At 43.5% G+C, this 72089-nt stretch overlaps 1 protein-coding gene across 1 annotated transcript; it reads right to left on the reverse strand.

Moving 5' to 3' along the window:
• Positions 1 to 39802: 39802 nt before the first annotated feature.
• LOC142094380 (uncharacterized) lies at positions 39803 to 44761 on the reverse strand. Its single transcript, XM_075176461.1, has 2 exons — positions 44501 to 44761; positions 39803 to 42085 (listed from the first exon to the last, which is right to left on the reverse strand). Exons 1-2 carry the CDS (start codon positions 44703 to 44705, stop codon positions 41184 to 41186), a joined length of 1107 nt encoding a protein of 368 aa, XP_075032562.1. The 5' UTR covers positions 44706 to 44761; the 3' UTR covers positions 39803 to 41183.
• Between the last annotated feature and the right edge of the window lie 27328 nt (positions 44762 to 72089).

Genomic DNA, 72089 nt, shown 5'->3' on the forward strand with positions numbered 1-72089 from the left:
TATGCTTGCCCATTTGTCCTGCTTCCAACACTTCCAGTGAACTGTTCACTTGCTGCCTAATATATCCCACCCCGAATGAGATAATCAATGCTATTCACTGCACTTCTCAGTGGTTTCAATTTTGTAGCTGATCAGTGTATATGTGTGTGTCTCCATTTGCAAACATTTGTGATACAAAATGGATCATTCTGAAGAGCTCTGTGACTTCCAGCGTGATAGGCTGCCACCTTTGCAATAATATTAGACAGTGGAAGCGTTTAGGAAGAACAGCAACTCAGCCACGAAGCAGACCACGTAAGGTGCATGGTGCGTAAAAGTAAGCAATGCTCTGCTGATTCCATAGCTGAAGAGTTCTGAACTTCCACTGGCATTAATGTAAGCACAAAACTGTGCATCTGGAGCTTAATGGCATGGGTTTCCAAGGCCGAGCAGCTGCATGCCAGCTTCACATCACCAAGATCAATGCCAGACGTCAGATGGAGTGGTGTAAAGCACACCAACACTGGACTGGGGAGCAGTGGTAACATGTTCTGTGGAGTGACGAATCACACTTCTCTGGCAGTCAGATGGGTGACTCTGGGTTTGGCGGATAATGGGAGAACATTACCTGTCTGACTCCATTATGCCAACTGTGAAGTTTGGTGGAGGAGGGATAATGGTATGGGGCTATTTTTCAGGGTTTGGGCTAGGCCGCTTATCTCCAGTGAAAGCAATCTTAATGCTTCAGCATACCAAGTAATTTTGGAAAATGCTATGCTTACAACTTTGTGGCAACAGTTTGGGGAAGGCATTTTTCTGTTCCAACATGACTGTGCTTCAGTGCACAGTGCACAAAGCAAAGACTACAAAGACATGGTTTAATAAGTTTGGTATTGAAGAACTTGACTGACCTGCACAGAGCCCTGACCTCAACCCCATCAAAGACCTTTGGGATGAACAGGAACGGAGATTGCTAGCCAGGCCTTCTCATCCAACCTTAGTGCCTGACCACATAATGCTCTGCAGAATCAGTGGCGGATCCAGGGGGGGCGATCGGGCCCTAGCAGACACTTGCTGCCGATGGCTGCACAGTATGTGCAGGTCCGTCCAGCCGTGACAGGCAGGGACAGTGTGCTTCCCGGCTGCTCTGACTGTGTTTAAAACACAATCAGAGCAGCCGGGCAGCACACTGTCTGTGCCTGTCACGGCTGGACGGACCTGCACATAGTGTGCAGCCGTCAGCAGCCTAAGATGTTATAAAGTAGCAGGGCCTAAATCGCCCCCCCCCTCCCTATCTCGTCCCGGGTACAGCATTTTTCTAGATCCGCCCCTGTGCAGAATTAATATGCACAAATTCCCACAGAAGCACTCCCACATCTTGTGGAAAGCCTTCCAAGAAGAGTGGAAGCTATTAACGCTGCAAAAGGGGGATCAACTCCATATTAAAGCATATTAATTACTAGCATGCAAAACTTTGGAATCACTAAGAAATGTCTTGGTTTTTGAAAGAATTGATCCTTATGTTTTTCTGAGTAGAGATTTGATTAGCAGAGACAAAAGAAGGAATAAAAATAAGAAAAATTGGGTACATAACGATCTGAGTTATAATAGTGCATTTGCTCTGTAGATATAATAGAATGAATTAATTTCTGAATAACAGGGAAATATGTAACCAATTAGGGTTACAATAACACATTTATCGAGATGCGTAGGATACACTGTAATAAACAACTGGAGCCTCTTATATAGGACAACTTTATGAGGGTCAATTCATTTTAATGTGGAAATAGGATAAGAAAAGAGAGACTATATAGCAGTAAAACTGATTGATACTGAATGTGGATATACAAATAAAACCAGTTCTGACGTAGAATAAAATTTACTAAGGATTACTTATGCAATTGAACATCCAAAAGAACTGATAATTGTTTCCACTTACATGTCAATCCTAAAGTTGTTATATTAGAATACTATACAAATCCACCTCAATGAGACTAAGATATTATTTAATGTGAAGCTAAAATAAGTGTTACATACACATTATAAACTCATATAGTATTTGTATTGGGATTCTTGACTCTGAGCTCGGTAATGGAAAGAGAAAACAAAGACCCATAAGCAACAAAGAGAGCGATCTATAATAATCACATAGATTTATCTTTTATTTTTATTTCTCTGAATTATATTTTATAACCTACAGAAATAGATGTATTAGGAAGCTGAAACAAAAGTTATAGTTTAAAGAAATAGCTTAAACTGCTTATCCTAGGTGCCTTTTCTTCCCCTTCACAATAAGCTTTAATATGTTATATCTTAACTAAAATAAAGACACTGAGACTGTATAAAGTCGCTTAATAGGTCACAGTTTATTAATAATTGAAAACTTGGTGGCGGAGAAAGTGCACTGCTGGATAGCTAACCAACTTATTACCCGAACCAAGAGTGTGTTCCCCTACTGCTTGGCCGGCGCTAAATCTGGTGTCAGAGTGACCACACCCCCTCTAAAATTACAATGATATGACTTACAAGCAGGTCAAGGGATCCTCCACAAAAAAGACTAGTGTATATATTTACTAAATTGCGGGTTTAAAAAGGGGAGATGTTGCCTATAGCATCCGATCAGATTCTAGCTGTCATTTTGTAGAGTGCACTAAATAAATGATAGCTAGCATCTGATTGGTTGCTACAGGCCACATCTACACTTTTTCAGACCCGCAGTTTAGTAAATCTAGCCCCGGGGGGGTATTCAATTGTTTCTTTTAACGCGCTAAAACAAAAAAAAACGAGCGCTCTAAAAATATTACCGTTAATACGGTAATTACTCGCTAAATTTCATCTCGCAGCTCCCTGAGCAGCGAGCTGAAATTCAGCCCGCTGGCAGCGAGTAAGTACCGTATTAACTGTTTACGCTCGCAAAATTACCGTATAATATGAAGTTTTTTTAGAGCGCTCGTTTTTTTTTGTTTTAGCGCGTTAAAAGAAACAATTGAATACCCCCCTAAGAGTGCTGTTCCTCGAAGGGGGCAGTGACCTGTGGCCTATCAGCGATAGCGCCGAATGTTTCAGCCGCTGATCGCAGTGCCCTTCCTACCAACTGTGCCTGCTCTGTGATGATGGGAAAAAGATGTGGTTAAAACATAGAATTTGCATGAGCAGTCAAATCTTTCACCAGTGGTGTGTGGGCAGTATCCTGTGAAGAATAAAGAGGCTATCTAGATAGCTAGAGGGGACTTATATAGGAATTTAGGACACTCCCACCTAACTACAATTGGCCGAACAGGGAATATTAACTCTTTGCAGGTAAGTGTAAAGTAACAGAAGCACACAGGTCTGTGTTTAAGTGTTTTCGTCTATAGGGACTCTCTTGTCAGAATGTGCACTGCACTTCTTTTCTTTTCTTTGTGCATGTCTGGTATATTTGACACAATCTTGTCTAAAATATATATTACTACGACTTTTAAAGAAACAATTTCTCTTTTAATTCTACAATAAGTAATGAAAGTGTAAACATATATGTAATGAACCCCTCCTGTACAAAGTATATATGCATTTGTTTCTATTTGGAAACTACTTTAATGGATTTCTGACAATTTGGCTATTTTTGTTAAATAAACTTTGAATAGTGCTTAGTCGGGGTTTCAAAAGCTGATGAAAGTCAACCAATCAAAGTTCAGTCAGTGGCAGACTTTAGCCTGGGGAGCAAGCACACAGCACTGGCTCATAAGTAGTGGTTCATCCTTAAAGGGTGGTTTTTTGTACAATTATATATTTATCTATATAAATAGAGGGAGGCTATTTCAATGTTGCTTAATCCATATATATATTTTTATGCCCAGGCCCAGAGCTGGATTAAGGCTCTGGAGGACCTGGGCACTTTAGACAGGGTAACCCCCTATAACGTAGAATGGTTATCATTTTAGACAAATACACAGGCAAAACTGTGTGCACTACTGTTAGGTGCACACAGTTCTGCCTTCACGAGCAGTACACGGTGAAGCAGGACATACCTCCCAACTGTCCTAAGCGAAACAGTCACCCAAATTCGGGACTGTTTCGGAAACTCTCACCTACCTGTTCTTGTCACTTTCACCACTTGTGGCTGCTGGTTACTTTAGCTCATTTGCTGGTTGTCTGGATCCTGGAATATTGTAGGCCCTATTTGGAAAAAAATGGGTACATAAAATTTAGAAAACTCCAACCAGTCCCAGTGTTAAATCAATAGCACCAAAGTTTTATAATTAGACCTCCCTCCAGCCACAACATCAAAATAATAATATTCACATTTGCTAAATATATCTATTTCCCTCCAACCAACCCTAACAGTAGATAGCAAACACATTTAATATTAACCTCCCTCCAAACAGCCCCAGCAATAGTTTAAATAGCATTTACATTTAACAAATATTACCATTTCCCACAACAATCACAGGCATTAAATAATACATAATCACATTTAATAAATAGACCTCATTTTCCACAAACAGTCCACAATCAATAAATAGCTCCCAAACCACCCCAGCATTAAATTAAAGGTCCAATTACCCCATTATAAATTCATTGGCCACACTTTTAAATTAAATTGCCCCACCATCACCCCAGAAATAAAATAGCGCTCATTAATTAGCCCCACCTGCACTCCACCAATAAAGAACCTACCTTCCACACTATATTCAGACCCCCCCTTCACTCACATATATTAACATACTGCCTCCCCACACACAATATATACTGCCCACACACACATACTATATATACTGTCCACACATACAATATATACTGCTCCCACACACACACAATATATAATGCCCACACACACAATATATACTCCTCCCACACACACAATATATACTGCCCACACACACACACACACACACACACACTATACATACTGCCCATACACACAGTATATATACTGCCCACACACACATGCTATATATGCTGCACACACACACACACACACACACACACACACTATATTTACTGCCCACACACACACAATATATACTGCCAACACACACAGGGCCGGTGCTAGGGTCCATGGCGCCCTAGGCAAAATTGGCGCCCTCTCCCCCCCCCTCGCAAAAATCGGTGCCCTCCTCCCCCTCACCCCGTCTTTTCTTACCTTGTCTCACCACCGCCGCCTCTCTGCTCTGTCTCCTCCCCTCCACTCACTGACACTAGTGAGTGGAGGGGAGGAGACGGAGCAGAGAGGCGGCGGTGGTGAGCAATAGCCTCTTTCCCCCCTCCCCATGCATCTGAATGCTGTGCGGCAGCCGTGACAGGTATGGTCAGCGGTCGCCGCACAGTTTTAAAATTAATTTCCAGTTCTGTGGCGCCCTCCAGGCGCCCTCCAGAGCCCGGCGCCCTAGGCAAGTGCCTAACCTTGCCTAATGGGAGCGCCGGGCCTGAACACACACTATATATACTGCCCACACACACAATATATATACTGCCCACACACACACACACAATATATACTGCCCATACACACACACACACACACACACTATATATACTGCCCACCAGAGCCGTAACTAGACATTTTAGTGCCCTGGGCAAAACAGAACACTGATGCACCCCCCCCCCCTTTCCACAACGTACCTCTATGGGAGTAGATGCTGCCTCTCAGCGATTAACATAGTAACATAGTTGATGAGGTTGAAAAAAGACACCAGTCCATCAAGTTCAACCTATTTTGGATCTCGTGCGATCCTGCACTTATATTTGAAATTAATCCAGAGTAGGCAACCGCCCATCTGTTTCAATTTTGAAAATCCCCCCAGACTCAATATTGCAATCCAATTTTTACCCTATATCCACTACTATCCTTTATTTTAAATTAACGGTCGTATCCCTGGATACACCTTTCCGCTAAGCATCAGCAGTGTCTTCTGTCTCCTGGTGTCTTATGCTCCGTTGCTGCTTAGACGGATCCTGGAATAATGGGGTCCTGTTTGGAAAACAGATTGTTATTACTTATCTCCTGGAAAGTTGAGTAGTGAGTGAAGAATCTAGGTCTCTCTCCCCACAACCAGACAGACATTAAATCAGTTGCTTTTTCTGTTTAAAAACAAGCCTCCTTCCACCCAATCCGCTCCAGAATTTAATTAATAGCATTTACAGTTAATGTCTATTTCCCTCCATATAGACCCGACATCAAATTAACAGCACCCACGTTTCATAAATAAGCCTTCCACAGTCCCGACATTAAATTAATAACATTCCCATTTAATAAACAGACATACCCCATGCATCAGCCCACTCATTAAATTAGTAGCATTCCCATCTAATTAATAGACATACTTCATCTCTCACCAGCTCCCACCATTAAATTAATAGCATCCCCATTTAATAAACCAAATTATTCCTCATCGTACCCAACATTAAATTAAAAACCTCCATATTTAACAGACTGTCACCAGCCCCAACATAAAATTATTAACATTTCCCTTTAATACAAATGCCTATTTCCCTCACCAGCCCCAAAATCAAATTATGGCAAATTTCCCCATATCTACTAGTAATTATTATTATAGAATTAATATTTTACTGAGTTTTTACATTACTGATGCTATCATACTATGCATCTTATACTTATGTACTCCAAACCCCTGCATCTCCCTCTATTCTCTCCAGACCCCCCCCCCCCACTGGAATCCATTCTCACCAGACCTGTCACTCCTCCTCTCCAGACCCCTCAATTCACTTCAGACCCCCTCCTCACCAGACTCCTCACTCCTTCTCTCTAGACCCCCTCCTCACCAGACCCCTCACTCCTTCTCTCCAGACCCCCTCAGACCCTATTTAGTGGCCATATTATCATGAAAATCAGTAGCACTTTTCCAGTAATAGCCACAGATTCTAATGTAAGAGCTCCGCTAGTGGCCAAATAGTTATATAAAATCAATGAAGCATACAGCCAGTTACACAAATACAGTTTAAGGTTTTCTTAATTTTGTTATAAAGTTAAGATTCACCTATACTGAACACTGTTTTTTGTTTCAGTACCAACATTTATTTGGATGTTATTTTATTCTAAAGACTGCTCTCAATTGTTGGCGTTAAATATGATGTTCATTATAAACACCTCTAGTTTTAACATCCATTTAACACACATGTAGGAAAACCTGAGGCTCACCACCTATTGGAGACACAGAATGTTCTACCAAAATATGACAATAATTAAACTGGTGCAGTCATGTAAACATAGCAGCACAACAACAGGAAAGCTCTTTTATGACCCGCACTTTTATATATAACCCATGTTGTCTACAAAACCTCTGACATGAATAAGTGTTTATTACTTGTGATTTCAGAAAATAAAAGCTAGAAAAAGTCATGTAGTTTTAGAATTGGCCAAAGACAATAACCATGCTGACCCCATACTTACCAATTAGTAGCCGTGCAGGAAGAAAGACCCCGAACGACAGCTATTTCACAACTGCCTGGGGAGTCCCATACAATCAGGTCATTGTGGACCTGCTGAGTGCTTATTACTCTGGGTTATAGATTTGGAGCCAGAGAACCTCAGGGCCCTGGTTCTCCTAATCAATGACACCCCTGAGTGTCCTCTCATACTCCTACTATTATAATTATATGTCCTTTCACGGCTGGGGGCCAGGGAGACAGTAACACACATGGAAGTCACATTTACCTCCAGGCTCTGTTGCCACTGAAGGAATTCACTCAGTACTGTCTTCACTCCTGTTGTGCCAGGCTGCACAATATAAATATGTGTAATTATTTCAACTTTGGCCTGAAACAGCTCAGTGTTAATTATCGACGAGTAAAGTCCCTGCTTTGTGCAGTATATAGTCTGTAAATTCTGTCTGATACATGAAAGCTGGGAAAACTGCTCTGTCCATGTTATTGGATAAGGCTGCACCAACATAATAGGGCTTGTATACAGGTGATATACATCACAGTCTTCTCTCCTCCAATTGGTAAAAATAAATAAATGTCATTAAAAAAATAAGAACAAAAAAAAAAGAACAACAACAGTAAAAAGTTTAAAAGAATAATTAAAAAAACCTTATCTTCTAACCCCCTCTAATACGTAGTTCATGTCAAACAAGAATTTGTGCATTGTACTTTTATGCACTGGTGCATAAACCAAAGAGGGGGTGGTGTAAGAATAAAATAAATAAAAGGATGCATTTTGAGTCGTGATGGTTCCCCCCTGTACAAGTCTATCATTATAGACATATAGCATAAGAAGAACTCAAACTCTTCTTTTTTCTTTCCCCTTCCCTATACTTCCCGATACTAACACTTCACACTCCTTTTAAGCTCTAATTATCTGTTGTGTTACAAATTGTAATTTCCTCTGAAGTTAGTATGTCATAAGTTCCATTTTACTCAAGGCTGATGTATTCTTATATACTTATATATGCTGACTATTGCTTCTGTCACCATTCTGTTTTACTTCACTGTAAATCAAAATACAATAATATATTTTTTATATATATATATATATATATATATATATATATGTATGTGTGTGTGTGTGTCTCTCTCTCTCTCTATATATATATATATATATATATATAGAGAGAGAGAGAGAGAGAGAGAGAGAGATAGAGAGAGAGATATGTATAGCTATATATATATATATCTATATATATATATATATAGATATATACTGTATTTCCCCATGTATAAGACACACCTTTTTCCCCAAAAATTGGGGTCTAAAAACTGGGTGTGTCTTGTACAGTGGTAGCGGGGATCCAGGGGGGGTGCAGCATTATAGTGGCAGCGGGGCGGGTGATTGCAGGGGCTTGCTACCGGCTGCTGCACACTATGTGCAGGTCTGTTCCGCAAAGACAGGGAGGGAGAGTGTGCTGCCGGCAGCAAACCCCTACAATCTCAGCACACTCTTATACAGTGGCAGCGGGGGGATCCAGGGGGAGGGGGCAGCCGGCCAGCACACTCTCCCTGTCTGTCTCTGTCGAATGGACCTGCACATAGTGTACAGCCGCCGATAGCAAGTCCCTGCAATCTCCGCACAATTTTTGACAGCTAGCTTAATATTTCTTTTTTCAAATTTTAGGGCCAATATTAAGGTGCGTCTTATACATGGGAGCGCCTTATACATGGGGAAATACGGTATATATATATATATAAATATATATACACACACACAAAAAGTGAACACTAATTTACCAGCCAGCAAAACATATCTTATCTAATACCTAACTCTAAAACAGCAATAAAAGCAGAAGTCCTACACTGTAACACCCTAACAGCAACCATGTACAGAGAAATTATATATATAATTGTCTATAGTATATCCCCCACTAGATGTCAACTACTGGACTGTATCATTATGCCATTGCTTGTGGGATTGTCACTTCATAAAGACATTATGGATGCAGGTCAATCTATATGCCACATCAGAATTACTTTTTGCCCCTATCACCGTAATGGGCTATATTAGGGATACCTGTAGCAGAAACATAATTGACATAAGGTAGCAAGAAATTAATCCTCAGATTTTCTGCAGTCTGGATCCTTCCCAATCCTCCATTATTGTCAATGTGTAATGAAAAAAATCATTTTTTTGTACTTAGAGCAGTCTAGCTGGAAACCTCCATGCATTAGGGACACAGAGTTGGGAGCTTCGTTTTAGTTTTAGAGAGTTTCATTGAAACTCTCCCTAAGGCTACTAAATTACAAATTAAAACATGTGTCCAGTCTACGAGCTGGTATGAAACCAGATTACTCTTAGATGATCTGCTGTATACAAAATGTTTGGTGCACAGAAGTTAGACTGGGTACACATAACAGAAAATTTCTCCCGATGCAATATCGTTAACAAATTTACCAACAACTGAAAGTCCCGATCAGCATGACGTTTCATGTGTACACACTGTACATGTTTTACACGGTTTACCTTTAGACCTGTGCTCTTCATCTGTCATAACCATCTGCTGAAAAGATTGTGACACTGTAAACTCTATACAGATCTTCCTACACTGCTGGTCGTGAGTACATACACACTGCAGAATTTGCCCAACATAGTTCCATCATTTATACAGATTTTTAGTCCGGTTATAAAATCAAATAAAACAATACGATGTGCTTTGGTACGATAAAACATGATCTAGGGAGCGTACATACTAATGTAATATCGGACCTATCGTGTGATTGACAAGATATTCGAGTGAAAAAACTGTAGTGTGTACCCAGCTTTAGTTATAGTTTTTTTCTGAAATTTGTGAAAGAATCTGGGGGCGTGCAGGCACCTCCCCCCACTCGATTGGAAAATTAGAGACCTACTTTCCCCTTTTCTCTGACCCAAAGTTCAACCCGTCCCCTTATCATTATGATGTTGGCATTATGGACAAAGTAGTATTTTGAGTAGGTAATTATACTTATAGGAAATAAATATATCATTGGCATGTACTGTGCAGTTAGTTCTGTTGCAATATTCTGTTATATCCATAACTTAGAATATGTAAAGTTCAAGTCGAAACCTATTTGAAAAACCTGAATATGTTTCACCAGGAAATCCATGTGTCTCTCTATGTGGAATGATACCTGTTACTGTAAACACTTTCCCTTTTTTATATTCTGAAACCCTATCATGACGGTAAACTATACATAATAAAAAAAATGCAGGAGTAATGCTTCCATACATTTACACATATATATGTGAGCCATCCACCACTTACAAGGTGCTTCCACTAATAGGAAACTAAAATATACATCTTAGTTCTGTAACTCTGGTAACCCTTGTATAAAGGGAACATATCTGGAATCACTATACCTGAGAGAATTAGTTTATTACATTTTGAGGAAAATAATATGAAACTACATTTTAAGTGTGTTGCCAAAAGAATGCCCAATCTGTCCTGAAAAAAGTGATATAAAGCTCACTTGTTCGGAATAAGAAATAAAAAGTTATGCTCATTAGAATCGCATAGCAAATTGTGAAGTTTGGTCTGTTCATGAAAGAGAGTGGGGAGAATCTGCAGTATTCAAGTGGTAACAATAGTGAGTGCAGATTCTACTGACTTTCAGACACATTTTACAAAAGGCTAGCGGTCTACCTCATCCATGTCTGTATTTTGTATGCACGCTGTAAAGAAGCCCTACCCACTTGTGTTGTACTGTGGAAGTGTTTCATGATAAAATAAATAAAAAAATTCTCCTTGGAAGACAATGCTCATGACGGGTGCTCCGGTTTCATCCCACACTCCAAAAACATACTGGTAGGTTAATTGGTTGCTATTAAATTGCCCTTAGTCTCTCTCTGTCTGTGTGTGTGTGTGTGTGTGTGTTAGGGATTTACACTGTAAGCTCCAATGGGGCAGGGACTGATGTGAGTGAGTTCTTTGTACAGCGCTGTGGAATTAGTGGCGCTATATAAATAGCTGCTGATGATGATGATAAACAGCAAAACTCTAGTGTGCCTGATCCAGAAATGGTTAATATGTCCTTGTGAGCGTTTATCTGCAGCAACACAGGACTATCTGTCTGTTGTAAAACTCACAGTGTGAATGAACAAAGGATGGATGTGAGTGTCCAAGTTTTAAATGAAACTCACTTCCAGTTCTTACATCAAGCTCACTGTGTCCTGGCCAGAGCTGATTCTAAACGGCAGGAGGATGATGTTTTCACGGGATAGCACTTCATCTTAGTGCTAGGAGTCCACGCCTATTAACGAGTAACCAATTCAGTGCCCAATATGGGGCATTTGCCTCTTGTCTCAAAGGGGCTATATGGATGTAAAAGTTTACTTATATTTTGAAAATATATAGATTAAAGCACCAATCCCATGAAAAAAATGGTGTTTTTTTTTACATAAATCACTATGCAGGCTAAGAAGAATCTTAGTATTTATTATTTTTGCTTGGTTTGTTTCTTCAGGCTGCTATTAATGACTTATAATTCTGCTCGGCGTCATAGACTACAATGGCAATAACAGTCACATGGTACATGATGAGGCTTTAGAACAGCCCAATGAGCAATGTGTACAAAAAAATCTTACCCCCTCCTTTTACCCCTCCGATCTGTAAGCCTGTGTGTGACTGGCAGCCATATTTTGTGCCCTCCAGAGCGAGGATGCATAAGTTGGTTCTAATTGATAATAGGGAAAAGACCACCTTAAATGTTTTTATTTCTTTTTTTAGCTAACATCTCCCCTCTCCCCTACAAGCAAAAATGTGGGGGTTCCTTGCCAAGAATGTTCAGAAGAATGTACCCCCACCAGCACAGCAAATGCTTCTTGCTCCTGCACTAACAACCAGGAACAGATGAATCTCAAACACTATTAATAACTAACAAGAAGCATGAGAGTGCACAAGGTCTTTAATATAATACATGATACATATGTAATATACAAAAGCACTTTATCTAAGAAAAAAATGATTATACTAGCCAGAGTCTTTCCATACTTCAAATTAGGGGTTCATTGGGACCCTAGAATCAGGGGTGCTTCATAAACCCCTGAGCAGTAAGCAACAGCTGTAGGACACAATCCATACTTAGCTGGCAACACTGTGATACTGCGCCAACGCAATTCCTAAAACTGTCCCTATGATTGTGTCTGTAATGGTCAGTGTTCATTAGTTACTGGTGGTGTTTTACAGTAGCTCCTTCCCGCTGCACTGCTCTTGAGTTTGGGCGACTGCCTGAAATCTCACGAGTTGGCAGCCACATCTGAAAAAGTCATTTCAAATGTATTTTCTGAAGTAAAAAAAAAAATGATGTTTGAGATGCCAGACCACGTAACTGAATTCACAGATGGATTTCACAGCGATTCCCTGCTTCCTTCAAGGACGATGGCAGTGGTTGAATTTATACATTGAGGCGCCACAGCCTATTTTATCCCTCTTAAACTAATTTGCAGTAAATGGTTCCTTTACAGCACTGCCCAGGGGAATGTTTGATCCTTTATCCTGTTGCTCTCTCCACATTGAGGATTAATCTGCTCTGTGTGGCTTGCAGTATTCCTCCCTCACTTATACAACACAAAGATGTGGTATGGGAAATAAGACGTATGCTATGAGGTCAGTGGGACTTATCCTTAATTATGAATCAAGGAAAGACACATGGGCTGGTCCTGCCAACAACCCTCGTACACGTGAATATACAGTGTGGGCACCTCAGTCTCGAAAAAGTGTTCTTCCACTAGGAACACTGTTCCTGTTGAGTCTATGGATAATTCCTTTTTATCTCAGCTAAATAGGTAATAAGGCAGCTGAAATGTAAGTATACAAAAAGCAGTTCAAAATGATTTCTAGTCATTGTTTTTACTGAAATGGCAAATATAATGTGAAAATAAGTGATATAGAGTATATTAATAAAATAGATTATGATTGGACACAAGTGAAAAGCTTACTGGACTGAACTAAATTAACTAAAGTACACTGCCTATAAAACCCATGTCACCTACACACTGCACTAATATTGCCATCAAAATATACCACATACACACTGTACTAAAACACACACAGTGTGCTACCACCATGCTGCACTAATATGCAAATACTACTCCCCACACCAGGGTAGGGCTGGCACATTTTAGCCCGGGTGGCAAGACTTGACTATAGCAGCCTATTAGGGAACATTTGAAATGGAAAAAATGCAGGTGGCCCAATGACCCAGCCCAAGGTAGCTCACTATGGGACCAGCCCGGGGGGGGGGGCAGATGCCCCTCTGCCCCCCAGCCCAGCCTGCCCCACACAATGCCCTAAAGCAAACATTATACTCCATACACTATGCGCTAACTTGCCATCACAGTACAAAAATACACACATAGGGGCTAATGCAAAGTTGGTCACAAAACAGGGGTAACTGACCCATAAAAGAGCAGAGCCGTACACATCTCAAGATGCTTCCGCAGCAGCAGTGTATGCGACTGGTTTACAAGTCATCATCATCAGAGCATTTCTATCTGTCCTATAGTGGGTGCAAAAGATACGCCTCCTAACAGGTGCATATATGTATGAACATGCCTCTCCAGGCACAGGCGGGATTAAGTGCTAAAATCACACTAATGCTTATATGTGCGTTGGCTTTCTGGCATATACAGAAAGATTTTATGCAAGATACAATATGCAAACTGCATTAATAGACAAACACTATACACCCCATACACTGCACTAATATACAAACACTATACTCCCCATACACTGCACTAATATACAAACACTATACTCCCCATACACTGCACTAATATACAAACACTATACACCCCATACACTGCACTAATATACAAACACTATACTCCCCATACACTGCACTAATATACAAACACTATACTCCCCATACACTGCACTAATATACAAACACTATACTCCCCATACACTGCACTAATATACAAACACTATACTCCCCATACACTGCACTAATATACAAACACTATACTCCCCATACACTGCACTAATAGACAAACACTATACTTCCTACACAGTGCACTAATATTGCCCTCACAATATACTCCTTTCCGCTTTACTAAAATACACACACACTGTGCTCCTATCACACTGTACTAATATACAAACACTATACTCCCTACACATTGCACTATTGGGCAAAAAACTATACTCCCTACTCACTGTGCTCCATAAATGATGTACTAAATAGTAGAATACACACAGCGTATTTCATACAAATGGCACTAAATTGCACACACTATAAAACAAAATGCTGATTGCATGCCATTTATTGTTCATTGTAAAACCTTAAATAAAGAGATATTAAAAAATAAAATAAAATATGATGCTAAAATATAATCACACACTCTACGTACTACACACTTACTAAGGCTTTGATTGAATACACTAACCGGTTGCGACAACTGCGAAGACATAGCTAAATCATGGCATTGCTAAATATGACTACCTTTCCCTGTATGCAATACTATTTATAAACAATATTGGGGCATATTCAATTGTTTGATTTTCCTGCAGTGTTAAAAGTATTACCGTTATTACAGTAATACTAAGCCGGATTTCAGCTCGTAGCTCCCTGAGCTGCGAGCAGAAATCCAGCATGAAAGGCACCGTAATAACGGTAATTATGCCCACTATTACCGTAATGACCGTAAGCCAACAATTGAATATGCCCCATTGAGTTTGTTAAGCATTCCCTGCCAGTCATTTAGGAGCAGAAATCCTGAGGTATTTCGAGCCCCGTATTACACAATTTGTACCCAATATTGGTGAAATGCTACAAAAAGCACCTTATTAACTTCTCTAAAGAGAGCACTTTCCGTATAGGTTGTTTTTGCAGAGGTAAAATAAAATGAAAATCAGTATTCTAAATCTGCTTTTTGAAGTACATCGTTAGATCAAACCATCTACAACAGTTTTTGTTGTGTTGCTGTTATTAAACACTATGTAGCACTTAGGTGTCAGAGAAGACTGACATGTGTAATAGTTGCGGTCCACAGCAGAATTGTTTCTCACTATGGGGTCTGTTTACTAATGACCGCAGAATATGAATGAAACTTTTTAATCCTCATCGCATAGATGCGGATTGAAAAGTTTCTCATATGTATTAAAAAATCAACACAGGAGCAGCCGTTCCGATAAATGGCTGCTTCTGTGAAGATTAACACTTACCTGTCACTGAAGTCTTCTCTTTTCCTCCCTCTGTGGTGCTGCTCGCCCCTCTTTCAATCCCTGTGCACATGCGCCGACCGGCAAACTCGGGCATGCGCACAGAGATCCCTGTCTGAAGGAACCTGAGGCATGTGACATAGAGGGATCATGTGATCCCTCCACACATGCGCTGTGCAGCTCTGCTCCTCGGAGCAGAGCTGTTTTCAGTGAAACTTTTCAATCATTGTAATATACGCCAGCTTCAGATGGCATATCATGGTAATGTACGCCAGCTTCAGATAGCATACATTACCATGATTGAAAACTAAGTATCAGTCATTGATACATAGCGTTACTGAGCACTTCTCATATACTGTTATGGGGAGTGCTCAGTAAAACGATGAGAGAAGCAAAGCAGCAGATATCTGAGATATCTGCTGTGATACTGGAATAATACATAGTAATTTAGTGGTAAATCGATTTACCTCTAAATTACAGAGGGCAGATCTTTGATAAATAGGCCCCAATAACTCTGTACAACTGGTGAAAAAAGAAGAGAGAGGGGCACATTTATTGTGAATGGGGGGCTTCAAAGATTTATTTTAGTTTTGGATGGATTACTGGTCCCTTCATACCTTGGGGTGTTTCATACCATTATGACCATATTAAGTTTCACCATTTTTAACATGCATTTCACTAATATGTCTCTGTTCAGTTTTAAAGTTTTAAAGGATAGAACAACCTGCAGCCACCACAAAGCTGACATCAGCACACATTATTTCAGATGATGAGTGAACTGATCTTTTGGGAGCCAGTGACTTGTGCACTTATGTTTGTATTACTAAGGACAGGTCTGCATGTGACCACATAAGGATATGGGGAGGAGGAAGCGGGACACCAGACAGAGGGAGTATTCTGTATATGTGCATTGTGTATGACCAAACAGGCAAAGATGGGGTCAGGGGTTTCCATGGTAATTTCACTCAGTGCAACCCCAGAAATATGACAGATGATTTAACACAGTAGCTACTTCTCTTGAGTATTCTGATTCCAAATATACTCTAGTAACGACAAATTAATAGGAGCTGGAAACTTCCATTATACAAGTCATGTGAGCACAATTACTGTGGAAGCTGTGTATGCGTACTGTATTGTAAATTGTGGGTTATCTAGTAATCTCAAATCCTCCATTGCAGTGTTGAAAGGTGTAATGTGATGAGCAGAAGCCCGCACAGTGTGTGGATATCTATAAGCAACTAGTGATTACAGATTAAATAACTGCAATCTAGTGAAAATGGACAATAAGGGAAGGAACATTTTTGTCATTGGTCCCTCATAAATATCACTCCTCTTTCCACGCTCAGTCCCAATTTGTGGTCTATACGGAGTTAGAGCAACCAGATTACTTTTACACTGAGGGCTAGATTTACTAAGCTGCGGGTTTGAAAAAGTGGGGATGTTGCCTATAGCAACCAATCAGATTCTAGCTTTCATTTATTTAGTACCTTCTACAAAATGATAGCTAGAATCTGATTGGTTGCTAAAGGCAACATCCCCACTTTTTCAAACCCGCAGCTTAGTAAATCTAGCCCTCAGTGTCTTTATAGCATTAAACAGACTAAACACTTCTTATACTGCAGGATAAGACATGTGGTTGGTTGCTCTTTATGACTGACCTCTCTAGAAGTGTAGACCTATATATTATGATTGTTGTAACCTGCCTGCTGTGATCCTATGTGAAGTATTGTCTTCTAGGCTTGTCTAAAAGCTTCTTCCTCAGGGATCCTTTAGACAAACCTATCAACCTGTTTTTCCTCTTTATAGACCCTTTTGTTTATACCTTCAAGGTATCTCCTCCCAAATGGTATTGTTCATAGGCCATGGATAAATGACTTTAAGTGAACTATTTGGCCTGGAGGTTTGTCTTTTACACCTGCTCAATCCCATTGTGATTTCCCCACTCAACTGCTGCTGATATTGCTCTGTCAATTTCTCATTACAGTACAGCTACATGAGTGATACATTTATAAATATTTCTATCACGCAACGACACAATGTAGATGTATCATCTCCCTCACTTATCACTGTCAGATATTTATCATATCACTGAAAAGAGGCTGCTCACAAAACGATTGCAGCTGGTACCTGATCAGCTCTATAAATTGGGATCACTGATCTGTTTGGATTTACACAGCACCACACGATGAATATAACGCAAAGCGGAGACAGCTAAATGCCTGCGAGTGTCAGGCACAGATCAGAGTATCTCCTTCTTTATTATGTCTATGCCCATAATATGAGAATGTTACATGAAACTCCACATATTTACAATGGAATTATATCACATATACTTTCACCATACACAACACACCTCAACTGCATGATTGAAAAAAAGTGACATCTACAACACCACAGATACAGTATATATTATACTAACTTTAATATAAAAAGATAAAGTCATACCACATTTATCACAGTATACGTTAACAGAGGCCCCACTTACACACCCCAAGGGACCCTATTTGGCACTGACGCAGATAAGCTGTCCAGAAATCCTAAGCTATAATCCATTAAACTGCTCTCGATCCAGCCTCATCCCACATGCAGATTCTGACACGTTTCCAATATATCCTTTAATTATAGGATTCCCTCCATCTACTCCCATCAGTATTATGTTTTAAGCTTCCCTGCAGCTTGTACATTCTTTCTCCCTGTCAAGTGACAGTATGTGTAGAATATTACATGTGGCAGTGTTTGCATACAGTCACTCATGTCCGGGACTAGAATTATATTCACAAATGTTGTCACAATATGATTGAGTACATGACTAGCAACTAATGCAGTAATGGTTGACATACTAGCATATGATAATTGCTCCATGGAACGAAGCTCACGCTGAAAGATACCTGTGTAAGTGCACTAGAAACTGTAGAGAACTAAGGATGGAAGGAGGCCAACTCAGTCCATTATTTATGGAAAGCCATATTGAATCCTCTGGATAGTATAATGTAAGCCACATAACATATATATTCAGAGTGGCTATGTAGATATAACCATACTTGCCTACACTCCTGGAATTTTCTGGTAGACTCCCGAATATTGGGTAGGTCTCCCGGACTTTTGGGAGAGCAGGCCATTCTCCCGCATACTGTCCGCTTCCTATTAAAGTGGGCAGAATATGAGCCTCGATGGCGCAATTTGATTTGAATTAAATGCCATAATTTTGGGCTAGCCCCCCGTGGCAAAAGTACGCTCTGTCATTATGCCCCACCTCTGCTTCAGGATCTCCTGGAGGGGAACATTGAATAGTAAGTATGGATATAACCTTACACTGTTTACTAATTAAATGATTAAAGCTTGCAATGGTCATTACACTGATTGAAGAATGATCAATGCACAAAATATATCTATATCTATATATAGCCAGTCCAGTGTTCAGTGAGATACTTACATATAAAGAAGCTGTGCAACGTCCAGATTATAAATAATAATTACCAGAGTCCATGAACAGACCAGCGCCTGCCGCAGAATCTGATCCCAACAATGAAATCCGTTTGTAGGACTGAAATTATTGCTGGGATCGGATACCGTGACAGCCACTATTATGGAATAAACGGCTAACGTGTATGCCTATAACTTGAGGAGTAGAACAGGGGAGGGAAGGGGCAGAATAACGTAGGCCATGTACAGTAAAGGAGTGCCAAGGACGTTCCCACGCAAATGCATCTGATTTAAGTCCTGGGTTTCTCATAAGTACACTTGGTTGCAGCTGTATCATTTTCACCAGCTTTAGGGCAGGTGTAAGTGCCGATTGTCATGGCATTGTCTTTGTTACATACACATGTTACTATATAGCAGGGCCGGACTGGCCATCTGGCCCTTCTGGCAAATGCCAGAAGGACCGATGGTCAGAAGGGCCGGTCTGATCTGTCAGTGTACGGTCCGGTGTGTGCACTGACACTTCCTGGTTACATGTGCCGCGGCCCTGGAAGGCAGCAGACGAAGAGCGTAGAGAAGCAGACAGGCACGAAGCGGAGAAGGTAAGTACAGAAAATGGGGGGGGGGGAGAGAAAAGGTGACAGACAGACAGAAAATGGGGGGGAGAGAAAAGGTGCCAGACAGACAGACAGACAGAAAACGGGAGAGAAGAGAAAGATTGCAGCACAGGAAATGGGGGGGAGGGGGGAAATAATATTGCCCACTACTGAGTAGCATAATATCAACTGGGGGCACTATTGGGGCACAATATCAACTGGGGGCACTATTGGGGCACAATATCAACTGGGGGCACTATTGGGGCACAATATCAACTGGGGGCACTATTGGGGCATAATATCAACTGGGGCACTATTGGGGCACAATATCAACTGGGGGCACTATTGGGGCACAATATCAACTGGGGGCACTATTGGGGCATAATATCAACTGGGGGCACTATTGGGGCACAATATCAACTGGGGGCACTATTGGGGCATAATATCAACTGGGGGCACTATTGGAGCATAATATCAACTGGGGGCACTATTGGGGCATAATATCAAATGGGGGCACTATTGGGGCACAATATCAACTGGGGGCACTATTGGGGCACAATATCAACTGGGGGCACTATTGGGGCATATTATCAACTGGGGCACTATTGGTACATAATATTAACTGGGGGCACTTTTGGGGCATAATATTAACTGGGGGCACTATTGGTACATAATATCAACTGGGGACACTATTGGTACATAATATCGACTGGGGGCACTTTTGGGGCATAATATCAACTGGGGGCACTATTGGTACATAATATGAACTGGGGGCACTATTGGTACATAATATCAACTGCGGGCACTATTGGTAGATAATATCAACTGGGGGCACTTTTGGTACATAATATCAACTGGGGGCACTATTGGTACATAATATCAACTGCGGGCACTATTGGTACATAATATCAACTGGGGGCACTTTTGGTACATAATATCAACTGGGGCCACTATTGGTACATAATATCAACTGGGGGCACTATTGGTACATAATATCAACTGGGGGCACTATTGGTACATAATATCAACTGGGGGCACTTTTGGGGCATAATATCAACTGCGGGCACTATTGGTACATAATATCAACTGGGGGCACTATTGGTATATAATATCAATTGGGGGCACTTTTGGGGCATAATATCAACTGGGGCACTATTGGTACATAATATCAACTGGGGGCACTATTGGTACATAATATCAACTGCGGGCACTATTGGTACATAATATCAACTGGGGGCACTTTTGGGGCATAATATCAACTGGGGGCACTATTGGTCCATAATATCAACTGGGGGCACTACTGTGGTAAAATATGATATTGTGGCACTACTGTGTGGTAAAATATGATTTTGGGGCACTACTGTGTGGTAAAATATGATTTTGGGGCACTACTGTGTGGTAAAATATGATTTTGGGGCACTACTGTGTGGCATAATATCAGTTGGGGGCATGTACTCAGGCATGAGGGAAGGAGGAGAATGTTAATATAATGTGGGAGGTAGGCTATTAATTTAATGGTGGAGTTTAGGTGTGGGGCTAATTATTTAATTTGTGCTATTTTATTTGTGGGGTGATGTGGGTTAATTTTTTATTAGGGGCTAGCAATTTAAGATAGGGTGATTGGACCATTCAATTAATAGTCCCCAAACCACCCCAGCATTAAATTAAAGTGGGGCTGTTTGGAAAAAAAATATGAATTTAATGACAGTGATGGTTGCGGGAAATAGCATTTACGTTTAATAAATAAACCTATTTCCCTCCCTCCAAACAATTCCAGCCATAAATGAAATAGAATTTACGTTTAATAAATATACCTATTTCATTTATGGCTGGGATTGTTTGGAGGGAGGGAAATAGGTTTATTTATCAGCAGCAGCAGCTATTTATATTAAATGTAAATACTAGTATTTTAATGTTGGGACTGGATGGAGGCCTAATTATAAAACATGGGTTGTATTGATTAAACACCAGGGCTGGTTGGAGTTTTCTAAATTACATGTACCCATTTTTTTTCCAAATAGGGTCTCCAACATTCCAGTATCCAGACAAGCAGCAACTGAAGTAAAGACACCAGATGCCATAGGTGGTGAAAGTAACAAGACAGGTAGGAGAGAGCAGGACAGTCTGCCAACTGTCCTGAATCTGGTAGGGAAGTCCTGAATTTTGGTGACTGTCTCATTTAGTGAGATTTGATCCGACTACAAGGACAATTGGGAGGTATGTTCCGCTTCACACTGTACTGCTTGTGAAGGCAGAGCTGTGTGCAACTAACAGTATTGCACACAGTATTGCCTGTGTATTTGTCTAACATTTGTCTAAAACGATAGCCATGTTACATAATAGGGGCTCCCTGTCTTAAACACCCCAGGCCCCCCAAGTGTTAATCCAGCTCTGGTTAGCAGGAGGGAGCGGATAGCTGCTCCAAGTCTATGGATAGGACACAGCCTGCAGAGCAAGCCGAGGAGCTCTAGGTCTCACAAGATTTTGTAATCTTGTGAGATTAAGAGCTTCCCTGCTCACTCTACAGGAAGTTCCCATCCTGATGGATGTCAGCAGCACCAGAAGCATAGATAAGTACAGTGGGCTGGGGTTGTCATAATGTGCCTCGGGGGATGGCGTGATAAATGTAATGTTTTATTTTAATGTATGTATCATTGCCCCATGTGGCCACACCCACAACACAATGTGGTCACGCCTTTTTCGGTGCTGCCGCGCAGGCCCACCTCGGTTTCTTTCCTGCTGGAACTAAGGTGGGCCTGTGGACTATAAATGCCAGGGCTGATTTTTAGTACCAGTCCGGCCCTGCTATATAGTATATAGACTTATCTGTGTGGGGTTTATATGTTCTCCCTGTGTTTGCGTGGGTTTCCTCCTGGTTCTCCGGTTTCCTCCCACACTCCAAAAACATACTGGTATGTTAATTGACTGCTATCAAAATTGACACTAGTCTCTCCCTCTCTGTCTGTCTGTCTGTCTGTGTGTGAGTGTGTGTCTATATTAGTGAATTTAGACTGTAAGCTCCAATGGGGCAGGGATTGATGTGAATGAGTTCTCTGTACAGCGTTGCGGAATTAGTGGCCCTATATAAATAAATGATGATGATGATGATATAGCACAGAACATGTGTGTGCAAGTAAGATAGACCATAACAACTCATTGTATGTACAGTATATTTATGTATGGAATGTAAAAAAAATTCCATATTTACATTAATGATTATGCTGTTTTTAGTTGTTTATTTACTTAATATTACCATATTTTTTTGTATGCGTTCGGATGTGACCTGTTGCTTGTGCGTATACTGTAGGCCCACAATGTACAATGCCAGAAACGGACATAAATTGTCAAAATACTATAACTATATACATATTGAGAAACTTTATCTGTGCCGTTTTTTTTTTACTTATTTGAACTTTGCATTAACAGATAGAAAATATTTCGCATCATTCCCTGAATTGTACCATACTTTCCATTATTTGAGCTTATTAGAGAGCAGATTTCCAGTGCTCCACTAGAGGGCCTCTGCACTGTAAACATTATACAGGAAATACGAACAATACACAGGGGTCTATTTATAAAGGGACAAAGAGCCCTATTATCAGCAAAAATAGGTGTTTTTGCTGGCAATGGGCCTCATTATCACAACCACCTATACATTGAAGGGTTAGTTGTTTCACTATTTTTACTGGAACAGTCATGATACCTGTTCTGGTAACTCCATATCAGTATGGGGGTGATAGCCTAAAAAGTGTCTTACAGTTTAAAAAATATTTCATCATGAAAATAGTGTTTATTTAGGTTAAAAAAAATAATTATATATATATATATATATATATATATATATATATATATATATATAATGTATAGGATTATGTTTGTGTTTTTGTTTAGTACTTTTTTTTTTTTTTACCTAGTGGAAATGAAATCTCATATCTATTGCACCTGCAAAGCTGGGCAGCCAGCTGAAGCATGCATACAACAGTGGCGCACGGAGGGGGGGGGTTTCTGGGTGTCCGGGCGCATGCGCGGCAGCTATCTCGCTCTTTTTCCGGTGAAGGGGAAACCCCCCTTAAAAATGCTCCGTGTGCCCCTGCACAACTACGGGGACTTGCCTTGCGAAGTGGTAGGTTAACTGGGGCAGTATGGCAGTAACAGTATGGTGCTAATTTGACCAAAAAATAATAAGATATCAACACTATGGTATGGGTGATTTTCATAAATAGGTCCCTGTTGGGACAGATGAGAAGGAATAAATGATTTTCTAAAAAAATATGTTTGAACACAAAATGTATTCCAAAATAGAGCAGAAGGAAATTCATGGGCAAAAATGACTTAAACTTTATAAAAACTACACTGAGAGTTTTTACAAATGTTTCCAAAGAACTGCTTTTGATTGTTCTGCAGCAGGTCTGTCCTGGCATAGGATAACCAGCTGTATGAATGTTGCAATCTTTTGTAAATATTGCACTGTAATCCCTTTGGTAAGCTCCCCCCTTTACCACTGTGGCAGAAGAAAGATCATACTTGCCAACTCTCTCGGTATGTCCGGGAGACTCCCGGAATCCCGGGATAGCAGGCAAATCTCTCACATCCTGCCAATTTCCTAGTGAAGTGGGCAGGATGGTAGCTTCAATTACGCATTTTGCAGTGAACCGTGGCCTCCAAAATCAATATTTTGACGTGGGACGGGGCCAAAATGACATGCCCCACCCCCTTCCACCTTCCCACCATGCCCCCTTTCCTGGGATTCCACAACGAGATGTTGGAAAGCATGGGAAAGATTTCCTTCTGTTTGCTTAGCAGCAACTATAGTGAGTGCTATATTTGTGACTGATTTAATTTGCAAATTACTTTTATAATGACTCCCATTCCATTCTCAAGTGTCACAATTATTAGCTACATAAGTGATACATTTATTTGCACCCCAAAACAAATATCTTATTTGAGAATTCTCTACAGTATCATCAAAACCACTTATACAGTCACAGAGCAGCATATAGTAACATAATATGGTAGTGATATAACTTAAATGAAGGCTTTAGTATGAAAGAAACAGCTTTACAGTGAATCTGATTAAAAGTCTGTCATGTCTATTGTCAAAAGAATCTGTAACAATACATATAACCAGGACACTTCCATTATATATGTCATGTCATACAGTAAACTAGACAAAAAATGCTGGAATTATTATAAATGAGGGGAGTACAATGTACTAAACACCCTGAACAGTGCACTGGCAGGCTTGTATAATCATGGACGTAGAGGGATGGTAAATGAGAGTGTGTGCTGCGCTTGTAGAGAGCCGCTCAGTGATCTCTGCGAGGAAGCAGGTGCTCTGCATTTTACTGACAGATGTTACCTATTTCCTGCCTCGGGACATTTGTATGGCCTATGTAACACTGACTCTTCGAGATGTGTCAGGCCAGAAAGCAGCTGGGAGCACAGGCCGTGCGAGGTGCGGAAGCTGTATGAGCTCATACACAATTACCTAATTGTTTTATGCTTCAGGATAAAAAAAATTAAACAACGGGACTGCCCATAGATGCTTAAAGGTGTGTGACTCCCAAAAAGTGAAATTTTTTGCATTCTCTATGTACAAGCGATTGTTCCTATTAAGGATCAGTGATACACAATTTCTGCTCTTATTACAGAACTTATTTGTCCACGTAAATCCTGAGACTAGTTGCGCTAAGTAACTGAATAAACACATAGGGGCCGATTCAATTTGGCCACGTTAGTCTAGGAATAATGCGTTGCTTAAAAATCAGCTTTAAAATTACCGAACTAACGGTAATAATGTTGACTATATCATAGTAACGGTAATAGGGTGCAGGCCGCGTTATTCCTAGAATACCGCGTCCGAATTGAATTGACCCCATAGAAAACTAACTATTGTTTTGAATAATATTTAACAGAAGTACAACCAGGGACGGGCTGGCCCAGGGGGCAGGGGGGCATGAGTCGCCCGGGCCAGTCAGAAAAAGTGTGTTTCGGGCCGCCCCCCCTCCCGCTCAGTGATAGGCCAAGCATTCTGCCTATCGCTGAGAATTCTTCTGTCACATGGGATGCGCACCATGTGATTGGTGCCGTCCCATGTCGGAAGAATGAGTGAGGGATTGTGTATGTGAGGGGCATATATACTGTCTGTGTGTGTGAGGGGCATATATACTGTCTGTATGTGTGAGGGGCATATATACTGTGTGTGTGTGTTAGGGGCATATATACTGTGTGTGTGTGTGTTTGTGTGTGTGGGGGGCATATATACTGTGTGTGTGTGTGTGTGTGAGGGGCATATATACTGTGTGTGGGGGGGGGGCATATATACTGTGTGTTTGTGAGAGAGGGGCATATATACTGTGTGTGTGTGTGTGTGTGTGTGTGTGTGAGGGGGGGGCATATATACTGTGTGTGTGTGTGTGTGTGAGGGGCATATATACTGTGTGTGTGTGTGTGTGTGAGGGGCATATATACCAGACATGAGCGGGCTCGGATTATCAGAATCTGAGCCCACCCGAACAGTGCGGATCTGAGGGCGATCCGAACACTGTTCAGGTATTTCCAGCGGGGAGAAACACTGAAAGCGAGGCTCTGACTCCAAATCCCGCCATCGGATCTCGCGAGACTCGGATTGGATAAATTCCCCGCTTGCCGCCGCCATCTTCAGTCGAGCATTGATATACTGTCTGTGTGTGAGGGGCATATATACTGTTTGTGTGTGTGTGAGGGGCATATATACTGTGTGTGTGTGTTAGGGGCATATATACTGTGTGTGTGTGTGTTTGTGTGTGTGGGGGGCATATATACTGTGTGTGTGTGTGTGTGAGGGGCTTTTTTACTGTGTGTGTGTGTGTGTGAGGGGCATATATACTGTGTGTGTGGGGGGGGGGCATATATACTGTGTGTTTGTGAGAGAGGGGCATATATACTGTGTGTGTGTGAGAGAGGGGCATATATACTGTGTGTGTGTGTGAGGGGGGGGGCATATATACTGTGTGTGTGTGTGTGTGAGGGGCATATATACTGTGTGTGTGTGTGTGTGTGAGGGGCATATATACCAGACATGAGCGGGCTCGGATTATCACAATCCGAGCCCACCCGAACAGTGCGGATCTGAGGGCGATCCGAACACTGTTCAGGTATTTCCAGCGGGGAGAAACACTGAAAGCGAGGCTCTGACTCCAAATCCCGCCATCGGATCTCGCGAGACTCGGATTGGATAAATTCCCTGCTTGCTGCCGCCATCTTCAGTCGGGCATTGATCAGGGAAGCGGGAGGTTGGGTTTTTAGTGGTGCTGTGTCCTGTCACTCTGTCCTGCTGAGTCCAGTGGTGCTTTGTCCTGTGCTCTGTCCTGCTGAGTCCAGTGGTGCTGTGTCCTGTGCTCTGTCCTGCTGAGTCCAGTGGTGCTGTGTCCTGTGCTCTGTCCTGCTAAGTCCATTGTTATAAAAAAAATTATAAAAAAATTATAATTTTTTTTTATAAAAGAATTATAAAAAAAGTAAAAAAAAAATTCTACTGCAATATCTAACTACGTTCACTGTTCCTGCAGTCCAGAAACATTAGTACTGCAATATTAAACTACGTTCACTTTTCCTGCAGTCCAGAAATATTAGTACTGTTCCTGCAGTCCAGAAATATTAGTACTGCAATATTAAACTACGTTCACTGTTCCTGCAGTACAGAAATATTATTACTTGGATATTAAACTACGTTCACTGTTCCTGCAGTCCAGAAATATTATTACTGCAATATTAAACTACGTTCACTGTTCCTGCTGTACCAAAAAAAATAGGTACTGCAATCTCAAACTACGTTCACTGTTCCTGCTGTACCAAAAAATAGGTACTGCAATGATTACAAACAATATTGTGAGGTGTGAGGTGTTGAGAATATACTGGAAATTAGTGGAAATGAATGTTATTGAGGTTAATAATAGTGTAGGAGTGAAAAAAAACCAAAAATATGGATTTTAGCACTTTTTATGCTTTTTTTAAAAAAAATCAGAACCCAAAATCAGAACCAAAACCTTTAGTGGGGTGTTTTGGCAAAACCAATCAGAACCCAAAACCTCAAGCTAATCAGAACCCAAAACACGAAAAGTGCCCGGTGCACACCCCTAATATATACTGTGTGTGTATTGCTATTTTATTTGTGTTGATGGTGGGGCAATTTAATTTAATAGTGGGGCCTATGAAGTTAACATGGTGTGATTGGACCTTTCATTTATTACTGGGGTGGTTTCTGATCTATTAATTGAATGTAGCGCTGTTTGGGGAAAATGAGGTCTATTTATTTAAAGTGATTCTGAATTATTTAATGCCTGGGATGGTTGTGGGAAATGGTTATATTTATTAAACGTAAATGCTATTTAATTTATTGCTGGGGCTGTTTGGAGGGAGGGAAATAGGTTTATTTTTTAAATGGGAATTCTATTAAATTTACTGTCAGTGTTAGTTGGAGGGAAATAGGTCTATTTATCAAATGTAGATACTATTATTGGTTGGAGTTTTGTAAATTTCATGTACCCATTTCTTTCTCCAAATAGGGCCTCCAATATTCCAGGATCCAGACAAGCAGCAAATGAGCTAAAGAAAATTGCAGCCACAAGTGGTGACAGTGACAAGAACAGGTAGGAGAGAGCAAGACAGTCTGCCAACTGTCCTGAATCTAGAGGGGCAGTCCTGAATTTGGGTGACTGTCTTGCTTAGGACAGTTGTGAGGTATGTCCCGCTTCACCGTGTACTGCTCGTGAAGACAGAACTGTGTACACCTAACAGTAGTGCACACAGTATTGCCTAATAGCTTATTTGTACACTGAAATTTAAAGTTGATATTTGTGTGCTACATGAAAAAACACTCATTATTTAACTTATGTGCAAAACAGAATACTAATTTGCACCCCTTGCATTGTAACATGGTTTTGTCCAGGAGACTGAAATAAGAAGTTTCTCAAGTTAAGATCATTAATGAATCAGGCCCCTAGTCTCTAGAACATAACAATTATGGAACAGGTTTGATCTTAATGACATCATTACAGGATTTATACTGCGTTTATTGCACTAAGCAGTGACCTAAAAAGGAGAATCCCCCAACTATATAGTGTACAACAGGTTGTAACCATTCCCCTGTAAGATAATAATGGAGCCAGCGATGTACACAACACCTGTGTATGAGGAAAGGATTCCTGAAAACCTGGCCCACTGTGAGTACTGGTAAGAACATCGAAGAGATAACAATTTATACCAATGCAGGATCCTGAAACCAATTAATACATTGGTTCCTTAATATAGCATATTTATTAAATAATACACTATCTGGAAGAATAGTTTAGTTTTACTGTAATACATAGGGATTTTATTATAACAAACAAAATACCCCAGTGAGTGCCTCCTGTGTGTTTTCTGCCAAAACAGAAAAGCTCAATCCAAATGCCAGGGATCCCTGTAGCATTCGGCGACCATCCACACTCTCCACTGGAACTTATCAAATCTCACTTCCACCCTTATCTCTTGTGCAAAATAAAAACAAGATAATCAACAGATTAAATTGGGTATTTAAACTTTTCTGTACATTTATTCATTAAAAACACTGGCCTTCTCATGTGTAAAAACGGTTTAAAAAAACAATTAAAACGATATGATGTGCTTTGGAATGATAATCGTTGCAGCATACACACTTATGCGATATCAAGCCGAATGGTCGTTGATTGGCCCGATAATTAGCTGAAAACACTGTAGTGTGTACTCAGCCATAGGGGTTCTGCATTACCCTCCAGTTCTATCACTGCACCACAAAGAAACCAGGCCTGTCAACACAACTGGAGTCTACAGATAGGGAGTTAGATTTATAAAAGGACTGGGAAAGTGACCAGTGCTCAGCACTATATTTATAAATAAACCACTCCTTATACAAACACCTAGAAACATGTTACAGTGGAAGTAAAATCATAAAACTATGATGGTCTCACTATAGTTGTGGGACCAACAAAAAGTTAAAAAGAATAAAACAGACTTTTGCCAAGATAAACCATGCTGGGAACACAGTCACCCTAACAGGGCCATCTCTTCCATTGGGCACAATGGGCAGGTGCCCGGGGCCCCTTCCGAGGCAGCGCTGAAAAAAAAAAATCCTGCAAAAAAAAAAAGAAAATACTTACCTTGCGGTCAGCTGGCGATCCGGCTCCCTCCCTGGTCTCCTCCTCCGTGCGGCGCTCGCAGTGCATGTCGGGCGTGACGTCATCACACCCAACATCCATTGCGGAGCGCAGCACGGAGGAGTCCCCTGCGCGAAAACAACTATAATCAGCAGGCAGCAGCAGTGACTCGGAAGAAAAGTGAAGAGGATCGCATCGGAGATTAAGCCGATTAAAAGGTAAGTTAAGGGGTTTTTTTTTTTTATCATTTCAAGGGACGCTGACGGCTGACCAGTGCATAAAAAAATGGGATATATATATATATATGTATATATATATATATATATATATATATATATATATAAATGTATATATATATATATATATATATATATATATATCACTTTTTTTTACACACACATTATATATACATATATATATATATATATATATATATATATATATATATATATAAGCACTCTCTTTTTTTTATACGTGTATATATATATATATATATATATATATATATATATATATATATATATATATAGGGGCCCCGATGCACTGCTTTGCCCGGGGGCCCATAATGTTGTTAAGATGGCCCTGCACCCTAAACCACTTACCGTGGGTGGTGTCTCTGTTCGGGGTATAAATAAAACACTTCCCTAATCCCAGAGCCGTAATTTAAACTTTTAGTGCCTGGGCCAATAAGGAACTGCCGCCGCCCCTAGCCCTCAATTTTAACCAAATAAGTGTAAAATATTCATAAACCGCGCCCCCTTCAGCGTTGGGCTCTGGGCGGTCGCCCCTATCGCACAGCCCTAGTTACGGCCCTGCCTAATCCACCATTGTAAATTTGGCTGAGAGAGTAGTGCCTCTTGCCACTGTTGCAGTTGAGTTGCTAATGCCATTTCGGGGTAAATAAATAAAAGGCCCCTCACCTTCAAGTGACGCCTGGCTAAAGAAACTCCATACAGAAAAATGTCACCCACCAGCCTTGAGAAATCTATTTCACACTCATGGTTGTGTCTCTGATTGGGGGTATTCCTGGTTTGTGACTGGTCTTTGTGTGTCAAGGTATGCTATCTAGTGAGCCACATATTGTATGCCTTATTGCATACAGGCAATAACCTTTTATAGCACACAGAATTTTAAACTAACTTTAAAGATGAAAAAAACCAAACCTTCATTTTTTTTATCTAGCCGTAATTTTGATCGCCCAGATCCTTTCTGGCATCTACAGTCATTGTAATAATAAACTAAATACCACAATCATGTTTGTTATACTAACTCACAAAATTATCACACAATCCTCTCCAAGAAAACAAGCAATAATAGTTATTTGGGAAGAGTCATGTTCATATCAATGCAGGTTGAACATTTGTAAACCTGTCAATTTTCTGTCCATGATGAGAAAACTGCCTTTATATTTGCAAAGAATGAAATGCTAATTCATTATTTGACCGAAAACCCTCTAAAATCATGTGTGTATAGCCTAAGGAGTTGAGGGTTCTTGTGTTTTGATATACCATGACATCTGGGCTTCAAATGTTACCATTTTTAAAAGCACTTAATGCCAGTAATTAGCAAGGATTCAGTTACTGTGTTACTATGGAAGCACAGTGACAGAATGGTGGTCAGTGAATGTGGCTTTATGCCAAGGGCTATGTAGGTGGAGTCAGATAATACTGGGTAGTGTGGTACCAGCTACACTAACCATCCTCTCACCTTATTAGGTTCAGTCCCAGGGGAAACACAACCTGGCTGAAATAACCCTTTGAAAGGAGAAAGCATATGGAGGAACAGATTGATACCCTCAGACATCAGGTTGATACCTATCTATCCTTTTCTTCAGTATTGTGCTGCAAGCAGATTATCTGGGATACATATCACGAACGGCCGAGCTGTTCCTATTTGTCAGAGGTGATGATCATAACCCTGCTCATGCTAAGTCCTCCCAAAACCTTGTGCTGTGCCTGTGACTAAAGGAATGAAGAGACAGTAAAATAATATTTCTCCATTTCTCTCTCTACTACTATAATCATCAGTCCCTGCTGGTAAGATGCTTGAGGTAATATGGAGAAATGTTAATATCTAAAGCTTTCATTTTGTCAGCAGCCAGTTAACCTACTAGTATGTTTTTGGAGTGTGGGAGGAAACCAGGGCACACGGAGGAAACCCACACAAACACGGGGAGAACATACAAACTCCACACAGATAAGGCCATGCTCTGGTTTATGGTTACACCTACCCTGCTCCACGACAAAACAATACCTGACACTGGAATCAACTAATAAGATAATTTCTAATCAAAAGCCTGAACTATGTTTATATCCCTTTTCTCTTGAGTGCCTGGCTCACTAAACAGCTATATCACACTGAGTAGGCTCTTAGAAGATCAAGACTATTATATCAACTGAAGTTCACCTATTAGTTGTGTTCTGCTTTCAGTTATTAGGGAAAGCATCCCTTATCAGTACAATATAATCATTGGCAGAGCGCAGGGAGCGGGCGGGAGTGTGAATGGAGAGGAGGTTAGAGATATAAGGGGCAGTAGAGTGGGAGAGAGCCTTGCAAGTGGTGGTGAGGAGTTTGAAAAGAATATGGAGGTAAAGATCTAATAAACTCTAAATATGTTTATAGACATAGATACAACTGAGCTTGTGGATATCTGTCTATTGTAATGATTGGTGCGTGTGACTCGGACAGACTAACAAATAACCCAGAAACCTGTGAGGATAATTTCTTCTATATCTGCTAACCAGGGAGACTTCCTAAAGTCTGTTTAATAACCTCAATATTACTAACCTCAATATATAAGATTATTTACTCTGCATATACTGGGACTTTCTGCTATATGTATATATGATGTGTGCTACTATTTGGTAAAATGTCAACATTTTATGTTTTTATTAGGAAATTTTAGAATAAAATTGTGTGTTTTTATTATTGACTGAGCCATTTCCTCTGTTTTTAAATAAAAGTAGCCATGGTTAATTAAGGTGTTTTGTAATACATACTATATATGGTTATTCAATAAATATAAATAAATCAATATCCAGTTTTCAGTTTTCAGTTTTCCAGTTTGTATGTTTCTACAAGTGTATACAATGAAAACTTTAATTGTCCAGTAATGATTACAGTAGAGAGTCCACTGCTTGTACAGGAGGTGTTATTTTACCTGCTGGAACAGGGTGTTTATAGGGTCAGGTAAAGTCAGGAAGGGGGAATGGAGGCTGATGCAGTGAGGTAAGGAATATCAGAATAAGGTTGGGTGCAGTACAGAAGTGTTTCGTAGATGGAGTGTAATATCTAAATCATAGACACCTCATCTTTTTGGTCCTGCTGCAATCTCAGATATAACCTCAATCCTGAAATCCATATTCCCTGGTTTGTTCCATAACTATTGACAGATTTAGTAGCTTCCCAGGACAGTCTCTCAGTTATGATGCACCACCTCATGCTCCTAAGTTGGCTCTTGTAAGAGTATGGCGTAGGAAATGCTTCCAGTAACTTAAGCCAACAAGAAGAAACGGCTACTAGGGACAGGCCATACCTGGTAGAAGTGTGTAGTGCTAGTTACAGCAGATAATGCTCACACTCTATGCATTAAACAAACAAAGGGTTAACTTTGCACACCCTGAGGATATGTCACACAAGACATTTCCCACTCATTCTGTCCTACCTGCCTGCAGTGGCGGATCCAGGGGGGGGGGGGATCGGTGCGATCGCCCCCCCTACCAGGGGCTTGCTGCCGACAGCTGCACACTGTGCAGGTCCGTTCAGCAGGGACAGTATGCTGCCCGGCTGCTCTGATTGTGTTTTAAACACAATCAGAGCAGCGGGGCAGCACACTTTCACTGCTGAACGGACCTGCACATACTGTGAAAGGGGGCGGGGCCTAAATCGCGCCCCCTAAAATCGCCCCGGGTAGGGCAAATGTCTGGGTCCGCCCCTGCCTGCCTGTCTCAGCCATGGCTATCAGTGAACTGTAACAATGTTTCATCTTAGCTGGCTGATATGATTATTAGTTAATTTAGCATTGATTTCTGTATTTGCTTTGCGACATCCATTCTACATCCCTGTTTTTGTATAGCTGCATATAATAGCCATGTCCATTAAAAGACAGTTTTCTTTTTTATGTCAGCACTCGGAGCAAAGAGAGAATGTTGACATCAAGAAGCGACTTTACGAGTTACCACAGACTCCAGTGCACAGATAAACATTCCAAGTACCTTTATTTGTAGTTTCTGGGCTTTGATGCGAGCACGTCTGAACCTCTAGGTGTCAATGTACATCTCACATATACATGGCAATTTCGTCTATTGACGACACATGCAATGAATACAGCTTCTCAATGGCATTCCATGTTACAAGTTCATCAATGAACTTGCATGGACTGTCCTGACCAGCATTTATGTTACATTTACACACCCCAGACAAGTAGAGGTGCCCCAGGTGGATAGCACTGTTTCAGTATGAAAACTAGTAAAAGCTGAATGCATTAGAATGTTCCAACAGGGAAAGAGGTCTGAAAATAAACTGTTCACTTTGAGATGTTTTACAAGAGCACAGTGTTTATAGTGCAGTGTGTACAACAAGACATCTACCTCACCTGTGCAGCCAGACCTGCTTCTTGTCACAGACACTTCACTTATTAAAAAAGGATGTATCCCAAGGATGGAATCACTACATCGCGCTATGTTAAGTTTATCAGACACAAATTGGTCTCTCTCTGTCCAAAGATTGTGAACTGATTAATAAAGTTATTCCACCAATGGCCATCTCCATTGTACCATCTTGTGGCTCGCCTCGGGTCAGGTCTACTGACATACTTGCAAACAACCTGTCTCAGCCATCAAACTTTTTATTTAACCTCATCTACAAAGGGATGGGACTTTTAGCCACCCCAGTGATTTAAAAAGTTTAAGCATTGCAATAATTGATAGTTGCTTAAATGAATCTATTCCCAGACAATTATTTGCCATGGTTCTAATCACAAACTAAATCATATGTATAATGGATATTAAAAGTCTACACACCAGGATTTAAGTGGCCAACATATGTTTGTGATGTAAAGTCTTAAATTAAGTTCATCATGTCAGACCGTTTTCAACCATGTGAATTTGCAATCAACAAAATTCAACAAAACCAACAATTTCAATAGGGGTGTGTAAACTTTTTATATCCTTATATGGATCAGGCTCCATATGAATCAGTCAGTCTCAAATAAAGTGTACCTATCACCTGTTTATAGAGCTAGTAACGCCACTATCTAACATTAATATATGTGAAAAGTTGTGTATTACTGAGCTGAATAACATACAATAAATAACTGGAGATTTTCTACTTCTATAAATATGTCCACCGCGCGCTCTCTCTGCTCTGCATCTGGTTGCCATAGTAGGATGGAGGTGCTTCCCTAACCAAACAAGCATACAGTGGCTGACAGCTTTACAGAAATGCATTGTGTGGATTGGTTGACTAATATACTGTAATTGGGCCAGTGATGTCACTGGTTCTTAGGCTCAGATTTTATACCCATATGAGATCCCACCATAACACAAAATTTGGACCCAAACTATCTCTCAAATTACTGCCCCATCTCTCAGCTCCCATGCCCATTTCTATTTCTGTTGACAACACGACAATAAATCCCACCCTGCAAGCTCGCTGCCTAGGTCCTTGACTCGCAACTATCCTTTGTTCCCCACAGTAACTCTATATTTACATCATGCTGCATATATCTAAACAACATTTCCAGAATACGTACTTATCTCACACAAGACACTGCAAAAACTTTAATTCATGCACTCATCATCTCCCGCATTGACTATTGTAATTCCCTCCTTACTGGTCTTCCCAAAATCCTACAATCTATTTTGCACACAGCGGCCAGATTGATTTTCCTTGCAAATCATTTTTCCTCTGCTGAATTACTCAGTCTCTACATTGTTTGCCTGTTTTTCAAAGAATCCAATATAAAATTTTTCTACTAACATACAAGGCCATCAACAAAATTGCACCGACATACATCTCCTCACTTGTCTCAAAATATATCCCATCTCGACACCTCCATTCTGCACAAGATCTGCGTCTCTCTTCCACTCTCATCAGTTCCTCCCATTCTCGGTTACAGGACTTTTTTCGTGCTGCACCCACTTTGTGGAATTCCCTCCCTCGCACAGTAAGACTTTCCTCTTGTCTTCAAACCTTCAAGCGTTCTCTGAAAACACCTCTTCAGACAAGCTTATAATATTTCTTTACCACCCTCTTAATATCCCTAGATTACCCTATTACCACCCTCTACACAGCTAACACATATCAACAACCCTCTGACCAAGATAGTTGTGTGACTGAGCATACAGCCCACTAAATACTTTGTAACCCTTGCATTCTGGCTGAGCAAATATCAAACCATTGTCCCATAGATTGGCAGCACACTCTCCCTGCCTGTCTCTGTTGAACGGACCTGCACATAGTGTGCAGCCGTTGTCAGCAAGACCCTGCTAGGATCCGCCACTGTAGCAACGGGGCCCATGCTGATAATGGGGCCCACTACCGCCACTGCCAGTGTCCATTAAATAAAAATAAAATAATAATTATACTTACCAATCCGACAGCGCCAAGGACCCGACATCCTTCTCCCTGTTCCCTTCTCACTGCATCACACCCAGCATTATCAGTCAGGAACGGCGCAGAGAGGAGCCACAAGCATGAAGAAAGAAGGCAGAAGAGAAAGAGAAGAAAAAAGGCCAAATAAAAGGTAAATAAAGGAACGGAGGCAGCGGTGAAGGGGGCACAGTGTGATATGGAAGTGGGCACAGTATGATGGTGAAGGGGACCATGGACACAGTGTGATACAGAAGGGGCACAGTGTGATGGTGAAGGGGCTAGGGGTACAGTGTTATACAATAGGGCCCAGTGTGATACAGAAGGGGCACATGTTATATATTTATATTTCTTATACTTGAAATTTGAAGTACACAGAACAAAGAGCTACTATATGTTTTTGTTTTTGAGTGCATGCGTGTGTGTGTCTGTGTGTGTTTGTGAAGGGAGGGGGTCCGGGGCCCAAAGAAAATTTTTGCACCTTGGCCCACAACTGGCGAGCTCTGCCTCTGACACACTATACAATTCACTGTCTGCCACTTTAATTCACATTTGGGTGGAATGTCCCTATTAAACCTCAGTCCTTAAAGATCAATTTCCTTTGGGCCCTTGTCGATTTCCACCTGTTGCTGCTGCTCTCGCTTTTCTGCAAAAAGGAAGGTGTGCGATGCAGGTATTGTTGGATTCTCCTTGCTCCAGCTGACCAAGTCTGTTTGTAGACATTGTGTTGGCGCTGGAAGCGTGCAGGACCAAGAGAGGCAACAGTAGGTAATATGTGGGTGGCATGATGGCTAGCATTGTTGCCTCGCAGTACTGTGCTCATGTCTGCGTGGAGTGCTGGGTTCATGAGTTCAATTCTGAACAGGGCCCTATCTGCATGGGTTTCCTCTGGGTTCTTCAAAAACATAATTATACGATAATTGACCATAGTCTATGTTATAAAATGTATACGGAAAGCTCCAATGGAGCAAGGATTAATGTGAATAATTATACATTCTCTGTACAGCGCTGTGTAATATGATTGGCACTATATAAATAAACAATAATAATGGTAGGTGGGTGGAATACGGCGTGACTTTTGGGATAGGCTGGAATTATTTTTTAAAAATACCATATTCTGTTAAAAAAATCCTTATTTATGATCTATAAATGTAAGCAATTATTTATTCTTCTAAATGCCAGGAAGAAGAAAATATTGGCGTGGCCGCTGACATCGTATCTTTCTACAACATAATCTTTGTTGTCTTTGTACACATAATTCCTCCCATAAAGCTGATTAAGCTTTCCTTCTTTTTTTGGTGTGTCCATTGGCCAAACCATTTCGGATTTATTTATTTTTTGTCTGTTTCAGTGCTGAGCCCCTGCAACTTTTTTTAGTAGAATTTTTTAAAAAAATCCAAAGAATAGAAGGTACAGTCTGTTAAAGGCTGTAGTCTGGTGCAGAATCAAATGTTTTGAATCTTTCATTGAAATGTTACAAAACATAACATCAATATCAACTTTCCTGTCAGCAATAAACACAGATGCCAGCACTGAGAATTAAGAATCACTTATTCTGAGTTTTACAAGTGTGTTATTTCCTGCTGACAAAATAGTCCCTGGTGTGTGTGGTATGGAATTTAGACTGTAAGATCCAATGAGACAGCAACTGATGCATGTTAGTCAATATTCTCTGTAAAGTGTTGTTAATATAGTGGCTCTATATAAACAATAATACTACTGAGTGGAAATTACTCGACTATCAAGAATCCAATTCATTAAGGATCTTTACTTGAGAAACTTCTTATTTCAGTCTCTTGGACAAAACCATGTTACAATGCAAGGGGTGCAAATTAGTATTCTGTTTTGCACATAAGTTAAATACTGACTGTTTTTTCATGTATCACACAAATATCAACTTTAAATTTCAGTGTACAAATAAGCTATCACGTATTTGTGTGCTACATGAAAAAACAGTCAGTATTTAACTTATGTGCAAAACAGAAAACTAATTTGCACCCCTATTGAGGAAACTGCAAACCAATCCGACAGAGGGTAGACAAGTCTCCAAGACAGCCACAATGTAAATAAATGAAACGTAAAGAGGCTTTGCCATGGATTATCCATTTTCTACTGTAAATAAAGCTCTGTGGAAACTAGCTGTGCTTGTTGTTGCCAATGCTTATTTTAATTATGAGCTATAACAACAGATGTATTATGGGATATAGAATGAGGACCAGCTGGGGTGTCCATAACAGATGCCAGAGGCAATTGTGCCAATTTATGGATTTGTTTTTGTTGCGTTCCATAAAAATTGTTACCTGCTGAAGGAAGACTATATTGATATAAAATGATCTATGTAAACTTCTCCACTGATTACTTATGATGAGGAAAGTGATCTGTGAGACTGATGGGAGAAATGGCGATAGAGACCTCCTTCATTATTGATTAAGGATTTAAGCAAAATAAGGGTGAATCTGCATGTGTATATAGCATACTTGCCTACCTTTGTATCCGGGAGAGGGCCGTGTCTAGAGGGTGGGTAGGGGACGGGGCACGGTGCCGCAATTCACCGCAGGGCCGGATTAACCATAGGGCTAACTGGGCTACAGCCCAGGGGCCTATGGCATCCAGGGGGCCCTTGAAAGTGCTCAGCAGCAGTATTGATCGGTCAGCCCAATCAGTGTTGCTGAGCACTTTCACTGCGGCCCTTCTCCGGCGAGCTGTAGTCTCCTTACTGAGATCTCGAGGTCTCACTCTCACGAGATCTCCTCAGTAAAGAGCGTACAGCGCGCCGGGGAAGGAGCTAAGTGCCGGGGGGGGGGGGTGCGGGCAGCTCAGATCACGGGGGGGGCCCTCACGGGGGAATGGAGGACCCCTTAGCCCAGGGGCCTCCATTCCCTTAATCCGGCACTGGATGCAGGAGATTTGCCAGCTCTCCCGGGAGTCTGTGAGACCGACCGGAATTTCGGGAGTCTCACGGACATTCCGGGAGAGTTGGCAAGTATGGTATATAGTATTATGTTTAATTGCAGAATTGGTAAATATATTTGTATAAACAGATATAATTTATCATAACTGTAGATATTTAGGTAAACGGATATATTTATTATTGAGCCAAATGCCCTATGGCCAGGCGAAAACGTACGTCCTAACAGTCTAAGCTATCGTCTGCAACAAGATTCGCGGGAGATAAGCTCCCCCATATGCAAAGAAACAAGATACACAAATCCATACACAGCAATCACACTGTATACTCTGAATTGGCCCAGCAGACCCTTTGTAGCTTACTCTATCTTGCTACAGCAGGAGACACTGCACCTAAGCGGAGCTCTCCTCATCAAGGTATAACACCAGCAAGAATAGTGACTCTTGTGAATCAAGCCCTACAGGCTTCACACAGACCAACATGGGCTTACTGCCTCATAAAGGGCTCACTGTGTATGTTCCCACAAACTTCACATCAACCTTAAACTTTAAACATTGCATGCAAATAAAGACGCGTAGACCTGGATAAGTTATTAAAAAATGGCAGGAATTTTATTGTAAGGATTCTATATTAACTAAAACCTATGGTGGCGGAGAAAGAGCACTGCGTAACAGCTCATGAGCTGATAGCACAAGATCACTTAGTGGACTGGCGCAAACCGCCGTGAGTCCTCAAATCACGGGGAACAAATCCCTACATACTTAGCGCTGAGTTGACGTCAGAGTGACTGCCCCTTACAACTCACACTGCCCTCCCTCACCGAGCCGAACAGGGACCCTCCTCACCGAAGGACCAAAAGGAGTTACTGATGCTTCAAAGGGGGCAGTGACCTACGACCAACTACCCGTGCGCCCATTAATCAGCCGCTGAACGCAGTGCCTTCCTACCCCGCTGCGCCCTACAGACGCCGCAGCCCGCCACCCACTAACCGAAACACGCCGCCACTCCCCCGCAGATCCTATCTATGAAGAGCTTCATACCCTCTTCGTTAAGGTGAACGCCGTCCCGTCTAAAAAGGTGTGGTGACTCCACCCCCAACCCCGGATGGTCGATGACTATACCTCCCAAGGACCGAACTACCTTCCGGATGGCGCTATTTAACTTCCTAACCATAACCGTCATTTTCTTTAAGGGAATGGGCGTTCTCCATGCCAATCGGGGAATTAAAGCCGACCAACCAATAATGATATCAGGCCACGCCTCGTGTATTCGTCGCAGGTCCTCCCGAATTACTATGATGAGATCTAAGGACTTTCCTTTTCCCAAATCATTACCTCCTGCATGTACTACCAGTACGTCTGGTGGGCCTTGCTGTCTAATGAGCCTTGTCAACCACGGAATAATATCCGGCCAGCCTAAACCTCTTTTCCCCCACCATCTTATAACCGTACCGCCATGATTCGGAATAACCTTAGACCCAGGGTGGCCAGCGGCCCAAAATATAAATGAATGACCGATGATCCACACCACCTTAGCTGGAACACCATCACCTGAAATCAGAAAAACCGTGTTAACAACCATACCTTGGAGTTGGGAAGACAGCCAGGTTTGGTATAGGAAGGTATGATAAGAATAGTACGCGGAAAATTCGATCACAAGGGGGGGGGGGGGGGAGGGAAGGACACACATATGGGGGGCAGACCACCCAGGCGAAGGTAAACAACACCCGGAAAAACCCCGGCAGCACACCACTAATCAGGACTTACGCCCAGGGAAACCCGGGTGAAAATCCCTTCGCGCCCCCACTTTAAAGCGGCGAGCGGAAAAGCCCAGGGTAGCCCACCAAATGGAGGGAGAAGATGGGATGGGTAGGGGAAATGGGATGGGACGGTTGAAGACTCAGGAGAGAAGTAGAGGTAGAAAAGAAAAAACTGTAAAAAACCAAAATTGATTAAACATTACAACATCAGTCAACAACCTTGTCAATTCTAACATATGACTTAAAAGCCGCAGATTTCCATCGCCCCAGTGCTTTTATAGCTTCGCTAGAAGAACCTGCCAAGGCAGCGGATGTAGCTGCACCGATCCTAAATGAGTGTGTCCCGTATAATGTACTGTTTAGATTAATAGACTGCAAGGTATGTTTTAAAATGGTCGCGAATTGATATTTTGTCAACGGTATACCATTAGCGTGACACAGAAACAAATTAGCATGAGGTCTTTTACTCATAAACAATGATGCTAACCTGACCGGGCAAATAAGACATGGCTGCTGAGAGGTTAACTGGACCCATGATCCCCTGCCACTTTGGTCAGTCTTTGATTTAACTATTTTGCAGGCTAAGATCCCTTCGCCCAGACCGACATGCTCAACTCTCAAACCTGACTCCTGATGTCCCCTGGACCTGGCTACCAACTCTGAGATGCGAAAGGCTCCAAAATAAGCCATGGAAAAGGCCAAACTAAATAAAAGTTTCTCGTAACTATCTAAGGTAACCGACCCCACATTCCCTATCAGATCTTCCAAAATGTTAGAGGTAATCGGTAAACGGGTATCGGCATGAGAGGGACGGACTCTCCCCCATCCCCTCAGAGCCTTATTAATCAAAAATCCTTTTGTGACGTCAGGGTAACCGTGCAGCTTGGCCATAAATGATATCCCGGCCAGGGTGGATGCCATAGTAGTCCTTGAATCTCCCTCCGAGTACCTATCCCACATAAAGGCTAGCATGGCATCTTGCTGACCTGCCTCTGATTGGTCCTTTTGTCTGCTGAAAAGCAACCACCGTCTCCACGCCGACTGATATGTTTTCAGGGTGGAGGGAGCTATTGCTTGTTCCGCGAGCCCTCTTATGCCGGCTTGATGATCTGCCAAACACAAGAAGGACACGGGGTACCAACATCGTCCGCTTGAGGAGCCAGGTTGCGAAACCTGCTCCAATGGAAACGAGATAACGCGTCAGCTAGGCAATTCTGCACCCCCGGGACATGTTCAGCCCTGAACGAGATGTCATACTGTAGACAGCGCAGAACTAGGTGACGCAGCAGCGAAATTGCATGTTGGGCCGAAGCGCTCTGCTTATTGATGGACTGGACCACCCCCATATTGTCACACCAAAAGACTATGTGCTTACCCCGCAAAGCGGGAGCCCACAGTTCGATTGCTACCACAATCGGGAACAGTTCGAGAACCAACAAGTTCTTAGTGATACCGTCCCTATGCCACTCCTCGGGCCATTCCTCCGCACACCAGTGACCATCGAGATAAGCCCCAAAACCGGAAGCCCCTGCAGCGTCCGTGAACAAATTGATTTCAGAGTTCGTTACCGGAGGTGACGGCCAGATACGCTTGCCATTGAAACCCCTAAGGAAAATGAGCCATATCTGCAGATCCTCCCTAACCACTTTGGATAGACTTATGATTGCGTGTGGCCTACTCCTACCTGCTGTGGCTCTTTGCAGCTTCCTACAGAAAACCCTCCCCATGGGGATCACCCGGCAAGCAAAGTTGAACCGCCCCAACAAGGACTGTATCTGCCTCAGGGGACTAGCGTTTGCCTCTAACACTTCCGCAATGGCCTCGTACATCTTAGTAACCTTATCCTCTGGGAGCCTACAGAACCCTGCCTTCGTGTCGATCTCGATCCCGAGGTATGATAGGCACGTAGTAGGGCCCTCTGTCTTGTCTGCTGCGATGGGAACGCCTAACACCCTAAACAACGCCTCCGTGGAAAAAAGGGTATCACGACAACTCGTGGAGTCAGGAGGCCCGATCACCAAGAAGTCATCCAAATAGTGCGCAATCCACCGACACCCCGTCCCCGCCTGAATGCACCAGTGCAAGAAACTGCTGAATTTCTCGAATAGTGCACATGAAATCGAACAACCCATGGGAAGGCAGCGATCGATATAGTATCCACCACGATGCCGAAAACCCATGAATTGATACGACTCGGGGTGAAGGGGTAACAATCTAAAGGCCGATTCGATATCCACTTTGGCCAGCAATGAGCCCCTGCCGCATTCCTGCACCAGGGCTAGAGCCGATTCAAATGACTGGTAACTGACTGAACTGAGATTAACGTCAATTGCATCGTTAACCGACTGACCAGCGGGATAAGACAGGTGCTGGATCAGTCTGAACTTTCCCTCTGTTTTCTTGGGAACTACGCCTACCGGGGACAAAATGAGGTTGGGAATAGGAGGGAGTCGGAACGGGCCGATCATGCGCCCCAAACCAACCTCCTTGCCTATTTTCTCGTCTAGCACCTCCGGGAAAGCGAGCGCAGATTTTAGATTCACCGGAGCTGCTGTGGAAATGCTACCCTGAACCGGAAGTTTGAAGCCAAAATGGAAGCCGTCGTGGAGTAGGGCCGCGGTCTCCCTATCATCAAACCACGACAGCCACTTGTCCAGCTCGGTCAGATCAATTGGCGATGGCCCCTTGACTCGGCAGAGTCGAACCAGCGCCTCTTCCCCTTCCTCCACTTCCCCGAGCCTTGGCACAATCGGTGGCTGGATGATGGCCGCCGCAGGCTGTACAAGTGTGCCTGAATCTGCAGAGTGAACCTCTTTGACAGGCCCCTGCATTAAAATCATAACACCTTCCTTTCGGGGGGAGGGCGTTTTGCGCCCTCCCCGGCCCTTGAAACCGTCTACCTGCGCTACCCTCTGCAGTCTGATTGCTAGGCCTCATTAGCTCCAACCATGTGTCAATGTCCTTATATCCGAGCGGAAGCTTCTCTCGCCCGCTCATCCGCTTCCTGAAAAGCTCGTCATATGCTCTCCAGATTACCGGGCCGTCCTTTATGAACATCCCGCTAATCAGGTGCATATATCTCCACACCTCCGCTTGCTCGCTGGGCCTGGACTCTAGATATATTGTGGCAAAAATGGAAAATGCATTCGCCCATCTAGAGAAGGATCTGTACTTCTCCTCCCCCATGCCCGATTTTTCGCAGGCTGCTGCCAGCGCCTTCTTATCCTCACCGGTTAACGAGTACATATCCACGTACTTGCCCCTTCTGATTCTATCCCGCACACTGGGCCTAATACCGTGAGTGATCTCAAGGGATTCTACCTGCCCCAACTCGCTACGGACCGCTGGTAGATCTGTGTCTCCTGACTGGGATGCGTGCTTACTCCGCTTACCTAGCAATTCAGTCTCCAACAACTTAATTAGTTTCCTGGGTCTATCACCCGAGCCAGAGGACTCACTATCTGTGGAGAGGACGGGTGAATCCAACAAGTGTGACTTATGTATAGTAGCGGAACTGGACTCACCAGCAGGAGCAGGATTCCCATCACCGACAGACGTCTGCCCTAGCGACACAGCTGTGGCCTGTCCTCCTGACGTGTCCTGGATCTCTTCCTCCCTCCGTTCTGCCGTCGTCTGATCCTGAGCCTCAGCACACGGACGATCGCGACTGCCGACCCTCGTCTCCGGATGCATAACAGTAGGCTCTGAAACGGAAAGGGGGACAGTCATCTGATGTCTGGGTAAATAGTCCAAGCGCCGCCGCGCCGTGTTACTATCCCTATCTACGGTAGAGAGGTTAGGGGCTGACACACGGGCCGTACTGGGGGACGCTGAAAATGACTCCCGCCTCCGCTGTAAGCGGCTATCCCCAAGGAGGGGAGGGGGCCCTGAACCAAAGTTACCGCCGCTGGAATGGTGATAATCGACTACGAAATTGTCGGACCTACCCCCCAGACCCCCGTAATAAGGCCCCCCCGCCCCGTACCCCGGGGAAGAGGCCCAATGAGACGTGTATAGGCGAGACGCCGGAGGGGACATACGCTGGCGTTGAAAATAGGGCCACACCGGCGCCTGGGTGTTGTCTCCAAAATCTCTTGTGTGTCTGGCGGGAAGTGTGCCCCCCCCTAGTTGGTGACGGTGGTCCCCGTGAGGTGGGGTACGGGCCTGGGACATGTTCGGACCCTGCTGATCCCTACCTGGATTAGGCCCCCATGCAGATGCCCCACTACTATGGGGGAGAAATGGGCTGGGAGGGAAGGACAATTGATGGGGGGCAGGAGGGTTGTGCTCCTGATACCTAGCCCTCATAGCTGGTTCAGGGGGGGTGATGGGGCATAGGGTGTCTAGGGCCTGGCCCCTGCTCCTGACAGGACTGGGGGCATATCCGCCTGCCGGGGGAGGGGGGGTGCCTGCCTGCCACTGCTGGGGCTGACCGCTGCTGTCACTGACAGGGCCGCTGGCTGACCCTGCAGCCAGCCATGCCGAGGAGTCTGCGTGGCGGGACCCGGCCGGGCGCGATGGGGCGCGCGTTCTGCGCATGCGCGAACCGGCCGGGAGAAGAGAGGGGGTGGCGCGGCCGCGCCGTGCGGCTGTAGCAACGGGAGGATGACCTGCACGGGGGGCCAGAAGCGGGGCACCGCTAGAGGTGATGGCTGGAGGGAAGGAGGCTGATGGAAGAGAGGAGGAAGAGGGGGCAAGATGGCGGCGGGAGCGAGGGGGGGATGGGGACCTGAGGCGCGCCGGGCGTGGGGCATTTCTCCTGGGACGGGGCATGTTGGCAGAACAGAGGAGGACAGCGGGGTGAGCTGGAAAAGCGGGGAAGAGAGGGAGAGGAATAAGAGGAGAAAAAAGAAAGATTTGGGAGAAAGGAAAAAGGCAGAAAAAGAGGGAGGAAACAAGGAGAGGGAAGAGCAATAAATAGAGAGGAGAGAAATATAAAGTGAAAGAAGAGGGCAGATAGGAATAAAGTTTAATAGACAATGAATAAATCCACAAGTGGTACTTATCCGTTTCTCTTGCTGCTGGGTCTCCTACAGGAATCTCGTGCTGCAAGTGAACACAAGCAGGAAGTGCAGCCTGCTATATTCTATCAAGGTCCCTCCCAGGTGAGCAACCATTGGCTGGAACCCACCCCATGATAAACTACACCAGGTAATTACTCAGCTTGTTACAAACCCTGTCGCCCTTTAAGTGCGTTCGTCCTAGAAGCCTCACTTGTCATTATACCGGGGGTTATCTGCTCTCGACACATGTGGAATAGGACAACCACCTGCTCATAGGCGGTCCGAATCTGCCAAGGAAAATGACTATTATAACATATTATACTACTGCAGCCACCAGCTTTTCACAGTTGGTATAAGATTAAAAGGCAACAACTTGTGCATTTGTTTTATTATATCTCTCTTGATGTTATGTATTTTTTAATGTGTACAGTAAATTGTACATATTTAAAGTAGAAACTGAGTCATGTCTGATGTATAGTCTATTAATTAAATATCTCCGAGAATATAAAAGTACTGACCACAAGTGGACACAAACTTATTTAAATATTCATATACTCAGTAGTATACACATTAGACAGTGCTTAGGTCTTTTTCTATGGATTCTATTTAAGCATGGTTTTGGGAATACCCACACCCCTTCTGGCAGCGCTACTGTGTTATACATAGCTAACATTTCCATGTATGATTTAGAGGAAGAGCAGTTCTTCTATTCTAAATAATAAAGATTTTGATGGTATATAATCGCAATCTCTGAAAAAATGATGTATTCCTTCAATAAAGTAATTTTTCAATCCTCAGTGGTTTTTAAAAATGTTTTTCTTTTTTTCAAATTTATGGGCAGCATGGTGGCTTAGTGGTTAGCACTTCTGCCTCACAACACTGGGGTTCTGAGTTTGATTCCCAAACATGGCCTTAACTGTGTGGAGTTTGTTTGTTCTACCCGTGTTTGTGTGGTTTTCCTCCGGGTGCTCCAGTTTCCTCCCACACTCCAAAAACATACTGGTAGGTTAACTGGCTGCTGTCAAATTGACCCTAGTGTGTGTGTGTGTGTGTATGTTAGTGACTTTAGACTGCAAGCTCCAATGGGGCAGGGACTGATGTGAGTGAGTTCTATGTGCAGTGCTAAGCTATGTAAATAGATGATGATGATGATTTATAAAAAAATTTTGTCTGAACTGGAACTGAAAGCCTGGGTCAGTATCGCTGAGGCAGCTGAGTATCGCTCACCTGCCCTGGCAGTATTTTATTTATAGATTGCAGCGATAAAAAAAATCAGCCATATTGCCGAATAATAGCAAACAGACCCCAAAGTCCTGATCTCTGGTAAAGTTTTTTTTTTATCTCCTAATCACTGCAAATTTACTGTCATTTAGCTTCTTTTTGCAGTAAGTAGCTAATACAAGAACACAGAAAATGTAAAATAAATATCTAAAATCTGTCATGGTATGGAAACTTTTACACATACAGTATAATTCTTAATGTTATAAGAAGCTCTTGTACTTTAGTTCCAGATGTGCTTTAATTCAGGCTGTTTTTTTGTATTTTTACATATTAGTACCGATTGTTCTTCTAAAGTTGGCCATACATGCTGCGATATTGAACCATTCAGAAAATAAATGCTGTCCTCCATTTTAGCAAGACCACACCAAAAAATGGTAAACTCATTACATAACACAAGGAGTGTAATGTTATGTTGAATTTCTCCCACACGTCTGTGATATTACACATAGGTTTTTCACATTGTAGTATTGGGTTAAGATGGTTTATTGGTCCATTGTCATTTTTGTCAGGGGCCCACTGGAATCCACACAATAATGTGCATGTTGTGAATAATCATAATGGAGTTGTGAGTAACTAAAGTAATATATGAAAATGTAAATGTTCACTCTCAAAGAAATGAGTACCTGTGAAGTCTATCTGTGCAGGTACATCAGGGGTTAAAAATAAAATAATGGAGTGTGCATAATTCACTATGGGACAGTAAAGAATGTGTTAACTATCTTCGTGGACATATCAACTAACAATTTGCCAACAGCGAGGCACCCTAATGTTACTTATGTCCTGTCTCGTGGCAGGGGGCTCTAGCTATTGGGCTCAGCATTCCCTCGGCCCAGTTATCAGATCACAGGTCAGATAGATATTTATGATAGCTCATATGAATTCAGAGCACATGTTCAGATTTATATTTTCAAATTAAAGAATGTCCACATCAAATCAAGTTCTTTTTACATTCTTGCTTGAGAAAGTCCCTGTACATATTCATAATCTGGAAAATCTTGGAATCTCAGCTAACGAAACAGAATGGCAACCCCCATGCATATTGTTAAATATACAGAGATATTACATGCAGTTCTTAAGGTGCATTTGGCTAGGGTCACATAGCCTTTTTGTTATTAATCTTTATAAAATAATAGTGTATAGTCATACACTACACAAACCTATGTAAGTATGTGTGTAATCATGCATGGACCTGAAATCAGACACGGACACTCATATTTTCTGACAGTTTATTTTGTTATTAAACCATGTTGGTGGCGGTGAGAGCACTGCAGTCAGCTAACAACCAATCTGCAACCAAAACGGTGGGAGACAATCGCTCAACCACTAAACCAAGAATGACATCTTTACCATTGCAGTGTTAATCTGGCGTCCGCGTGACTGCTCCCTTTCTGGACTCGACATGGCCGTGCCACACAAAGCACACCAAGGGACTCTCCACGTGGCAGGATCAAGAGTCATGTTACTTCAAAAGGGACAGTGACAATCGGCCAATCAGGGTAGCATCTTCGATTAGTCACCGACTGCACAGCTCTCCAACCCACTGCGCCTCCACTGTTCAGGAAGAAAAATTATTAAACAACCTGCAACTATTTCTAAGTAGGGTGGGAGGGTGGTATCAAAGACGATCAGGAACAGAAAGACCCAGCATCCACTGGGGGCTTGTTTTATTGGGATATCAAAACACATCCCAGTGGAATCCTATTGGCTGGGTCTAATAGTAACACAGAACTTAAGCCTAGTTGTCAAGTGCCTCTCAGAGATATAACACATAATTTTAAAAGCTTTAGGCCTTACTTGTCATATTCTGTTCAGTTTTGTGTCCATAGTTTTGAAGTAAGCATTAAGAGGAAAACATTGTAGGTAATAAGAGCATCAGAATATTTGAAGAATTGCAGAGTATTTAAAGAGATGAATGTGCAAATCTTGTGGAAAGCTGTGATCACTCATGTAATCGTGTAAGTGGGGACAGAGCTTTATGTGACAGGGACAGTGTTATGATGCAAGGAGGAGGATGGAGACAAGCAGGAGGCTGCAGACCGAAAGTTATATAGTAGAGTGTCCAGGGGCCCCCAACAGCACAGATCAGTGATGTGAGGATGCTGTCACAATGATGCAAGTGATTGTGGTATGAAAGGCACCCCCAGAGGAAACAGAGTTCATATATCCAACTTGCTCTTTTTTAATGTAATATTTTATTGTATGGTTTGAAATACTGAATTATTTTTCCACATTTGCCTCCCTTCTCTCTCTTGTATGTTATATTATACTATATATTGGTGCAGGATATACCAAATGACCTTTTCAAGATGTCATTATAAACTCCCCAAGTAAAAGAGGACAATATCTCCCCTACTTTGATCCATCTGTACTCAACAGTGTTGTATCCCTTTTACAGTACATATATGGTACATATATGGTTTACTTAATGGTATACAATTTTGTCCTGATGCTTAGCTCTCATTAAGTATTGAGACTGATTTACAGATAGTCACATTAAAACACCTGCTCTCATTTGGGCCTTATCCAGAACTGTATGGAGACTGTAGCAAAGGCCAGTCCCAAGGGGCCTAGCTCATCCTGGCTAGCTCCAAGTTTGGCAAAGTGGCTGAAGTTAATGAGTTTACACTGGCATGCTCTACTGCTGGCTGGCAAGTATGCAGAAATGCTAATCCACTGGCAGGTATTAATAGAGGCATGCTGGTCCATCTCACACTGGCATCAGTGAAGTGTGACTGAATACACTCATACATCAGTGCCCCACATTCAGTACTTGTCCACTGATGCCCTGTGCACAGGTTTCACATACATATCCATGCAGCAGAATACTTGCTTGGCAATAAACACAAAATGCATCTATTAGGAAACCACAAACCAGTGCCCGTCTGGAATTGTATAAGCGATGAAATGACTTTTCCCCTTAAAAGCATTCTGGGAGTGTCTGTTCTTTGATAGGCTACAGTCTGTTCATGTTATGGGTGTCCCACATGCCCAAACCCTGGTCTCCCTGAGCTTATATTTAATTTTTAGAAAGAGGATATAAACTATTTCTGCAATCTTGTTAATTTATTGATGTATTTCCTCTTTCACCCTTCCACAAATATATGCTATAAAGTCATGGCTAACACTAATGCATTCAGAAAGAAGTTGAACAATAATTACCCATAGCTTGGTACATGATCAGTGTCCTGTAATAGACCAATATTTCTAGATCCATCCATCTAGTATAAACTAGAGATGAGCGGGCTCGGATTCCGCTAATCTGAGCCCACCCGAAAAGTGCGGATCCGAACGGGATCCGAGCACTGTTCGGATATTTCTGGCGGCCGAAAAATGAAAACGAGGCTCTGTCGTCCAAGTCTCGCGTCAAACAATTTCATCTTGTACCTCTTTTTTTGGCATTATGTGCTCAAGCTACCTCGGTGCAACCTTTTGGCCTAAAAACAATATTGTGAGGTGTTCAGAATAGACTGGAAATTAGTGGAAATGATTGTTATTGAATGTTATTGAGGTTAATAATAGCGTAGGAGTGAAAATAAAAACACAAAACTGGTTTTTAGCACTTTTTATGTTTTTTTCAAAATAACTCCGAATCCAAAACCTTAAATCCGAACCAAAACCTTTCGTCAGGTGTTTTGCGAAACAAATCCGAACCCAAAACCTCAAGCAAATCCGAATCCAAAACACAAAACACGAGACACCAAAAGTGGCCGGTGCACATCCCTAGTATAAACTAAGGAGCGCAGCTTATCTGAATCTTCTTTCATAAGACAGCAACATACCTCCCAACAGTTAACAAAACAAAAGTGACAAAATAAGTCACACCCTGATCTGTTCGGTTATGCTCATATTCTGGTCAAGCCATATCCACTGTACAATAGGTCATGTGCTTTCATGGTCCTCCAGTTGGGACAGTCCCACCAAGTTCAGACGTTTGGAGAGGAATACTGCCATGCGTGGTCCGTTTGGTGTTACATAGATTCCTGCACAGTGCTTTATTGCTGCTCACATGCATTATGAGTACAAATTATAAAGCCAGCCAGACAGAAAATATCAGTTGACTGCAAAATAGACCAAGCACTATGAATTAACATTTGTAATTATGTCACAGAGGTACAGTGTTAAGCACTGCTGCCTCATAGTGCTCGGGCTAGGGCAGCATCTGTGTGGAGCATGTAGGTTCTCTGTTTGTTTGTATGGGTTTCCTCCCAAAGTCCAAAATCGTATTGGAAGGTTAATTGTCTTTGGACAGAATTCATCCTAGTGTGTGATAGTACTTAGACTGTAAACTCTGCTGGGACAGGGACTGATGGGAATGAATGATCATTCTCTGTATAACACTGGGTAATATGTTGGTGTTATATAAAGTTTAATAATAAAAATTGCCATGTGTTGACTTATTAGTTGTATAACTATCTATCTGTAAATTGTAATATTGTGGTCTCTTACCACTTTAATATACATTCATAGTTGCCTACTCTCCGGGAGACTCCCAGATTTTGGAGAGCAGGGCAACCTTCCAGTTCCTGGCTTCTTCATTAGTAAAGTGGCGTGACAGGACTTAGGACACGATTCTCCCACTATTGTGCCCCCCCCCATCCTGCTGAAATAGGCTAGAAATTGCAATGACAGTTTAGGGGCAGGGCCAAATGATGCGTTTCATCAAGCCCTGCCCTCACACGCCCACTTCGCCCTGGATTGCCTGGAGGCAAACATGCCAAAGATGTTTTATTACTGAGTTTGTTCTCAGTTTAAAGAGCTGAGGAATAACAAACCTATTTCATTTCAGAAACCTAAAATAAACAAAGTGCATGGGGATTACAAATGTCACCTATCTTTTTACCCTTCTCCCTTTAGATTGTAAGCTATCACATTTATTTAGGTTTTGTCCTTGTTTATAGCATCATTTACTTCCATCGTACAGCACTGTGTAAAATGTTATTGCTTTAGAAATATTGGGTAGAAGTAACTTGAAGCTTAAGTATTCTGAAATGGCATTACCCAAAAAGCTGGCAGAATGGATGGATAGATTTATGTCATTCTTGCCAACTTTCTGTTTGTGGACTCCGGGAGATCCTGGAGGATGGGTGTGGTGGGAGGGCGGAAGGGGGCGGGGCGTGACAAAATCATCTTTTTGACACGGGTGCTCGCCAAAAATTTAGGTTCACTACGAGCTGGATGTGGGAGAATTGCCAGGAGTCCGGGAGTCCTACCCAGAATTCAGAAGTCTCCCGTACATTCCTGGAGAGTTGGCAAGAATTATTTATGCTGCCACTTACACTCATTTATTGCAACATGTTTAGCTCTTGATTCATGCCACTTTGTGTCAAAAATGGGGCCTGATAGTGTGGTCTGAGGATGACTGCACTCACACCGAAAGTGCTCATCTACCAACTGTACTTATCAACAGATTTGATTGGATTAAATGTAGCATTGTAGGCTGTTGAATTGTGCTGTGCTGGAAATTTGGCCCTGGGTGGAATCTGACTGTTGTTGAGGAATTTCTCATCTTCTGTTTCCTTCTTTTTGTTCCATTCCCTTTTTCTGAATCAACAATAAACAGAATGGAGCCGGCAGGTGGTGAACAGTTAGAATGACAGACCTGCATTCTGAAGCTGTCCAAAGCCTGAGTAGCAACACATTAAAGAAACAGTGAAATGCTTCAGCTCTCAAAGCACTGTATGCACGCTGAAGAAAATGCCTGTTTGACACCAGCCTAAAATTATTTTTTTTTAACCCAAATGACTTTGTGAAGCTTATAATAGTGTGCACATTTATAATAAAGATGTACAGCTGAATTATGACATGTAAAAAAGTGTTACAGTGCTGTATAAAAAAAATACTTGCATAATTGAAACATCTATATAATACACTGCATGTGTAATGCAATGTATTTATTTCATATCTACTTTTTTATCATAAATTTTGGGTCTGTAACTCAGCTATACATGTCGACCAATTTACAGTCTGGATATAGACTGATATGTCTCATCTCCTGCCAACTGGTAGAACCACAGAGGTTTCCATGTCTGGGACCACGGCAGGTCCTGAGGATCTCACCTCTACATGTAGTGGCCATTTTTCTGGAGTTTCACACTGGAGACCCTGGAGAGTAACGGTTACCGGTGGAGGCAAAGGCGAGTTTTTCAGGGGTCCTGGGAATCCTTTAGTTCTGACACTTGTGTGGCTTAATAATTAAATAAATATTGTGTGGAACTCTGTAAGTCTCATTGTTGTTTCACATGCTCTGTGCATCATTGTACTTATTGCTACTACGTTCACTTATAAACCATCACAAATATGGAACTTATTCTAGAACCAAGAAATAGCGCCATTGTGAACACCAAGTAAAAGAGCATTTATTCAGATTGCTCTGAATTGTGCAACAGTGATTTATGAAGTTTTGTTGTCAAATATCCAATTCTAATTTACTCATTGTTTTATTTGACTTCAGATTTCTATGATTACATTGTCCACTGATATATAGTTGGACGGAGGCATTGTGGTAGATTATATAACATAACTAAAAGACATGGGAGAATGGTCTGAAGGTGTCTAAAGTCTAACAAGATAATGGAATTATATTGCTATAAAATGTTTTGGCACTTTACCCATCTATATATTTAGACAACACAGGATTGGAGAGGAAAGGCATAAATGTGCCGTTGTACATTGTAGTCACATCCTGTATTACTCTCTTTTGTTGATCTATAAACACAGCTCACAGATCTTGTCACAAGTAAGTTACTTTTTTAGGATTCAGCATCCAACATGACTATATCTGCCTGCGAGCAGTGTTCCTCCTGGAGCGGCCTGCACTCACTAACCCAATGAATCACTATCAGCCATAGTGAGTGGTTTGGATAATTAGCATTCTGCCTCTGGATTACTACCAGCCTAAATCTGGTGTGCAAGCCCCAACCCCCTGGACCACAAATAGTCTATGTTAACCCCTGGATCATTGTCAGTGTCTTTTAGCCTCCATCGAACACCAATGGGTATATTTACTATGATGGAACCGCTAATTCCCAACACTTTGAAGTCATTTTCTTGAAACTGCAATTTTATTCAAGACAAAACGCTTTGTCTTTTATTAAAGTGGCGCTTTCCTACCTCTGTCTGTCTGTTAATGCCCATGCTTGTTTTATTTTGCAAAGCGCTGGACAGTATACTGATGCTACATAAACCTTAATGACATTTTTCAGGGGAACCTATCAGATTGGAGGATCTTCATGAACTCAGCACAAATCTAACTTTGGAGGAAATTATCCATTAAAGGAGAAAAAAAACCACAAAATTTGCCTATACACAGCCTGAGTGATGGGATCTGTGGCACTGTGCCAATCTGTACTCCCACATGGATGACTGAATGGGATGGATCCAGCAACTGCACCACATGGTGCCATTTAGAGTGGTATCATCCAGCCACATTTTCCAGGATTGACTGATGTTTTGAGCATCTGAAATGATGATTTGTAACTAATAGGTTTATATGCTGTTACATGGCATTTCTCTGATGCATCTAGTGACAGAATACAACTTGCAATGATGAAAAAATGACGTTCCTTCTACAAGAGCTTACAATCTACACAAGAAAAGGATGAGAAAGCCTTAACACCACTCAGTGTGCAGCTAAAAATAAAGCAACAGTAAGGCAATACAGTGCTCAGTACCATCACCTCATGCAGGTGAAACAGTATATGTACCTGGGCTGAAATAAACAGTCTCAGCTTCTGTAACCTCTGTGCACACAAACAAACAACCCTGGCACACAAGGACCCGCTCCCAGTCGTGCTCGGTCTTATCCTCTTAATCTTCAAATTCTTTCACTACATTGTCAGACATCACGTACACAGCTCTGATGCTCATCTGACCTGAGGAGATCACTGCATAAAGTATCTGCCCTTCCAGATCTCTTCACAGGTGACTGAGTAACTCTACCCCACCTTATGTCCTCATCTCTGCCTGCAAGACGTGTTTTCCATCTAAAATACAAAATAAGTTGGGGCCCGGAGCAACCTTCATGTCTTTTCACGACAGAATCAGAGACTGAGCTATTGTGTCTCCATCTGTGTGGGAGTTGGAGCAGTCTAACATACAGTACCTGTTCATGAAAATTATAATTATAATCTAACCATTTGTAGGAGCAGACTAGTGTGATTTGATATTAAAGCTAAAAAAACAATAACTGTATATGCTTAAGAGATGAAGGGTGTCATACTGAATCTCATTTGTGCAACAACATTATATAGGGCTAGATTTACTAAGCTGCGGGTTTGAAAAAGTGGGGATGTTGCCTATTGCAACCAATCAGATTCTAGCTGTCATTTTGTAGAAAGCACTAAATAAATGAAAGCTAGAATCTGCTTGGTTGCTATAGGCAACATCCCCACTTTTTCAAACCCGCAGCGTAGTAAATCTAGCCCTATGAGTCTATTTCTTACTCATGGATAAGCTGCCGAGAGCAATATCCAGAAAGTACACCAAGTGACAATGGTATCTAGTTCATTGCACTCTACATAATAATTGCTGGACATGAGTGATACTCCTATCACTGAGATTATCGTTCCAAGATGTCAATCAGCTAATAATATCTGTGTGTTTCTTCCAGGTGTTCAGTTCCCTCCAACAGTCCAAAACATACAGGTCAGTTAATTTGAGGATCATGAAATGTATCCTAGTATGTTTGTTTATGAGATAGAGGATTTAGACTGTGCATCTTATACAGCACTTTTAAAACATTATTTTTAAAGTGCTGTGTAATATGTTGGTGCTATATAAATAAAGGTTAATAACAATAGCACGCAACAATGTGCTGCTGTGGGCAGCACAGTGGCTCAGTGGTTAGCACTTCTGCCTCACAGCACTGGGGTCATGAGTTCAATTCCCGACCAAGGCGTTATCTGTGTGAAGTTTGTATGTTCTCCCTGTCTTTTGGTGGGTTTCCTCCGGGTGCTCCGGTTTCCTCCTACACTCCAAAAACATACTGGTAGGTTAATTGACCGCTATCAAAATTGACCCTAGTCTCTCCCTCTCTGTCTGTGCCTGTGTATGTGTGTGTCTATATTAGGGAAATTAGGCTGTAAGCTCCAATGGGGCAGGGACTGATGTGAGTGAGTTCTCTGTACAGCGCTGCGGAATTAGTGGCGCTATATAAATAAATGATGATGATGATGATGATGAAGGAACAGGTCACCAGGATATTCAGACAAGCAGCATTGAAGAGAAAGACTGACAGACCCCTTACTAAGTCTCCTGTGCAACATACATGTCTTACTTGTACCACCTCCCTTCAGAGCAGCCGGACAAGTGCTTTGAAATGAGACACTTGATAAACCTATACCCTATAGGCGGCGTTATTATTCCAATTAATCCCTGCAGCATGCAGTGTGAGCAACTATCACATTTCAGATGTTAATCCTAATTTACATGCATTGACTGATCTTTCATATAAAATATTCAGATGTAGAACATTTCTTTTCACCAAACTCCCTTTTAGAGCATGCTGGCTGGGAATATGAATAATTAAAGTAGTGCAGGCATTCTCTCTCAAATAATTTAAGTACAAGTAATTACGTGTTTACTTCCACAACTTCTGCCCCACCTTAGAGGTGTAACCTTGTACATTCACCAGGGGCCTTAAGTACAAAGCTGGCAGATGCAGGAACAAGAGGGAGCATTCCGAAGTAGATGGGATTGTGGGTAACAATGCAGTAAAAAAATAAATAAATCAAACACTCATTAGGTTTACTGGCACCGCAAAAAGGGCGAGATCTGATTTCTACACAAACTGATAAATGTAATCCATGTTCACAACGGGATCATAGAATGAATACTATAAAAGACACACACACACACACACACACACACACACACACACACACACACACACACACACACACACACATATTCATATATTAAAGAGGAGTAAGGTATTATATTGGTAATTAAACATAATAGTAAAATGGCTTATTATTTTCAATACATAACATAAACAGAACAGCATTATAATAACAAATCAAAGAATTAGAAATATTCACAACAGCAGGGGAGGAGAGACATAGGGTGGTAGTTGGAGAGAGAGGCTGGATCGAGAGATGGTTTCTTTAGAATAGGTGAGATGAGCGCATGTTTAAAGGAGGATGGAAATTTTCCAGTGTTGAGAGACAGGTTGAAGAGGTGAGATAGAGGTGGGTATGCAGTGGAGAAGAGGGATCGAAGGAGTTGGGAGGCAATAGGGTCGATTGGACAAGTTGTAGGGTGAGATGATGAAATGAGAGCAGAGACTTCGTCTTCAGTTACTGGAGAGAATGAATTAAGGGTGGATTGGGGAGTGTAGGTGAAGGTGGGTACAGTGAGTGGGGTGAGTGGAAATTGTCACGAGGAAATATCTTGTTGAATGGTGTTAATTTTGTCTTTGAAATACGTGGCAAAATCATGGACAGTGAGAGAGGAAGGAGGAGGAGGTTCAGGTGGGCAGAGAAGTGAGTTGAAGGTGGCAAAGAGACGACGGGGGTTAGAAGACTGGGTGGATATTAAAGATTTGAAGAATGTTTGTTTGACAATTGAAAGGACAGCGCTGTAAGATGAAAGCATGAATTTATAGTGGAGGAAATCGGGATAGGAACGAGATTTCCTCCAGTGGCCCTCTGCAGTGCAGGAGCACTTTTGCAGGTAGCGGGTCTGTTTATTGTGCCATGTTTGGGGTTTGTATTGTCGGAGACTATATGAAGTAGCTGGAGCTGCATTGTCTAGGGCTGAAGTGAGTGTTTTGTTATTGTATTATCAATCTCCATAACTGAATCATATTCATATCAGTAATATTCTGCTTTTCCAATTGATTATGACTGGAATCTTCTGTCTGCTTCTAGCGAATATATCTAATGTTCATTCTGCCTACTGCGGTTTTCAGTAAATGTGTCAATTGCTGCTACATTGTTGTTAAACATGGCTCCTCTCTTTCTCTATACTTGTTGCACAGCTAGTAAAGTAATCAGCTGTTATAACCATATTGTGATCACAGCTAATGATTCAAATCCCCAATTTGTTAGGGTAAAGCAGCTATTTTCACATGCAGACTGGTTTTTGGATGTATCTATATATCCCACACACAGTATGTCATTCTCAATGATCTATGCTTCCTACTCTCATTCATAAACTGCCTCAATATTAAAACTCACATTTGCATTAATTATATTTAGTCTCACACTTGTGCTAGAGGAGGTGTATTGCTAATTCAACTTATTTAGCAATCATCTATGTATTTACTGGCAGTTATATATGCTAAGGCTATGTAGCAGTTTTTCTACTTATCATGCTGTCTATATGAAACAGTACTCGAGGAATTATCTTATTTGTTCTCAGAGAGTGATTGAGTGAATATGAATAAACATTATTGGTTTTCATAAACGTATGCCTTGTTGGGCTACCCATATTATTCCTACAAATTGTATGCATTTCATTCAAGACAGTGTAAAATAGTAAAAACAAATACATTATCATATTCAAGTGCAGATTTTATTATAAAATCGTATGTGTAAAATCTTCCTTTTTGCTGTTTTGGAAATTTGGATTGATACCAAAGCAAAACCCACAAAGTATTTCTTGGTACTGTTTAGAACAAAAAAAAATACATACATTTCCTTTTAGTTCATTTTCTTGCCATTTTAATTAAAAAAACAACACTTTTTGGCCACTTCGGCTACTTTTTCTTTGCCATATAAGAACATATAAGTGAACTAATAGTATTTGAATAGTATTTTCAATAATTTGTGTGTGTATTGCATAAACATTATTACATTATTACTGATGATGCAATGTAACTAGCCTTAAAAGGGCCAAAAAATGCACTTTCCCACTTTCTTGAAACATCCTCTTGTCTCACTCATCTTAAACAAAACTCTCTTGACCTGGCCTCTCTTTCTACCGTGCAGTCTCCAGCTCTCTCTTTGCCATCTCCACATGGATCTCCCAATGCCTTCTCAAACTCAACATGTCCAAAACTAAAGTCATAATATTCCCCTCCCTCCAGAGTCCTCACCACTTCACAGTTGACAACATTGTGCTCTAACTCATGTCTACTACCTGGGTGTCATCCTTAACTCATTCCTCTCCTTCATTCCCCACATTCAGTCCTTTCCAAAACCTGCTGCTTCCACCTTCGAAACTTCACCAGGGTCTTTCCCTTTCACACCCATGATGCCGCAGAAATTCTTGCTTTTTCTCTTGTCTCGACTACTGCAACCACATCCTGTCTGGTCTCCCTATTTCCCGCTTCTCTCCAGTTAATTTTATCATCAATGCTGCTTTTAAATTGGCTTTTCTGTCTCGCATCTGCCTTCTATCTATGCCAATAACTACACTGGCTATCACCCCCCCTATATCTCCAACCTTCCCTCCCTCCACACTATCCCCCGCACTCTCCACTCTGCCAATGACTGCCTCCTCATTTCCACACTGAACACTACGTCACACTCCCACTTGCAAAACTTTTCCCGGTCTGCCCCACACCTATCCAACTCATTCCCACATCTAAAACTCACTTGTTCATCAAAGACTACCAGTCCAACTCTAAATACCACCCCATCCTCCATACACCTTTATCCTATCCACATGTCGCCTTCTTGTGTGTGCCCCTGCTCTTTAGATAGTAAACTCTCATGAGCAGGGCTCGCCCTCCTCTTGTATTCTTGCCTGCCCCCATCTTGTCCATATTTGCTTCACGGTTTATATATCACCTATTATTCCATCTTATGCACTGTACACTGTGTTTATGCTGTAATGCTTCCTGTTTGCTCTTCATTTTGCCTGTAATGTTTTATGTACTTTTTGTTACATGTGCTGTACACCCCACTGTACAGTGCTGCAGACTTATGTGGTGCCTTATAAATAAACAACACATGGATGTATCAAGGTATTTTTTATAAATAAAGAAACTTTTCCGAATCCAAATGTTGCCATTACAGTTTCTGAGACATCTGGTGGTAAATGTATGAAGCTCCGGGTTCTTCAACACCCGCGAGTTCAGCGTCTTCAGCGCTTAAATTTAAAGCGGCGCTGCCTTGAAGCCTTTACAAGGCAGCGCCGCTTTAAATTTAAGCGCTGAAGACGCCGAACTTGCGGGTGTTGAAGAACCCGGAGCTTCATACATTTAACCCCTGGTCTTCGGGAACGCTGTACAGCAGCATCTCTCAGCCTTCATTTTATTTTGTACCCTGGGGTGACTGAAAAGTTTACAAACTACCCCCTAAAGAGTTTTTTTATTCCATCATATAAACAAAGTACTCTCACATCTGAGTAAATTTATAGAATGCCACAGCTTATGCATTAACATGTTTTAAAGATACCCATTCTGATAAGTTTGTTATATACTTTATTATTTACCTACAAAAAATGCTATTGTGAGTTATTGTCTTTTTGTTTTTGCCGTGGGGCAACCTGTGGAGAGAGAAGAGGGAAAAGGAGAGAAAAGAAGAGAGGGGGGGGGGAGAGAGAGAGAGAGGGGGGAGGGTGTAGGGGGGGCAGATATGGCGTGTGGAGAACACAGAATAGGCTGGTACCGTCAATATACTTCTGGGGCTTATTGTGGTTTATAGCTCTTTTGCCGGTCTAAGTCTAAAGCTCTTTGCCCTGTTTACAGCCCTATTTGCACTGTATATTGAGGGGGTTAGGTACCTCCTGTGAGGGGTGTGACTAATGTTATGACTGGGGGGGTTTTAAGGAGCTCTTATATGGCTAGAGCTAATTATAGAGGCAGTATGTATTGTGATGGCCTCTATTTTATGTGCTGTGATGCGTTAATAGTGTTTGAATAAGGCGCTAAAACGGACTATGTGTGGTTAATCAATGGGGGTGGGGGGGTTGGTATTGATATTGTGCGGGTGTGTTACTTTTGCTTAGAAAGCTCTTATAAGAGCAGTTTGGTCGATGTCAGGCGGTCTCTCTGTCCTGGAGTGCGGGCGCTGCAGTCAGAGAATTTTGTAGCGTGTCCCGAGCGGTATTGTAGCTGTAGTTAAACGGGGATGCTGGATCACCTGGCAGATGCTTATACCGGACTTCCGGTTTTGGTGGAGCGCACTCTGTGTTCCACTGCGGGCTCAGTTGTCTTCTTAGTTTCCCTGCTTACCCCTTCGGTCCTGGAGAGTTGTGTGAATTGTGTTTCCAGGGTAGAGGTGAGTATTCAGGGAGTCGCTTTGTGGGGTGTGTAGGGGTCCAACGCGTTTCATCCTTAGACTTCGTCAGGGATGTGTCTTCACTGTTTGCTTGTGTTTTTATACTTAAATGGTTTTGTGAGGGGGGAAGGAGCGGGAGGAAGGGGGGGGTTGGAACTAACGGGTCGGTGATAATATGTGGAAATTTATTGATTGAGCAGGTATTAAATAGGCATGGGGCTTTAAATTTCGCTATATGTTGTGCTTATTTAATAATAGTGACATCATTGTTTGGACGTGAGATGCGGTTGGGAGCTGGCCGCTGATTAACAGGCTAAGTTTTGGTCCTTATTTTACTGCTAGTTAGGGTTAGGATTATTGTGATTGATTTTAGTGGGTGCGCAGCGATGGGGATCTTTAATAGTTATTTAATTTTTAATTTGGGGACCTATGTGACGTTTGGGGCATTGCTTTACGTTTCTATGGTTAAAGACTTATAAGCTTTTGGGAGCTTTTTATTGGGTGGCAGCTGAGGGTAGGGAGTATGGTGGTGGATGACAATTGGGCGGATTTTATGGGTCACGTGCAGGGCTGCAATCTATAATTTGATAGACTATTGTTATAAAATTATAATCTTCATAATCAGGTCCTTAAACGGTGTGCAATATGGGTGCTAAATAATAGGGAAATCAGGTGGATTAAGTAAAGGGGGGGTTGGGGGTTTTGTGGGGATAGACTGTTATATGGTGGATAATTGGAGTATTTTACGGAGGTTCTGTATGGTGGGCCTAAAGCGTCCGTAAAAATTAGTTTCTAGCTATAGGTATTCACAGATTATGTGACAGAGTTGTTTTGGTTGGTTAAAGGAACTGGGGCTGGCCGCTGTTTATTCCGGATTAGTTATCAGGTGAAGCGGGTCCCTGTTATTATCTCAGCTGGCTTCTAATAAGGGTAATTAATTCATTTCATTTTAGGGGGGTGCAAGTTGATATGTTTGGGATTTTATGTAACGCGAGGAACTAATATTTCGTTGGGGCATATTGGTGTCCCAGGCCTAGTATAATATTTTAGAATGGTAATCACTTTGGGAGCTTGTTATTGGGTGGATTTTGGGGAATTAAGGGGTGGTTAAGGGGATGATCTGACTTTGTTCCTTACTTAGGGAGGCCTAGTGACTTTATTGCTAAAATTAATGGATGTAATTTGTGGTGTATGTAAGGAGGGTTGTATTATATTTGGGTTGGGTAGTGGGGTGTAAATATGGGGTGGATAAAGATGTTAAGTTTGTCCTAAATTATTATGTGGGGGGTGGGCGGGGGGATAAGTTGGCTAAAAATTATTTTTATTTTAATTTTAATTTTTATTTGTATTTATATTTATATTTGGTGTTGTTTATTACAGGAAAGGGTGGGGGCCCGATTTTAGTTCCTGTGTTTAGTGATTATTAAGTGGAATTCATTAGTTCCTTTGGGATAAAATGGGAGAAGGGGGCAGGGAATGGGGGGGGAGGGGAGGGGGAAGGCAAGGGTGGGGAATATACTTACAGGAAAAATCCTAGATCAAAGTCTATGTTGAGGCCTTTTGGTGTGAGGGTCCCTAGTGTGTGGATCCATCTTGCTTCTTCTTTTGAGATTTGTTTGATGTAGTCTCCTCCTCTCCATGGTTTGTGGATCTGTTTAATCCCTATGAATTTTAGTCCTGTGGGGTCTTGTTGGTGTGCCAGTTTGAAGTGTTCTGATACGCTGTGGTTCTGCATTCCTTTTCTTATGTTTCTTATGTGTTCTGGAATTCTCGTCTTTAGGTTTCTTATTGTTCTTCCTACGTATTGAAGTCCGCATGGGCATTCTATTAGGTAGATTATACCTGTGGAGTCGCAGGTCATTTTGTCTTCTATTTTGTGTTCTCTACCGTTTGTGTTTGATGTGAATTCTGTTGTTGGTTTGGTTGAAATATGCTTCGTTGTTCTGCACGCCAGACATCTGTTGCAGTGGTAGTATCCTTTCTTCCCTTCTTTTATCCAAGTCTCCTTGCTTTTCTTTTTTTTGTCGTTGGTGGGGATGAAGCTGGCCGTTACCATGTTCTTTAGATTTCTTGCCTTCCTGTTTACTATCCTTGGTTTTGGTGGTAGGTGTTCCTTTAGTTGTTCATCCTCCAGTAGGATGTGCCAGTGCTTGTTCAGGATGTTTTCTAGTTTTCTATGGTGGCTGTGGTAGTTTGTGATGAAGAGTGGTGTTATATCTTCTTTTATTTCTTTGGGTTTGTAGTGAAGTAGATCTTCTCTCTTTAGATTTTCTGCTTTTCCTAGTACTTTCTCCAGGTGATCCTGATCGTAGTTCCTATCTCTGAATTTCTGTTTCATTGTCTCTGCTTGTTCTCTGAAGGTTTCTCTAGTGGAGCAATTTCTTCTTAATCTTCTGAATTGTCCTCCTGGAATGTTTTTTAGCCATGTTTTGTGATGATTGCTGTTTGTGAGTTATTGTGACCAGACCGAAGTACACTTTAGTCAAAGCTGGATACGGACTGAAAGGCATATATATATGATACATTCATGTGTACACATTCTGGCTAATGATGTCACAGGTGGCTTCTGATTGTGTGTATCTGTAGTGACAATGCAAACCAAGTACAGTAGTAAAGATTTAATGCCAAAGGCCTTTTACCAGTCCTTGTACTTCAACCTATTCAAGGTACCCCTTGGGGTAAGTGTACCAAATGTAGAGAACCTCATTTTTACAGTATTTATTTTGCAGAAATTAATTCAATTACAAGTGGGATATAATATTTATACAGCCAGATCCTTCATATTAATTTACCCGCTGTCTAGAGTGGTTTTGAAACCTGTTCTCTTTATTTGAAAAGTGTCAACAGGTTGGAAGATACTAAGAATCTGTGGAATGTCAACAGCTCTGTAGTTAACATAAGGAGCAATCTGTATCACTAATTATTCAGCACTGTATTCTGTGTAGCTTGTAGATCTGGAGTAACAGAAAACAGGCTTGAGGTTTATTTTTTCTGGAAATGTGATTTATTTTCCTGAACAGGTGTCCATGGGGCCTGACTGCCCTGTACCACACAGTGAGACGGTGTAGGAGCTGTGCAAACTTTTCGGATGGATTCACCTGTCAACCTGTCAGCATTCTGCGTACAGGGAGAGGGAGACAGCGCTTGCTGAGCCCCAGGCGTCTTCCTTTCAGTAACAGGTGACTCATCCCACAGAGTCTTGGGAGACCAAAACAGCAGAATACCTGTTAACCTGGTCACTGACAATAGAATTGAAATACTAATATACAAACAGAAATGAAATTGTAAAGTTTGGCAGAGCGAAGGAAGACAGATTGCATTGTTAACATGTACCGCAATACATAGATTCTCAGCCTTGTCCATTAAAGTTCCAAACAAGCCATGTTTCCAGGCTTGTGAAATTATCCACAGATCAATACATTTAAAGAATAATTCACCTTCTGGGTAGAAAATTGTAAAAAGTTACCCCCACGTGCCTGCTGCTGACCTCTTGGTGTTTCAGAAGAAAGGAGGGTCCAATTTAGAGTATGCAGCAGCAAATGTCTATATCTGCCCTACAGCCTGTTCATAACATAAGATTGCTACGGGCAGGGCATGACTGGGACTTAAAATCAGCCCTGGCATTTAAACCACACAGGCCCACCCCTATTCCAGATATTACTGTACTTTTTGAAAAGGTCATTGTTATACAGTGTCCCGTGAGATACAAATCTATTATGTGCAGCTTGACTCTCTATTTATAGCGTAGGGCTTACCAGTATCAGCAAATGGTATTGTCACGGGCACTAGGAGTCTTGCCCAGGATTTCACCAGTTGACTATGCTTACCAGAGAGGCGGAGTTTGCACAGCGGTCCTCTGGCAGCAGGGTGAATAGTGGAACGTATATAACAGCAGATGGAGAGAGGATGCCAATGGAAATGATGATAGTCAGTGACTTGCAGCTATACTGGTAAATGAGTCAGCGACTTGCAGCTATATTGGTAGATGAGTCAGCGACTTGCATCTATAGTGGAAAGGCAGGTTAGAATCACGGAGACCAGGTTGGACGTGAGCAGGTGAAGGAAGGTAACAGGAGAGTCAGTGGTCTTCATACAGCAAGTTGTACCACTGCTATGGTGAGAAGACTTGTCCAGGTGCAGGTAGGTAGCGGGGAAGTCAGTGGTCTGCGTACAGCAAGTTGTACCACTGCTATGATGAGAACACTTGTCCAGGTGCAGGTAGGTAGCGGGGAAGTCAGTGGTCTGCGTACAGCAAGTTGTACCACTGCTATGGTGAGAAGACTTGTCCAGGTGCAGGTAGGTAGCGGGGAAGTCAGTGGTCTTCATACAGCAAGTTGTACCACTGCTATGGTGAGAAGACTTGTCCAGGTGCAGGTAGGTAGCGGGGAAGTCAGTGGTCTGCGTACAGCAAGTTGTACCACTGCTATGATGAGAACACTTGTCCAGGTGCAGGTAGGTAGCGGGGAAGTCAGTGGTCTGCGTACAGCAAGTTGTACCACTGCTATGGTGAGAAGACTTGTCCAGGTGCAGGTAGGTAGCGGGGAAGTCAGTGGTCTGCGTACAGCAAGTTGTACCACTGCTATGGTGAGGAGTAGTTCAGGTGCGGATGAGTGGAGGCATGCAAAGAGTCAATAACGGTATGAAGACACTGAGAGCACAGAGGCACTTGTTCCAAACAGATATGCAGCGTTTACAGCAAATAGTCTATAATGGTATGTATACCGCTGCTGAGTAGAGAGGCTTGCACAGAGCGGATATGCGGGATAGTAACTGATAGTCAATCACAAGTATGCATATCACTGCTGAGTAGAGAAGCTTGTTCCACACAGATATGCAGCGTAACAACAAATAGTCTATAGCGGGTATGGATACCGCTGCTAAGTAGAGAGGCTTGTCCTAAGCGGATATGCAAGGTAATAGTTGATAGTCAATAGCAAATAAGCATACCGCTGATGAGTAGAGAAGCTTGTCCACGAGAATATTCAGGCACAGCAGGGACGCTGAACGGCTGTAGCGGGTATGGGAACCGCAAGTGAGCAGGGCAGGCAATCAGAAGCCAGCTGAGGACACGAGCAGGATACAGGAGTTTGTAGCGGGTATGAGAACTGCTGATGAGCAGAGCAGATAATCCAGGAGCCAGCTGAGGACACGAGTAGGATACAGGAATCAGTAGCGGGTATGGAAACCACCGATGAGTAGCACAGGTAATAAGCAGGAAGCTGAAGACACTAGCAGGACACAGGAGATACCTTCAGAGACTCACAGGGAATGAGACTCAAGATCAGGCAACGAGGTAATGAGCACAGGTGCCTTAAATAGGGAGAGGTGCCTGATCCACCAATGAGATTAAAAGCAAAGGTCATAAGTTCTTGGATGCTGCGCATGCGCAGTGCATCAAGATGGCGGGCGGCCGCGGCTCAGTACAGGTGCCGGCAGGAAGGCTAGGGAACCACGCACCAGCGCAGAGGCACTCACGGTCCGGTGAGTGACAGGTATGTACAGGACCAGCAAGTGAAATTTGGGAACTTTTGGGGCCCCCCTCGCATAGCGGCGTCGCCAAAAAGGCCGTGTCCACATTGTGCTGGGGTGTGGTCAACATGGGGCATTGATACATATATTGTAATAAAATTACCACTGTACTTGTCTATGCTTCTGGTGCTGCTGACATCCATCAGGGTGGGAACTTCCTGTAGAGTGAGCAGGGAAACTCTGTCTCACGAGATTACCAAATCTTGTGATACTTAGAGCTCCTCGGCTTGCTCTGCAGGCTGTGTCCCTTCCCATAACTAGAGCTGGATTAAGGCTCGGGGGGCCAAGGGTATTAAAGACAGCAGGGCCCTATTACATAACATAGTTATCATTTTAGACAAATACACAGGCAATTCTGTGTGCACTACTGTTAGATGCACACAGCTCTGCCTGCACAAGCAGTACGTGGTGAAGCGGGACATACCTCCCAACTGTCCTTGTAGTCGGACCAAATCCTGACTTAGCAAAACAGCCACCCAAATTCAGGGCTGTCCCATCAGATTCTGGACAGTTGGCAGACTGTCCAGCTTTCTCTTACCTGTCTTGGTCACTTTCATTACTTGTAGCAGCTGGTATCTTTAGCTCAGTTCCTTCTTGTCTCGATCCTGGGATGTTGGATGTCCTATTTAGAAATAAATGGGTACATGAGATTTAGAAAACTCACACGCCTGCTTAAAATACTGCGGCCAAACACACACACGCCTGCTTAAAATACTATATTAACATAGCACGCACACACACTATATTAACATACACTTTCACTACCCGCCCCCCCAGCAACCATGTTCACTCACTCCACCTCCCCACAGCAGCCATGTCTACTCACTCAGCCCCCCCCCACAGCAGCCATATCTACTCACTCAGCCCCTCCCACAGCAGCAATGTCTACTCACTCAGCCCCCCCCCCACAGCAGCCATATCTACTCACTCAGCCCCTCCCACAGCAGCAATGTCTACTCACTCAGCCCCCCCCACAGCAGCAAAGTCTACTCACTCAGCCTCCCCCACAGCAGCCATGTCTACTCATTCAGCCCCCCCACAGCAGCCATGTCCACTCACGCAGCCCCCCCCCACAGCAGCCATGTCCACTCACTCAGCCCCCCTCCTACAGCAGGCATGTCCACTCACTCAGCCCCCCTCCTACAACAGCCATGTCCACTCACTCAGCCCCCCTCCTACAGCAGCCATGTCCACTCACTCAGCCCCCCTCCTACAGCAGCCATGTCTACTCACTCAGCCCCCCCCACAGCAGCCATATCTACTCACTCAGCCCCCCCCCACAGCAGCCATGTCCACTCACTCAGCCCCCCCCCCACAGCAGCCATGTCCACTCACTCAGCCCCCCTCCTACAGCAGGCATGTCCACTCACTCAGCCCCCTCCTACAGCAGCCATGTCCACTCACTCAGCCCCCCCCACAGCAGCCATGTCTACTCACTCAGCCCCCCCACAGCAGCCATGTCTACTCACTCAGCCCCCCCTACAGCAGCCATGTCCACTCACTCAGCCCCCTCCTACAGCAGCCATGTCCACTCACTCAGCCCCCCCCCACAGCAGCCATGTCTACTCACTCAGCCCCCCCACAGCAGCCATATCTACTCACTCAGCCCCCCCACAGCAGCCATGTCTACTCACTCAGCCCCCCCACAGCAGCCATGTCCACTCACGCAGCCCCCCCCCACAGCAGCCATGTCCACTCATTCAGCCCCCCTCCTACAGCAGCCATGTCCACTCACTCAGCCCCCCTCCTACAGCAGCCATGTCCACTCACTCAGCCCCCCTCCTACAACAGCCATGTCCACTCACTCAGCCCCCCCCACAGCAGCCATGTCTACTCACTCAGCCCCCCCCACAGCAGCAATGTCTACTCATTCAGCCCCCCCACAGCAGCCATGTCCACTCACGCAACCCCCCACAGCAGCCATGTCTACTCACTCAGCCCCCCTCCTACAGCAGGCATGTCCACTCACTCAGCCCCCCTCCTACAGCAGCCATGTCCACTCACTCAGCACCCCCCACAACAGCCATGTCTACTCACTCAGCCCCCCCACAGCAGCCATGTCTACTCACTCAGCCCCCCCCCCACAGCAGCCATGTCCACTCACTCAGCCCCCCCCCCCACAGCAGCCATGTCCACTCACTCAGCCCCCCCCCCACAGCAGCCATGTCCACTCACTCAGCCCCCCTCCTACAGCAGGCATGTCCACTCACTCAGCCCCCTCCTACAGCAGCCATGTCCACTCACTCAGCCCCCCCCACAGCAGCCATGTCTACTCACTCAGCCCCCCCACAGCAGCCATGTCTACTCACTCAGCCCCCCCTACAGCAGCCATGTCCACTCACTCAGCCCCCTCCTACAGCAGCCATGTCCACTCACTCAGCCCCCCCCACAGCAGCCATGTCTACTCACTCAGCCCCCCACAGCAGCCATATCTACTCACTCAGCCCCCCCACAGCAGCCATGTCCACTCACTCAGCCCCCCTCCTACAGCAGGCATGTCCACTCACTCAGCCCCCCTCCTACAGCAGCCATGTCCACTCACTCAGCCCCCTCCTACAGCAGCCATGTCCACTCACTCAGCCCCCCCCACAGCAGCCATGTCTACTCACTCAGCCCCCCACAGCAGCCATATCTACTCACTCAGCCCCCCCACAGCAGCCATGTCCACTCACTCAGCCCCCCTCCTACAGCAGGCATGTCCACTCACTCAGCCCCCCTCCTACAGCAGCCATGTCCACTCACTCAGCCCCCCCCACAGCAGCCATGTCTACTCACTCAGCCTCCCCACAGCAGCCATGTCTACTCACTCAGCCCCCCCCCCACAGCAGCCATGTCCACTCACTCAGCCCCCCCCCACAGCAGCCATGTCCACTCACTCAGCCCCCCCCCCCACAGCAGCCATGTCCACTCACTCAGCCCACCTCCTACAGCAGGCATGTCCACTCACTCAGCCCCCTCCTACAGCAGCCATGTCCACTCACTCAGCCCCCCCCCACAGCAGCCATGTCTACTCACTCAGCCTCCCCACAGCAGCCATATCTACTCACTCAGCCCCCCCACAGCAGCCATGTCCACTCACTCAGCCCCCCCCCCCACAGCAGCCATGTCCACTCACTCAGCCCCCCCCCCCACAGCAGCCATGTCCACTCACTCAGCCCCCCTCCTACAGCAGGCATGTCCACTCACTCAGCCCCCTCCTACAGCAGCCATGTCCACTCACTCAGCCCCCGCCACAGCAGCCATGTCTACTCACTCAGCCCCCCCACAGCAGCCATGTCTACTCACTCAGCCCCCCCTACAGCAGCCATGTCAACTCACTCAGCCCCCTCCTACAGCAGCCATGTCCACTCACTCAGCTTCCCCCACAGCAGCCATGTCTACTCACTCAGCCCCCCCACAGCAGCCATATCTACTCACTCAGCCCCCCCACAGCAGCCATGTCTACTCACTCAGCCCCCCCCACAGCAGCCATGTCCACTCACGCAGCCCCCCCCCACAGCAGCCATGTCCACTCACTCAGCCCCCCTCCTACAGCAGCCATGTCCACTCACTCAGCCCCCCTCCTACAGCAGCCATGTCCACTCACTCAGCCCCCCTCCTACAACAGCCATGTCCACTCACTCAGCCCCCCCCACAGCAGCCATGTCCACTCACGCAACCCCCCACAGCAGCCATGTCTACTCACTCAGCCCCCCTCCTACAGCAGCCATGTCCACTCACTCAGCCCCCCTCCCACAGCAGCAATGTCTACTCATTCAGCCCCCCCACAGCAGCCATGTCCACTCACGCAGCCCCCCCCCCACAGCAGCCATGTCCACTCACTCAGCCCCCCTCCTACAGCAGCCATATCCACTCACTCAGCCCCCCTCCTACAGCAGCCATGTCCACTCACTCAGCCCCCCCCCACAGCAGCCATGTCTACTCACTCAGCCCCCCCACAGCAGCCATGTCTACTCACTCAGCCCCCCCCACAGCAGCCATGTCTACTCACTCAGCCCCCCCCACAGCAGCCATGTCCACTCACGCAACCCCCCACAGCAGCCATGTCTACTCACTCAGCCCCCCTCCTACAGCAGCCATGTCCACTCACTCAGCCCCCCTCCCACAGCAGCCATGTCTACTCACTCAGCCCCCCCCACAGCAGCCATATCTACTCACTCAGCCCCCCCACAGCAGCCATGTCTCCTCACTCAGCCCCCCCCACAGCAGCCATGTCTACTCACTCAGCCCCCCCCCACAGCAGCCATGTCCACTAACGCAGCCCCCCCACCCACAGCAGCCATGTCCACTCACTCAGCCCCCCCTACAACAGCCATGTCCACTCACTCAGCCCCCCTCCCCAACAACCATTTCTGCTCACTCAGCCCCCCCTTTCCACAGCAGCCATGTCCACTCACTCAGCCCCCCCCACAGCAGCCATGTCTACTCACTCAGCCCCCCCACAGCAGCCATGTCTACTCACTCAGCCCCCCCTACAGCAGCCATGTCCACTCACTCAGCCCCCTCCTACAGCAGCCATGTCCACTCACTCAGCCCCCCCCACAGCAGCCATGTCTACTCACTCAGCCCCCCCACAGCAGCCATATCTACTCACTCAGCCCCCCCACAGCAGCCATGTCCACTCACTCAGCCCCCCCCCCCACAGCAGCCATGTCCACTCACTCAGCCCCCCCCCCCCCACAGCAGCCATGTCCACTCACTCAGCCCCCCTCCTACAGCAGGCATGTCCACTCACTCAGCCCCCTCCTACAGCAGCCATGTCCACTCACTCAGCCCCCCCCCACAGCAGCCATGTCTACTCACTCAGCCCCCCCACAGCAGCCATGTCTACTCACTCAGCCCCCCCTACAGCAGCCATGTCCACTCACTCAGCCCCCTCCTACAGCAGCCATGTCCACTCACTCAGCCCCCCCCACAGCAGCCATGTCTACTCAGTCAGCCCCCCCACAGCAGCCATATCTACTCAATCAGCCCCCCCACAGCAGCCATGTCTACTCACTCAGCCCCCCCACAGCAGCCATGTCCACTCACGCAGCCCCCCCCCCCACAGCAGCCATGTCCACTCACTCAGCCCCCCTCCTACAGCAGCCATGTCCACTCACTCAGCCCCCCTCCTACAGCAGCCATGTCCA

Source organism: Mixophyes fleayi, chromosome 6 (assembly GCF_038048845.1).
Source record: "Mixophyes fleayi isolate aMixFle1 chromosome 6, aMixFle1.hap1, whole genome shotgun sequence".
Taxonomy (NCBI): Eukaryota; Metazoa; Chordata; class Amphibia; order Anura; family Limnodynastidae; genus Mixophyes; species Mixophyes fleayi.

What these genes read in the sequence shown, in the direction of transcription:
- LOC142094380 (XM_075176461.1), bottom strand. Translation starts at nt 44,705, where the DNA reads ATGACTGTCCCCCTTTCCGTTTCAGAGCCTACTGTTATGCATCCGGAG. An exon ending in TGGGAATCCTGCTCCTGCTG is followed by an intron (nt 42,086 to 44,500) that starts GTGAGTCCAGTT and finishes TGTGTTTGGCAG; the next exon opens with ATCATCAAGCCGGCATAAGA.